The 69,726-nt window shown below is 37.8% G+C and overlaps 6 protein-coding genes across 11 annotated transcripts; 4 read left to right on the top strand and 2 right to left on the bottom strand.

The window, feature by feature from the left end:
- Window positions 1-12,464: 12,464 nt before the first annotated feature.
- LOC135934423 (forkhead box protein F1-like) lies at window positions 12,465-20,667 on the top strand. The gene is made up of 4 exons (XM_065476160.1): window positions 12,465-13,510; window positions 15,332-15,876; window positions 18,326-18,632; window positions 19,906-20,667. Exons 1-4 carry the CDS (start codon window positions 13,261-13,263, stop codon window positions 20,010-20,012), a joined length of 1,209 nt encoding a protein of 402 aa, XP_065332232.1. The 5' UTR covers window positions 12,465-13,260; the 3' UTR covers window positions 20,013-20,667.
- LOC135934431 (uncharacterized) lies at window positions 20,605-22,739 on the bottom strand. 2 transcript variants are annotated; one of them, XM_065476171.1, is made up of 7 exons: window positions 22,591-22,739; window positions 22,332-22,442; window positions 22,085-22,280; window positions 21,854-22,028; window positions 21,686-21,802; window positions 21,237-21,427; window positions 20,605-21,189 (listed from the first exon to the last, which is right to left on the bottom strand). In XM_065476171.1, exons 2-7 carry the CDS (start codon window positions 22,405-22,407, stop codon window positions 20,952-20,954), a joined length of 993 nt encoding a protein of 330 aa, XP_065332243.1. In that variant the 5' UTR covers window positions 22,408-22,442; window positions 22,591-22,739; the 3' UTR covers window positions 20,605-20,951. The 2 variants fall into 2 exon arrangements, with proteins under 2 accessions (XP_065332243.1, XP_065332252.1); XM_065476180.1 differs by having other exon boundaries at window positions 20,605-21,175.
- Window positions 22,740-22,842: 103 nt separating this feature from the next.
- On the top strand, window positions 22,843-24,770 carry Nsun5 (Nop2/Sun-like domain containing protein 5). The gene is made up of 6 exons (XM_065497766.1): window positions 22,843-23,075; window positions 23,138-23,399; window positions 23,455-23,708; window positions 23,766-23,881; window positions 23,934-24,106; window positions 24,421-24,770. Exons 1-6 carry the CDS (start codon window positions 22,938-22,940, stop codon window positions 24,753-24,755), a joined length of 1,278 nt encoding a protein of 425 aa, XP_065353838.1. The 5' UTR covers window positions 22,843-22,937; the 3' UTR covers window positions 24,756-24,770.
- Window positions 24,771-30,841: 6,071 nt separating this feature from the next.
- Window positions 30,842-44,007, top strand: DCX-EMAP (Doublecortin-domain-containing echinoderm-microtubule-associated protein). 3 transcript variants are annotated; one of them, XM_065496984.1, is made up of 19 exons: window positions 30,962-31,035; window positions 31,230-31,768; window positions 33,361-33,564; window positions 34,389-34,505; window positions 35,053-35,302; window positions 35,705-35,846; window positions 35,961-36,110; window positions 36,579-36,750; window positions 36,816-36,911; window positions 37,257-37,394; window positions 37,451-37,582; window positions 37,635-37,763; window positions 38,195-38,323; window positions 38,396-38,524; window positions 38,579-38,741; window positions 40,005-40,187; window positions 40,267-40,362; window positions 41,196-41,310; window positions 42,392-44,007. In XM_065496984.1, the coding sequence occupies exons 2-19, from the start codon at window positions 31,415-31,417 to the stop codon at window positions 42,543-42,545; spliced, it is 2,853 nt and encodes a 950-aa protein (XP_065353056.1). In that variant the 5' UTR covers window positions 30,962-31,035; window positions 31,230-31,414; the 3' UTR covers window positions 42,546-44,007. The 3 variants fall into 3 exon arrangements, with proteins under 3 accessions (XP_065353055.1, XP_065353056.1, XP_065353057.1); XM_065496983.1 differs by having other exon boundaries at window positions 30,842-31,768; XM_065496985.1 differs by lacking the exon at window positions 31,230-31,768 and having other exon boundaries at window positions 30,970-31,035.
- Window positions 44,008-45,254: 1,247 nt separating this feature from the next.
- On the bottom strand, window positions 45,255-56,863 carry LOC135934833 (7SK snRNA methylphosphate capping enzyme-like). 2 transcript variants are annotated; one of them, XM_065476829.1, is made up of 7 exons: window positions 56,704-56,863; window positions 52,216-52,538; window positions 50,300-50,764; window positions 48,997-49,252; window positions 46,558-46,776; window positions 46,060-46,275; window positions 45,255-46,007 (listed from the first exon to the last, which is right to left on the bottom strand). In XM_065476829.1, the coding sequence occupies exons 1-6, from the start codon at window positions 56,704-56,706 to the stop codon at window positions 46,093-46,095; spliced, it is 1,449 nt and encodes a 482-aa protein (XP_065332901.1). In that variant the 5' UTR covers window positions 56,707-56,863; the 3' UTR covers window positions 45,255-46,007; window positions 46,060-46,092. The 2 variants fall into 2 exon arrangements, with proteins under 2 accessions (XP_065332901.1, XP_065332900.1); XM_065476828.1 differs by having other exon boundaries at window positions 45,255-46,275.
- A 346-nt stretch (window positions 56,864-57,209) lies between these two features.
- Window positions 57,210-64,151, top strand: LOC135934834 (probable protein phosphatase 2C T23F11.1). Of its 2 annotated transcripts, none has more exons than XM_065476831.1 (7): window positions 57,210-57,433; window positions 57,885-58,072; window positions 58,131-58,228; window positions 60,001-60,108; window positions 60,158-60,383; window positions 60,462-60,553; window positions 63,189-64,151. In XM_065476831.1, exons 2-7 carry the CDS (start codon window positions 57,886-57,888, stop codon window positions 63,414-63,416), a joined length of 939 nt encoding a protein of 312 aa, XP_065332903.1. In that variant the 5' UTR covers window positions 57,210-57,433; window position 57,885; the 3' UTR covers window positions 63,417-64,151. The 2 variants fall into 2 exon arrangements, with proteins under 2 accessions (XP_065332903.1, XP_065332902.1); XM_065476830.1 differs by having other exon boundaries at window positions 57,210-57,441.
- Window positions 64,152-69,726: the final 5,575 nt, after the last annotated feature.

Genomic DNA, 69,726 nt, shown 5'->3' with positions numbered 1-69,726 from the left:
TCATCGAATATCATCGGGGATGGCAAAGAAGTGGCAGTGTGAACAAGCAAATTCGAGGGGTGGAAATTGAGATTTCGCGGTTTGTTACGCCGTATTAATTACTGTGTCAATCACGCCGCAGGCTTCCCCTTGAGGAACGCGTCAGCCAAGCGGAGCAAAAGCGAACAAATTGGGGCGAAGCGTCTAATGAGTGTGAACGCACACACGCAGGCAAAAAAAGGCCAGCTCTCGGGGAAGATAATTCAAATTGAAAGTGTCAGCTCGGGCAAGCGGGCGAAAAAAGACGTACGGCAGTTTTAATAAAGCGCGGCGCTCGAAAATACATTTATTTGTGCCAAGCGCGAGAGAGAGCAATACACGCATCTATCTTTCCCTTCGTTTCGCCTGCGTGTGTGCGCGCTCGCTCGGCAGCGCGCGTTATGTGGCAACCAAGCAGACTAATTTGTAAAACATGTGTAAAAATAAACACATTATTTAAACTACCATACATCTCTCTCGGTTGCTCGCAGGCGTCGACACCGCTGCCGCATGCACACACGCCATAAATACACACATTTTCATCCCTGCGAGCGAGCCACCTTTTTGTCATCGCACACCACTTCCGGTATCAAAACTCGATTTCGAGCCCTATTGGAAACTGATGCTGGCTGGCAACGGTCGCGTTATTATTTTTATTTTTCTCAAGAAAAATAAGCAGGATCGACAGAGAATGAATGAATGATCTTGACCTTGCACCCTTATATTAACAGTTGATGCTAAAAATTTTGTAAATGATCGCTGCTCGTAAACACAGACTTTCTTAAATTTTTCTATTGTCATGAAATTACTTTAAAATAAATTTATCCTAAAGTTGAAAGTGTTCCATTATATCAACTGATTGTAATGAATTTTTAAAAAACTAGAATCATTAATTCATAAACAAGCCTGTGATATTCAGCCGATGTTGTTCTTGAATACTTTATTCTTCAAAATCCCAAAATCCTTAATTTTAAAATAGAGATCAAAACTCTTTTGCGATTTCTTGGAACCATGTTTTCCGTTCAATCACGTGAAATTAATTCTTTTAACAATTTTCTTTACTATATATGGAGATTAAAGTATAACAACCAAATGCCAGGCGTTTTATCTGTCGTCTAATCGCCCGCCATTGAAGCTTCGCACGTGTCAGGTACACTCGTGCTTCCGGCAGGTGAGTTCGTCTGCACCAAATTCAAAATTATAGCTAACAAAAGGCTTCAATACCTGAGACATTCTATACAAGTCAGGGTGCTATCGCGAGTGCATTCTAATGTATTTTGACACATTTTATTCTTCAATGTGCTTTTGATCTTTTGTAATATTTATATAGGAATTAAGTTCAGACAGTTCATTTATGACCATCTTATTGTATCTATAGAAGCTTCATTATTTTGAAAATATTTTTTTTAATACGTTGCACAAGTTAAGAGATGAATTTCTTCAAGAAAATCGAAGTCCTAAATATCGTCGGGAGAGACATAGAAAAAGGGTTTAAAAATTACGTTGCCAAAAGGGCGAAGATAAAGGAGGAAAAAATAATGAAGCAAATTAATCAATTGTCTAGGGAAATTATTTTACAATATGTTCCGGGTGAAAAAGCATTTTTTTTACCAAACAGAACAACGGTATGCATTAAACAAAGTTTCATATTAGCAATTGCATTGCGATTTTGATGAGAATAAGGAAATGAGCAGTGTGTTTCTCTTTATTTACAGCCTCATTTTGATACAAATAGCTGAAAAAGAAAAGAAACCGCACCCCTTAACACTCGTTTGCATTGCAGCAGCAAACGCATATACTTACATTCCTCCTCTGTCTGCGCGTGGAGCGCAGCCTTTGGTTAAATAAACTTCTCCCGCCGAGAATCAAATGAGGATTAGCCAATTTGAATTGCTAATTGCTTTTTGCGAGTAGAAATAACCCTTTTGCCGGCAAGAACTCGGCGTCAAAAGAAAAGATCAGCTTTAATTCTCATTCAATATCGGAAAATTGCCCAACAGATAAAATGTCTGGCAGTAAATTTTACAGATAAGCGGAAAGCAGGAAAATTCGAGATTAATAGTAAAAATATCATGAAATTGAATAATTAAGGAGCAAACAAATGTATAAAAAATCAGTTGAAATTAAACGCAGCTTCCTCGATGTTTTTTCCTTATATTCGTTCTGATATTTCCTGCTCAACTATGTTTTTCACTTCCTGGATCAGCCCTAATTCACGAGCACCCTTTCCAATCTGATGACTCGGAATAAAAAAAGGTTGACGTAATGTTGATTTGCCTCGATTTGAAAATATTATTAGCTCCTCTAGAAGTTAGGGGGACCATTGTCCTAGGACATCTTATTTGGTGGTACTATGATGGATGATTTTTGTGTTATCCTGCAATCTTTAACATTTCGTCAATTGTTAAAACTTCACGCTGGCTTAGAAATTACTGGGAAAATGTGTGAGGATTTAGGTTTCCCTTTGAAGGGGAAGAGGGATAAAGAATTAAAGAAGTTCACATGTGTGGAAATCGCAGCAGGGAGGAAATGAATGGAACAAAAAGAGACCACCGTCAAACTAAAAAGTGACCGTAGCCCAGTGTGAGCTAAGTTCATCGAACCATGTTAGATCGCATTTTTTCACTGTCAGAGTAGAGGACACAGGCGGCGGATGCTCCTTATTTTTCACCCTGCTCTGCAGCATTTATGTCTTCACCCATCCACCAAGTCACCCATCCACATCGGGGGGTGGCTAACTATTAAGGGTGTTTTTGCTCTGCCATGTTTACGCGTTATTAAAAACAGAAAAACACATGGGCTGTTCTTGGCGTCGATCCACACATTAGGCGCGACGATAATTCACCTCTTAATTGTCCTTTTGCCACTTTCCAACAGGCTGACACGCGGGCTTCTGTTTTCTATTCGAGGGGAACAAGTGCAGAAAGAAAATCCGAGGGTTGGAATAATACTAGGCGCGGAATGACAGGTTGCGTGCGTGACACTTTTCAGAAGAAATTATTTTCGGTGACATTTGCCAGCAGGCTCCGCTTGTTGTCCACTTGAACTGCATGGTGTTCTGTTTTTTAACATGTTCTTAATTGCCGAGCAAATGTTCCCTCTTCTAAAAAAACACACGTTTTGTAATAAGGCGTTGAAGTGCTAGCAAAATATTATATAGTTTTGCTGCTTTTTGTCAGGACTGAAGTGATTCCTCTTTCCCTTCGAAGAAAAGACAACATCGATTTTTTATTCCTCCTTTCAGAGTTTTAATCTGCGGCGTAAGTGAATTTATCGAATTGTGAGGGGTGAGGGGTGCTTTCGTGGTCGGCAGTCCGCGTCCGCAGTACCGGTCGCGTACTCTGACCGCGTTAACGGAAAGCATCAGTTCCGCGCCCGGCAAGCAGCAACCAGAGGCCGCAGTTGTGAAGCGACGCCGGCTGCCATCTCTTTTGCCGTGCCACAACTTGTACTTAAACTAGTGTATTTTATTAGTTATAAAAGCAATAACAGTTTTTAAACATGAAATTTTAAATGCGAATTGAAATATAAAAACAATCCGGCAAATTACGGGACAAGGAAAAAATTAAAATTTCAACCTACTCCAAGTCAATACATTTTTGTTTTGTTTTTAGAGTATTTAATGTACGGAATCGTTCAAAGACCTAAAACTTAACCGACTATGGTTCAGTTTAGTTTAAAAAAAATTCGGCGCTTATATTTTAAGGATATACAAAACGAACAAATATTTCTTTAGATTTAAGATAATCTTGATGAATAACAATTTTTTAAATACGAAAAAATGATTTGCGTTAGTGAAGAAACGAAATACTCCCAATTTAGGAATTATATACTATTCAATATTTTAAAATAATAGTTGTTGTTCTGTTGTTTATGTTTATTTTTTATGTGTTTATTTTTGTATATAAACCATTTTTACCTTTATTTTCCATAAAATATGTTTTTAACAGATAGATCGTATTCTAAAAAAATAAAAAAGCATCCCTATTTGACGAAAAAGGCAACATGTTCAGACTCAGACTAATATTATTTCAGCACTATGTTGCTCCTTTTTATTTTTCTTGACACGTCTTTTGTCAAGTGAAGCAGAGGGAAACATTTGCTCGACAATTAACGGCACGTTAAAAACAGAACGCTTTTTTAAGTGGACAGCAAGCAGAGGGTCTGGCAAATGTCACACAGTTTTTGCATCGTTTTGAAGATGATATATAATATAATATTTGAAAAATGCGACCACTCGAGGTTGTTTTCATGTTCAATAACTCATGATTAGGACGTATGTGATGACGTCGAAACTGGTCGAGGAATAAAAACGACGAATTTCTTTTTTGACAACGAGGAGGAAGCCTGGTTTTAGTTAAATAGAACATATATAATATAATAACCTGAAAATTAAAATGGAAAGATTAAATTTATGCTCGTTCTTCCTTAAATGTTTTTGGAAATATATTTATTAAAATGAAGAAGTGAGGCGTTGCCTGTTCCTGTTATTTAAATTTATTTTAAATATCGCACATTATTTAAACCGATGTTAAAAAGCCCGTTGGCTTGCATTGTTTGTATTTAAACTTGAGTCTAAATAAGGCTCGAGACAGGATTGACGCAGCATATAGACGGGGATCACTCTTTACGCCTTTCTCAGCGAACGAAACTGCGCCGCCAAGCAGTCTGCACGCGCGGGTGGCATAATATTCAGTATTATATGTATATAAGATTGAAGCAAGTTTTACAGAATGACACACTTTGTCGGTATTTTTTGATCAATTTTGAAAATTTTTAAGAGAGTTAAAAATATGCCCTTTCTCACTGTTTTTTGTTCTGACTTGTCGTTATTTTTATTTTTCTTGAAATACTACAAGGATATTAGAGATTGGGATCCGACAATGGGCCAAAAATCCTATAACCCTACTTAAGAATTACGTTGGGGGTAACAGGATTGTTTGATCCTATTATCTCTATTATCCTTAGATGCAACGTAATAAAATCAGATTTCAAGTAATAGGTAGACAGTACTCCCCATTTGAAAAGCATGCTAATTTTGCAGCCACTTTGCCAAAAAATGTATATTGCTACTTAGGTCAATTTTGGCTTGAATTGAATCCTAAGGGATGAGTTCATGAATTGGAAACAAGGATTTTCCAGGCTTTTGCAGCATCAATCATCTCAATTTTATCAAAAATTGATTTTTTTTGCTCTTTTTATCCCTGTCCGAGGACCGGGAAGGGCGCGCACTGCACTAGCACGAATGCTGAAACCCGGGTCCCAATAACACCGCGAACGGATAACATGGGCCGCACAGGGACCCAGCCCACTGAAGGGCCACTTGCCTCCGCACCGAGGACTGCATTGAAACGCTAGACATTCGTCCCGTGATGCCGAATAACGCATGCTGGGAAGGTGCAAACCAGCAAGTAGCGAGTCGGCGCCGGTGCGCCTCCCAGCCCGTTGAGCAATTTGAGCATTTCGAGTCACTAAACAAACCACTTTTTGCCATCTCTGAAATTGGATAGCAAGTTTAGTATTAGATCTCCGATCTGCTCAAATACCCCCCATTGCTTTGACACTCCTGAGAATGCCTTAATAATTGAAATTTATGTCGATATTGAGTGCGCGTTCTTTTTGTTGCAACACATTCATGGTCGTTCCCGCTATGTGTCTCAAAAGCTATTTTCAGTTATGATGGTAGGAAATTTATCTCGTTTGCTGTCAAATGTATGAAATAGGGTGTTTGTTTTGTTCATTCATCTATTTTAAAGAGGAAACCCCAGTTCTGTGTAAGATCCAAAATATTAACAAATTTAAGGAAAATTTATCGATGGTATTATGTTTGTTTATTCCTACTGTCATTAGCTACAAAATTTAAATACATCAAATTGAGACATGGTAAGAACGGGCAAACAAATGCTAAATCTTAAAAAATAAAATAAATATATTTATGAACATCCATCATCGTTGCAACAAACAAAGATGGGAAATTTTTTAATTTACTTTCGGTTGTTAGTGATACTCCACTTGATCAAATGGCAAATTTGTAGTGATCAGTGTTTATAGTTGTCATTGCGGCTCAGTACGGCGAGAGATTACCCTGTAATTAATCGTTTTTGCAATATTTTGCTATAGTATATTGTAGACCTTTATTATTGCTGTATTTGATTTTTAATCATTGAAGTTTTATGTATTGACACGCAAGAATAAACATGTATGCATCGATTTTTTTAGCATAACAATAGGAATTGATGTTTATTAATTTGAGCATAAAGTCTAACCTACCTCGTCTGAAAATTTTTACAGAAATTTTTGAATCAGGGATTGTTGTACTCTGCAGCTAGTAATGTGGTAAAAATTTTATTTTAAAGGTAAAACGTATTGCTGATTAGGCCGGGGGCCGAAACAGCCGTGTTTTATACAGTACAATAGTGTATAATATGTATATTATGTTTATTTCAAAAATTTCAATTAAATAAATTTTTGTTGTACATTCATTTTAAATATGTTAATAATTTTAGGAATCATCATAATATTTATTCTAAACAAGTTAACAAGCAAACCTTTGCAATTAGACGCAATAAAAATTAATCAAAACAATTCATTTTTCCTTATCCGCAGCATAATTAATTTATAACATTTTGTGATTTCGTCTGTCCTCTTCCAATTCTTGAAGAGGAAGCGTGGAAGAACCGAACACCGCTTTTAAATTGTATATAAGCGGTTCTCAGTACAAGAATATATATTTTCGTAAGCTGCTGGCTTGCACTAAAACAATAAACAAAGTGTTGGCGGTGACTGCCACTGCTGCTGGTGGTACATGACGAGACACAGAGTGCATGTGTGTGTGTGGCTTTGAGGTATAAAAATGGGCGGTTGCTTGCTTCGTACGCAGACACCAACCGACCGACGCCACCGCCGACCATTGATAGATTTTGTGCGTCGTTTCGCTTTTGAAGTCGCCACCCGACGTCTTTTCAGCCTTTAAATGAAATTTCATAAACGTGTGGCCTCGCGCGGCACGATTTATTTGGACGTGCGGCTAAATTTAAAAATCGGGAATTTTCTCCGACAAGTTTAGTGCGAGCCGCAAACGTGTTTTGCGTTCAAAACGATTTGTGACTTTCACGTATACAGATTTTTCAAAGGATTTTCCGTGACCAAATTAATGCGTATTACAAAAATGAGAAATTTTATGTGCTGCAAATCGGTTACCTACTATTAAAAGAAGTTTTTAGCGCTTTAGATGTGTAGACAAAATCTAAATAGTATGTTTTTCCAGATTATACGACCGTGGGTTTATAGAATAACTGTTTTAAATGATTTAAAAACTACTGCAAAAATTCAGATTTAGTCGAGGAATTAAAAACAAAACACTGCTGTGTCAATATTCCGCCTGATTTGAACAAATTTGATGGTTTAATTTCCTGAGAAAAGTGCAAAAAACGTAAGAATGTGAGATGCTATTGTCTTTTCGGTAGAACGTGTGGAAAGAAAGCAGCAATATTTTTAGTTACGACACGAATGCATATTTCTGGTGTGATCCTGTAGAAACGGAGCTGTTGGAGTTTGATGTGAGAGCCGACGTTTTACAAGCAGAGCGATCTGTCTAGCGTCGGGCAAAGAGAGGCCATTAATCAGCACCGCGCGCGGCGAGCTTTTTGTCTGGCGCCCTTTCATCGGCCGTGTCATCGGCGGACGAAAGCAAAAAGACGCGCACGGCCGCGCAATTAAGAAGGAAAACATTCGCCAGCGAGACGACGCAGAGCCTGATGCTGGAAATGGTGGGTGGGCCTGCCTGCCTGCCACCGTAAAACAATTTAATATTTTTCAATTTGTTTTTACAGCGCCCGAAACGGTTGGTTTTACGTTACAAAAAATCCTCCTCCACGTCGATGGATCTCTTTGAAACTGCTGCTGCCTGCTCGCCGCGCGCGGCACATGTGCAACATCTTTTGTGCCAGCCAACACTCTGCTTTTGTCTCACACCATTCTTTCCCTGCTCCGCGCGAAAACAGGACTGACTTGTGCGCTTTTTTTTCTCTTGGACAGTTTTTGGCTCTATTGCCAGATTTAAATTTCTTAAGCGAAATTCTCGTCTCACTTTTTCATGTAAGGCTGAAATAATTAATTCTGATTTTAAAACGATGATATTGAGGTAAGCTAAGGATTAATACTGCAAAATCCTGGAAATCCTTTTCGAATACAGAATAAACTACTTATTCTTCTGACAATTATGAAAACCTCGTGAGCTTCTGCCATCATCGCCATCTATCAAAGAGTATACTTTACTTAACCTAATTGATCTATAGGTTGCAATGTAAATTTTCAAAAGAAGATTGCAATACATTTTCTACAAAAAGGAATCTTACTCTGATAAATATAGGGTGACAGTATGAGCATGAGCCGAAACATGTTGAGAAATTCAAAGTCTTAACGAGTAAAAGTCCGATTACTAAATAAATAGAACCATTCAAGACACTTTTGCTTAAAAAAATGAAATAATAAAGGTCTCAGCCAGCCGCGAATTATGGGTCACGTGGGCAGCCGCCGTGAATCTGGTTATGCTGCACCAGCCGCCTGAGAAACGGGTCAAAAATTAAAAAGTGCAGGAGAAAAATGTCTTCCAGCCTTCGAGCCGTTAAGAACTATGAAACTATCATTTATTTTAAAATATTGTCATCTGCCGGGCAAAAAATTCGGCTTAGCCAGTCCCGCTAGCCGCCGCCTTAAATCTCGCGGCTGAGATTTCTACATGAAATAATAATTTCTTGTTTTCAGTCAATTGACTGTTTATGATGGCCTCATTTTCACATTTAAAAAATGGATTAGAAAGCACATCAAAACGAAATAGTTTTCTTTTCGTTTTTACCGTGCAGGGCTAATGTCTTAAAATGGACCAAACTCATTACTTTTTGTCTGCGAGCGTAGAGATATGCACGAAGACATAAAAGCTGCAGGAGGCGGCGGTTTTGATGCGAGCGAGCAGCGCGAGTTGGGAAAGGATGCATGCATCTGTGCTTTCAACAGTTAGCACCATCTTCGCCGCATTTAAAAAGGGTTCCGGGCTTAAAATATGCCTGCGCGCATGATTTAAAATGATCGGCCGGCATCCAGCAGGCGCGTTTTTTTCGGCTTTTCCTGCGTTAAACAGCTCAGCCAACCAGCCAGCCTCGGGGCGCGTATTTCACCGAAACAAGGGGTTAATTGAGCAACAACAGAACGAGAGCAGGAGTCAACTCTTTAATGGCCCATCATGTGAAATGAAGCTCGCAGCAACACGTGTTGTTCTCCGACGCTATATTTTTTCACGGACCTCGCGCATCTGATGCAACAACACACAAATCGGCACAGCCGAGAGAGAGAGAGAGAGAGAGAGAGCTCCAGCCCCCGAAAAATGAGATTTAATCTTCAGCTCTAACTTTAACTGTGCAGTCAATTGTACTTCAAGTTGAGCGGGTGCGCATTCTGGGTTTATTGGTGCCAACAAGTCTGAAAATTTAGCCCCTCAAAACACCGATTTTTTTCATTGCAACCATATAGATCTAATTAAACAATCCAGAAAGCTGTAGTAAGTGACCCTATAATTGTTTATGAAGAATAAAAACCATTTTTCCCCATTTGAATCTGGATTTGAATAAAAGGGCGGACAATTGACAAAAAGAAATCCCGGGATAATTTTATAAATTTCACGAAAAAATTACCTCTTTTCTCATTTTAATTTTTTTAAACTGATTCCTAAAATAGGAACCCCATGCAATTTAAACTTGGTAATAGAAGAAATTTACCCAAGAAATCCAAGTGAAAATCTAGTCTAAATTAATTTTTGCATTTTCTGTGATCTACATGAGAGCCTAAAACTTGACAAATGACTAAATTTAAAAAGATGATAAATGATATTTTAAAATATTGTTTGATTTTAATATAAAGATTTATTATGTGTTCTCTTTTTAATTTAAATATGTTAATTTAAAGTAGAAATCATCATACTCTTACTCAAAGGGTTTATTTTGTTTTAGCTGATCTATATTTATTTACCAATTAGACTTAAGAAAAAAATCTATCAAACTAAGTAACCTTTTATACTCTTGTAAGTCTTTGCATGAAGAATTCATCCAAGTTGTATAGAACTAGCTGCGCTTTATAAAATTCAAGCTTTGTATCTTTTAGATCAGTAGATACAATTACTTAATTGTTATGTCTAGAGATCAGAAGTTTTTTCTCATCACAATAAGAATCCTCATGCATATATTACAGAGCGATGAGAAACGCCTGAAATCCCACCAATAAAATGCTTCAGTGTTTGAACAAATCATGTTTATTACGACTCTTTGGTCCATTCGGCATTGGCGACCTGTTGAATCCGTTCACGGAGCGAACAATGTGTTTCTGTCGCGAGTTACAGTTTATTTTGCTTTTTCTCCAATCTTTATCAAAAGCGGGAATCTCTCGGTTGAGCGTGGCGCGCCGAGTGTTGTGCGTGCGAGCGCGCGAGCGGCTGTGTGTGATAGAGGAAAATATTGTTGAAAGTGTTTAATAAACATGTGGTATAAGTTTATAAACAGCTCCTACCACTAAATGTGTGCAATAATTTACAATGGTTTGCCCTCCACATGCTAAACACTGCTTTTATTGCATTTGCGAAGCATACAGCGAGAAAAAGAAATGAAGCAGGTCAATACCAATTTTTTGTCTTTGTAGATAAAAATTGAATATTGATTGATCACCTTGATCTGAAATAAGTTTAAATTTTTTATTTTTTAAATCAGAAACAACTCCTCGAACGAATAACACGGGTTTCATTGGAGGAAGCCCAGTCCAAAAACGGACGCAAGAAATTCGTCCCGTGAAATTAATTCACGCATGCTGGAAAGGTGCAAACCAGTTTGTAGCTGGTCGGGAAGGTTTCGCAATGCTCCCATGTCCAAATGGACTCGTCATTGCAATGCAAGTGTGCCATACACGTAGGCGCAAATCAGACCGCACTCAACTCCAAAACATAATATCGCTGTAGAATTCTCAATATTGCAACGCGCATGCAAAGCATAACGCTAACGGATTGATTTTATCCAACTTAATTATCATAGTGCCCCTTGATTGTATAGCTTCTACAGGTATAACAATTAACCCTTTCAATGTTCCTGAAAAAATGAAACTATGAAATTAGATCTATTCACAAATACAAATGATACAAGGTATGTCCATTATTAAAATATTTTAAACGTAAATAAGCCAAGCCTTTGTTGGTAATGTGCTCAAACGTTTTCCGTTTTCAAACTCAATTAAGAGAGGTTTGTATTTTTTCCATTTAAAAAAATTGTTCTAAAGCATTGTGAAATCCTAACGTATGTACAATAAGTGTTTCCCCTTTATCTTCTCATTGATAGTTTATAAAGAATATTAAGGTAAGAGCGAAGTTAAAAATGGATTACACTGCCATATTTATACGGCCAATGAGGCAACAACATGTAAGGTTTTTTTTCAGGGAATTTCTTTACAAAATATCCTTTCAATGTTCAAATTTCGACACTCTTGACACCATTTTTATATTTCGAAGAAATTAGTTTCAAAGCAATTTTTATTATGGCTCTGCAGGGCTATTTCACGAATTAAGAAGGTCATGTTCAAACAGATACTTCATATTTCATATTTGGTAATATATAAAAGGTTTCGCTTTGCCTGTTCTTAATCAGACCTTTATACTTACTAAAGTGAAATCATTTATTGTTATATTTTTAGGCAGAAAATAGATAGTTGTTTAATTATAATATTTTAAAATATATTTATTCTACTCTTATTCCTCAGTTTCATGGATATAATTGGAAATTTACGAGGAAAAAACGAATGTTCCTTTTAGACAGTGTTTGCTGTTGTTTCAAGTCAATTTTCTGACAAAAAACTGGTTCTACGCATATAGATTTCATATAATAGAGACTATAAAATGGAATTTTAATTTCAAATTATGATATGGTACAATCCGCTAAAATATTTTGTTTCAACTCAGTAAAACCCTCATACTGACTATGTAACTCAACACTCTACACGATTATTAAAATTGTCTCTAAAAATCAACTAATATGCAATTACAAATATAATAATTTTATTAAAATTTTATTTATTTATTTAAATTATGACTATATCACCCTTTTCCGGTGAAATGGTCAATAAGTTTGCCAAATAATAAATTTGAGGAAGTCACGAATGTGCTTAAAGTCATAGTTGATTATACTGAATTGAAATCTACTATAATAAATAGAATTTTGCTTTGCCGAAGAATTTACAGATGTATAAACTAATAACAGATATAATTATCAAAAATTAAATTTTGGGGTTTAAAAGAAAAAAGTCATATTTGTTTAACAATTCAGTTTTAGGTTTTGACGATGTAAAGTGTGGCTCAATATTGCTGAAATTTCAAAGTGCATTTTCATTTGATGCCAAATCAAGCAAGCAGAGAAAAATGCGATGATCTCGTGTAAAATCACCCAGCCGTGTGTCATGTCTCGCAGCATCGGACGTGGCCCAGATTGCACGCGACAATTTGATCATAAATTACGTGCAATAAAAATGGCTCGGCACGCAGCGCACATGCCGGGGTGCGTTGTGTGTGGCCATCGGGACGGGGCTGAATTACACGCACATAACACTTAAAATAAAATCTCCGGCGCGTTTCAAATTAGCATCTCGCGGTCGTAAAGCAGCAACGCAGCAGCGGTGGCAGAGGAAAGGAGGCGGCGTCTCGGAGCAGGCGGGACCAAAGGGCGCGAGAGGGCGGAGGCCCGGCCCCCGCCCTGCCTAATTAGCCTAATTAGTCGGTCGGGCCGGGGGCCGAAGGGCGGCCCTGGCCGTCGGCCAGGTCGGCCGGTGGCGGCAGGGGCCGTCGGCGGGCGCTGGGGGCGGCAGGACCGGCGCGGGAAGGGCGCTCCCCACTCGGAGGGGGGCGCGAGAGGACGAGACCGCACAGGGAAAATCTGATATTCGGCCGAATTGCGTTCGTGCGGCCGGATTGGACTAAACAAACGGGCCGCTCTTGTAAATAAAAGTGGCGTCTCAGTTAGTTTTAATAACTGACAAAGCGGCCGAGCGGGCGAGCGATCGGCGTGCAATTCGAGGCTGCGGCCGCCGCGAGTGTGTGTGCGTGTGTGAGTTTGTATTAAACGCGGTGCGCGCGTGAAAGGGCGGAGGGGATATTTTACGTAAGCAGCCTTTCGTAAAACATAAATGTTTATGATGATTTTAAATATTTAAATTTTCGAAATGAAGAGTGAACGTGAGTGTGCCACTAGTGCCTCATTGTGCTTCCAACAAGCCAACTCTTTGCATAACCTGCCCCCGCAGCAGCAGCAACAGCAACAGCCGCCTCCGCTGCTGCTGCCGCCTCCGCCGCCACCCCCGACGCATGCACTGCTCCTGCAGCATGCGTCCCAGCAGGGCGCCGCTTCCAATGCCGCCCCCGTGGCCGAGCAGCCCTCGCAGACAGACGCCTCCAAAGGCGACGGATCCAATGGTATGCTATTTTGACTTACGTGAAATTCAATATATGTATTTATATTGATAGCATGAGAAACTGTCCACTTCGTTCAAAGTGATACAAATTATTTGCTTAAGAAATCGCATTTATTGATGAACAGAAAACGATTTTTAAAAATATTTTCATTGCTAAAATATTACGCCTTACTCCACACTCGCAAACTCAAGCTACATTATTTTAAAAAAAATTATAGTTACTAAAGAATCCATAGTGAATCAAAATATTGATTAAAAAACAGTAATTTTATTAAAACTAAAAAATATAGTCTCCAATTTAGGTTTGAATATAAGCTTATGAATGAAAAGTAAAAATTAAAATTAATATTTATTAAATGAATGCAATTTTTTTATTGCAAAATAAAATAACACAAAATATAAAAAAGTTGTTTTACAAAATTATTTAAAAAAACTAGTGTTATTTAATTTAATTTTTATTTGCGTTAAAATTTAGTTTTTTTTTAAATATTTATGTTTCACAATTGTCTTTATTTTGTTAGACGTGTTATTGTTTTATATTTATAGGCTTATTTCCTATGAGATCTTAAATACAGTTTTTGTTACTATAAACCGTTATATACTTAACGAAAGCTTTGCCAAGTAAAACCCTTTACAATTTACCGAAAAAGTGCAGGTCAAAAACTCAAATATTGAACAATAATTTTCTTAATTATTATTGTTCATTTATTTTTTAATCAGTTTACCTCTTTGAACATGAAAATGGATATGTTTAGATTTTTTTATTGCTTGCATATGGTCAGGCACTGAAAATTGTTAGTAAATTGAACAAAGAAATGAATAACAGACCTCCAAATAGGAAATATTTTCTCAATTTTCATTTAACCTCATAGCTTTTGTTTTGTCATAGCTGCAATTAGAAGCTGAGTGAACATTGGCATAAAATTCGAATGAATTGGTTGGTCACAAATGAACGTATAATCGAAATAAAAACTAAATAATATTGGAAGGGAATTTTAAGAGGAAACTTTTTACTGTTACCAATTGTAAGAAAGAGAGTTTCCTATTTTAATACGTCTAAAAACAATTGTGAAAACGCGGAATATTCCATGAAAACGCTGAACAGAGTCGTTTTGTGAATTGTGCTTCCTTTCATAAAATCCTGAAATCATGGCGGAGAAATTGCTCAAACCTCAACAACCAAGCGCGAAAATCCTTGTTGCAAAAAAGGGCAACAATCAATTCGAGAGTGAAAATTTGGTTGTTTGTTGAGCGATGCGCAATTTCACTCATTTTTAAACTTCAACATATAGAGTAAAACTGTTCTTTCAATCACTCTAGTTTTAAAAATAAGCTGTGTCGTCCAAAAATTAGGAACATTGTTTTGCATTTTGCTGGCAACAGCAAGTTGAATTTCTTGTGTGTGGAATTGAGCAACAGTTTAGCTCTACAATATGCGAACATTAAATCAGTAATAAGTAACAGGTTGAATTTAAGATTTGACCAAGTTTCTCAAAAATTTAAATGGCTTGCCAATAATTTTTCACTTGATTGTGATTCGGCGAGATCTATCCAACGGTAAGCGAATTATGAGGCATAAATTTCCCTTCTTGTGATTTTCAATAAGGCTTGCTTGCCGCTTAATTAGCATGCAAACTTTGGAGACATTTAAACAACAACATTTAGAGAGTATTTCAAGTAAAGGCTAAAAGCTTCAAAATTAACAAGCCTAACTTAAAATTTAATACCTAGGAAATCATATTCCAGTTTAAACTATGGTGTCAATTGTGTTAAAAATTATTAAAATACACTGCTAATGAAAGGAAAAATTTCTGCTTCCCAGGCGAAAACAGCGGGCTGATGAGCAAAAAGTCCAACTCGGGCATGCGTCGGCAGGAGAAGCCACCTTACTCATACATCGCGCTGATCGTGATGGCGATCCAAAATTCGCCGTCCAAGCGGATGACCCTGAACGAAATCTACCAGTTCCTTCAGCAGCGCTTCCCGTTCTTCCGGGGCTCATACCAGGGTTGGAAGAACTCGGTGCGGCACAACCTGAGCCTGAACGAGTGCTTCATCAAGCTGCCCAAGGGTCTGGGCCGGCCCGGCAAGGGCCACTACTGGACCATCGACCCCGCCTCTGAGTACATGTTCGAGGAGGGCTCGTTCCGTCGGCGGCCCCGCGGCTTCCGACGCAAGTGCCAAACCCTCAAGCCTCCGTACGCCTACTTCTCGAATGCGGCGCCGAGCACGGCGCCGCCGCCCATCCTCCCGCCCACCAGCACCGGCCATTACGACCTGATGCACCAACAGTCCAACCTGATCATGTCCCAACAGCAGCAGCAACAGCCTCAACAGCAGCAGCAGCCGCAGCCCTCGTTTCTCCAGGTGAGTTTTTTTAATTTGTTGTAATTCTTAAATAATATTTTATTGACAATCTCCAATTAATGGGACCCCGGGTTATTGGGACCCAAGATTTCAGCATCCGTGCTAGCACAGTGCGCCCCCTTCCTGGTCCTCGGAGATGAGAAAAAATATGATAAATTGAAATAAATTTTTCAAATTAAACTTGTTTGCTCTCTAGTTTATGCAATAATACTTAGACCGAAAAGGAAACGCTTAAACGCTATATTATATCAAATTGAGAAAATGCCATAGTTGGAGGTTTATTAGATGTTAAAAGAATTAGTTTTTTAACATTCATATGCCTTCAGTTGTTTCTCGAGATTTCTATTCTAAATTTCCTTCCATTTAAATTTGGCAAAGAGTTGTACAGTTGCAACCTAAAGAGTAAAAAACAACCTCTCCCCAAATTGGCTTTTAATTGGTATATAGAGGAAAAAATCACTGCCTTTTCTATTATTGTCGTAAGGCTATGGTTACAAGTCGCGCTAAACTTCATAATTTATAATTTTTTCAACAATCGAATTCTTTGCTTTCCTTACCTCTGGAATTATTTTATCGTTTTAAAAATTATTTGAGAACGGCTGTTCTATAATTTAAAAAATCTCTGCGCATATTTTGAATCATCCGCTAAAGTTGAGCTTTTAAAATTCGATTTTTTTCGGTTGCTGTTGTGGCATTTAAATTGGGAAACCCGTGTGTTTAAGTTGCAAAGTAAATTCCCTGCCTTCGCTCTTAAGAGTATATGGATGAAATCATTTCTAGCACTTTAAATCAGTTTACAAGATTCAAAATATACAGTTTACATTAAAACCCTCAATCTGAAAACTTTATATATTTAAAATCACATTAGCTGCTGCTAGAATTTTTATAACTCGGAATCACTCCGAAATCTCATTTACGTCATGAATTTTTAATAAATTGGATTTTTTATGATTGAGAGGGTTGAAAAGTAAAGAGGTTTTTTTTTCATAAAATCATGTTCCGCGTGACGAATTAAACACAACAACTGCTTGCGTCTTGAAAATATAAAACCAAAGAAAACAATTTCTTGATAAACACTAATTTTGGCGATTTTTGGGAACTTGATTAATCGCAGTCAACTTTTTTGTGTGTCTGGATATTTGTCGACACTAAAAATATCCAATTTATTAGCTTAACTTTCAAACTCATCATGTCATCTTTAAAGCTTAAAATCTCCTACTAAAACTGCCACACTTCTGTCAAAATCACCTGCGTAGCTTTTAAAACACATTTAAGATAATGTTGAATCAAATTTTCTGATGGTGGCCGCAGATAAATTTAATAGTTGCGTGGCCCTCAAAGCAGGGGACTGATTTTGACTAGAAATTCGGGCAGCTAGAGGCAATCCAAACATCCATCCTTTGCTCCAAGCTGCTGAGTGAAATCTTCCATGAGCCTCTGCTGGCTACAAAATACACTGAAATAGCAGAGACGCGTTGCGTATCACACTGACAACACGTGCTAACGCGTGTTTTTTGTCTCGTTAACGCGCCCCGAGAATAATAGTTCTGGGGTGGATGAAAACTTAAAGAATTTCTTTCTTGAGATACATTTCTTAAGTGTACTTTCAAGTGCAGAAGATTTCCATCAGCGCTCTTGCCTCTTATCTATTTCCTACTATTAGAGTGGTGTTGCACTGACAATGAAATTAAAATGTTTTATTTTATATTGTACCTATATCTCTTGATCAAAAATTATAAATTAGATGTTTTATCCATGGGTCCAGCAATTAAAATGTTACAAAAACGAGTTTTATTATCTATAACACATTAGCTTCATAATAAATTTTCAATTTAAATTTGCTAAATCCTGCCTATTGTACACCTAATTTAACACAAAAAAATTGAAAAAAGTATCTGATATATGACTTGAGAAAATCCATTAATTTTTATTTTGTTAAATTCGTAAATAAGAAAAATGATATACGAAATCACACAAAATATTTTTAAATTAACATATATTTTTTCCTTTGGAAAAATGTGACATTATTTTCATTGCAATTAATTCACTCTGCTGAGCTATATCCATTCCTTATTTGTTTGCCTTTTGGAGAAGCCAGCAATTTTAAATTCTGTAAAACTAATATTCCTTATTATTTAAATGCAATGTGTATAAAAAGACGCTCAAAATATTAATAGATCAAAGCTATCTATAAGAAATAGCATCTTTTTCATATTGGAGCACATTAAAAAATAATGATATCGAAAAATCGGATCTCAGTTGAGACTGAAAATTTTCCTCTCACCTTGAGATTGGTTGTGGTCTATGATCTCATTGCGACTCTTATCTGAGATCCGATTTTTCGATCTCATAGTGACATTTATTCACGAGTGTAAAAAACTGTGCCAAAAAAATCTTTGCAGAATTTTGAATTTATTGTTTTAAATTTTGAATAATTTGTGTTGGACAGGACTACCACTTGGGCAACTCAGGTGGCACGTGTTCGTACTCGAGCGCGCAAGGTTCGATGCTGACGGGCAACTACCAGGGCGGCTCGAGCGACTACCTCGGCGTGGCCGAGCTGCACGCGTCGCACTACGCGCTCGATGCGAAAGACTGGTCCTACGGGGCCCACAGCGCGGGCCCCCTGCCGTCCACCTCGTTCATCAAGCCGTCGCTCACGCCGCCCTGCAACCCCATCGGCTCGCAACTCATGCCCCAGGAATTCAACACCAACTTTGTGCCCTACTCCATGTGCCCGCAGCCCACCGACTCAGGTGAAAACCTTTATCGCCGCTTTTTAAGATTTACTTGAGAGCAAATTATTCATATGCTATAGTTTGGAATTTTCATTAAATGTGGAAAATTCACTTTTATTATTTCGGAGCGTTAAGTGAAGAAACTCAATAAAATTGAGAAAAGTCTTTAATTACACATTAATTAATAGAGGAACAGATGATGTACAATTATTGTGGTCGAAAAGTCTAGCTTAGGTTGTTCTTGAAATTTAATTTTTCTTATAAGGTTAGCACACTTGATACTAATGCGAAATAAATGTTTTTTGGTTACCATCCTAAATTTGAAATTAGATGCAAGTTCGCCAAAGGAAAATATTCCGTAATTCCCGGTCTTCGAGCTATATTAACGTTCGAATCTTGAATTTCTGAGACTTTCTACGGATGTTATAGCTGCTAAGTCAAGTTTAAAAAGAAAATTTTAATCTGAATCGGATAATGTATACACAAAAGTGTGCAAGTTAGGTTTCATAATTCAGTGGCTATGAGAACTGGAGAATAAAACTTTTGCAAATCAAGAAAGCTGATTGATGAAAATTGTATTTTTTGTTTTAAATATTCTTGAAAAAAAGTTTACTTTCCAATTTGTTTTCATTTATGCATAGTTTCAAAAATTGACTCCTATTTTACCTGCAAGCTATATGCAGCCCGCAAAAGTTTTGAAATTAGCCAAAATAAAGCCTGATTTAAACGTAATATTTCTGCTCGCGATTTTTCAAGATGACCTCAAAAAAATCTCATTTGGTCATTTGATTCGTCACACCGAGCAGATTGCAACCATGAAAAGTTTATTAAAATCCGATCAGTTTCTAAGAAATTAAACGGAAGTTACATTTTTATTACGGAGGCGTGTATCCTTTGGAAAATTTTCATCTTGTATCAAACACGCTATCATCTGGTAACGAAATACACCATAATGCTTTAGATAATGTGCGCTCCCCTTGGAAATGAAAATTCAATAGTTTTGAAATTATTGAGAATAAATTTCCACTCTCGAGGTTAGTTCAATTCTTGAGAGGGAAATAAAAAAAACAGGTTTACCCTCGTTGATTTCAGTGCTATTTAATTAAACTTGATCAATTTCGGCGACTACATGAGTATGCTTCACAAGACCAAAATAATGCCTCACTGTAAGAAGGGTTTGAAGATAAAAACATGATTTAAAATTTTTAAAGATATGATAGATGTCATTCACTCTCGCGTAAACCCTTGTTGTTAATTAAGGTTATAGTGAACAACAAAATGTTTTTTTCAGGTTTAGCGAAAAACGGAGCAAAGAGTGACAAGAAACTGCATTATGCGCCAAATTTATCTCCCACGAGTGCTCTCATGCATCAGTCGCCGTACTACGATCCAAAGTGATTAATTTTTTGTATTATTTATGTCTCGAACTATTTGCAATGTTATTTTATAATGAGAACGAAAATGATTTTAATTTAGGCTCTTTTTGTATGAAAATAGATCATTCTTATCGAATACACAATTTTAAAATTATTAATTTACGATTATGATTTTCGTATTTTATTTTTCAAATACAGAGGTCCCCCTGCTTCCATATCTTACCTTCAGGATTCATATTTCTTGTTGTTTCAGCCGAATATTTATAAATATCAATTCCTGATGTTATCAAGCGCGTAACAATGCTTTCTTGCAATTTCCGATTTTTTTCTTTTTAAATTAAACACGGAGAACAAAATATTATTCTGATGTCAAGGACGTCGCTGTGACAAAATATTTTGCTATATACACGCAGTTTCTTATTTCTTACAAAGAAAAAAACCAGAATTTTCAATATTTAACAAAAACATTAACTCAAAGCAATTTCATTTCTCAATATGAATCTGTAATAAAATAATAACTAATAATACTCTAAATTAAGGTTGTAAATTCTTGCTTGTTTCATCATAGAAATAGTGTGTTTATTTTAATAAAAGTCTGAAGCAAAAACTATGGTGCTGATATTTTTGCAAAGCCAACATTTTATTAATGCCAACCTAAATAAAGTTTTTACATCCATCAACTCAGTGGGAATTTTATTTAAATTCAATCACCTCAAGACTCAAGATTCACACGAATAGAAGTTATGTAAGTTAATAAAATTCTCCAATGTCCGAGAGTTCATTTTAAAATGGAAATTAAAACAAAATCGCAATTGACTTCAGCAGTTTTGGCGTGTCCCGCCAATAAAAGCAATTATATTGGTTAATCCTTTAACCGTTCATTTTGTTTCCCACAAGTCGGTCTCTAGTCACACGAGACTTAATGACATTTAAACTAGATTTGTATGCATCACATTGAGTATCACATTTCAAGTTCTGCGAAAGCGTGGAAGAGAACGTACGAAAGGGTTCGCAGCTCTCTCTCCGAGCGAATGTCGCTCAAGTCATCTGCCAATTCGAACAAAATGATCTGGCTCAGCTTTTCGAAGTCGGCCTCCTCGAATTTCTTGTGCCTGGTGAGTCGCGTCGCAGCCACGATTGTCGCCCCGGCGATCCACACTGCGTCGTATTCGGCTTGCTGCAGCTCTTTGTTGAAAACCCTGGAAAATGTGTTTTTTTTTTAAATTTAAAAAAAATAAATTTGTACTTTTCTGATTTTGTGACGTTCAGTCCCATGTGGAGCAAGAAGTCGTCGAAGATTTTGCGGTGGTTGCGGTAGAGCATGTCCAAAACCTCGACCGACTTGGCAAAGATCTCGTCGGAGAGCAGGATAAACTGCTCGTTTTTCCTGGTGGCGATCAGATCCTCCACAGCCTCGTATCTGGTCACGAAATTCAGCTGGAAAAACGAATTTTGTTTTGAAAATAATCGAAAAAATATGTTAAAATTTCCATTTTACCAGATTTGGAATTCAATAAATAAAATCAAGACTGTAGCATGTTTTTTAAGATTTAAAAACTAAAATGGGGCTGATTTTTTTTTAAATTGTGTGGCTGGCCTGTTTTAAAACAATTGAAAAAATTAGGTACCTAAAATCTTTTCATTTTACATGCATTAATTTTTGGAATTATTTTATTGTAGCATTTCAAGAAATACCTCATAGTCCATGCAGGAAATGACCTTCATTTCAGCAGTCATCAGGTCTAGTTCTGTGGTGTTGCAGGAAGTTCTCTTGGACAGGTAAGACACTGTTTCTGTAGGACTGAGAAGCGGCTGCAATGAAATATTTAAATTGCTGCAGAAATACTCAGGAAATTCACGAACCAAATCTCGATTGTCGAATTTTGCCGCAACCTGAATGCAGGCAATAAAGTACAGGGGCATGGTGTTGCACTCATTTTGGAAGATAGTTTTTAATCCACCAATATCCGAAGAACACACGTCGTATTGGCGCGATTTGCGGCTCTCCAAAATTTTGTTGAGCAGGCCAACAATGAATCTAAAATTTGATTCCTTTATTAACCTGGAACAATCGAATTTATACTAAAAAAAAACCTCTCATAAATCTCCAGGGTTAACATTTTCGTCTCCAAAGGCAAACCAATCTTGTTGCAAAAAATGTCAGCAATTTTGGCTGTACCCTTTGATACGCAATGGAAGGGTTGTACGCCGTTACCTCGACTGCCGATTTTTCTCATGCATTCAAGGTTTTTCGCCTTCAGTAGTTCAATCGCTTTGAACCTCTCTCTGTCTAAAAATTAAAAATTTGTATGATTTTTACCGAGCTATTAAATCAACATACCAGTCCTGCAAGTATTCACCCTCTTCCTGAAATTGGGACGCCGAACAGGAATATCAAGAATCGACCCCACGTCCATAATTGAAAATCACCAAATCGGCAATTAATTCCCGCCTATGTAACATAAAAGAATTTGTGCAAAACGCAAAAACTATCATATAAATATTTTTAATTATATCATACTTTATAAACATCCCTATTAAAAATGCGGAGTTCGCAATTGATTAAAAAAATAAACACATTTGACATTTTGTTTACTCACTTAAATGTGGTGGTGGAAAATTCTGCAAAACGGGCCGCAATTTCTGACAATTCTTTGTTTCCAAGTCTTGTTCCCTGTCACACTCAATCTGCAGTCACTGACCTTTCGCATTAGCAAATTGGATTTCCCTTCCCGCGCTATTCTGCATTTAGACCGTCTTTAGCTCACAGCCTGCAGATGTCGCGTTTGATTGGCTGCCGTTGCTGGACTGCCGCTACCCCTCCCCCTTCAAAACATCAACACGACCGAGCCCATGTGGTGGTGTCGAACCTGCGTCGAACCCGTCGAACTACGACGCTGTTTCTGCTTCAAATTTTAATTTAATCCTTATTCTTTTTCGGATCAAAATGAGTGGGGCGAGGCAGTTTTCCAACGCAAACAGGCTGCCGAAAAAATTCGTCAAAGCCGCGAAGATGCTACAGGCTGTCAAGGAGAGGCAAGAGAGTCTGAATAACTTGATTTATTCCGAGTCGAATGCCCACGTCGTGAGTTAGCAATCATATTTATAAAGTTTATAAATTAAAAAATCTGAATTTGAAATCTAAAGGACATCAGGAGTATTTATGGATTGGTGAGCAAGGCCTTGCAACACGCTGAGGAGCTGGAAAAAATGTGCAAAATCCTAAAGGAAAAATCCGAAAGCAACTACATCGAAGAGTACAAATTAAAAATTATCTTGACCGAGCTCTACTGGGGGAAGCAGCACCTGCCTCATGTACCAGAAAACTTCAATGTTCAATTAATCAAGGCTAATCAGGATCTGCTCGATAAAGTTCCTGCCAGCATTGAGGACTTTGTACCAAAAAATTGTAATTATTCGCTTCAGCCTTTGTAAATTGCATTTCTAAAAACTGACGGCTTCAGCATTGCCTCGATATGTTCGGATCAACACTCTAGTGACGTCCAAAGAGTACGTTATGGATCATCTGGCCCAAGACGGCTGGGAGCTGGTGGAAACGCCAATCACATACAATAGATTTCTCAAGCGGAGTGCCAAATTAGCCGAACCGAATTTCATGGAGGACTTCCACTACGACGATTTGTTAGTCTTTCCAAGCAAAACTCCTATTTTCAAGCACTGCCTCTATGAAAGTGGTGCGTTCGTTCTTCAAGCAAAGGTATTATTTTATTTATTCGATTTAAACCTTCAAGCAAAATGCCGTTTTTAATTCCAGTCCAGCTGTATTCCTGTGAAAATTCTCGACCCCAAGCCTGGTGACGTCGTGATGGACCTGTGCGCCGCCCCAGGAATGAAAACTACGCAAATTGCTGCTCATTTGGAAAACAATGGGTAAAATTAGTGAAATATGAGTTTATTGCTGTTTTACAAATTGAATTCTCAGCATTATTCACGCCGTTGAGGTGAATCCGAAGAGGTTTGCGCTCCTGCAGAAAATGCTCGAAGACTACTCAGTCGAGTGTGCGAAAACGCACAATGAGGACGCTCTTGCCCTAAAGCCTGATGACTTTCCTGACGTCACGCACATCCTGCTCGACCCCAGCTGTTCCAACTCTGGTTAGTCAATTGGCTTTATGTACTTCTATTAAATTAATATCATTTTTAAAAAATGACTGAAAGAGAATCTAATAACAATAATCTTGGACTAATAAATTTCAGGGTTTGGCAGAAGGGTGGAGAATTATCAAAAAGAATGTCGATATTATTTTATTTTTAAGAATAACCCGTTCTTTTTTTAGTAGTTTTTGATTTAAAAAAAAAACATAAGAAATCCCACTTTTTATTTTTTTAAATTTAAGACCAATCAACTTGAAATTTGCTTCCTAATCTAAATAATTTAATATTTTAATGTGACATTAATTTTATTCCAGGAATGGGAAGGGCTGATGTTGAAAGCAAATCTGAGGAGCAGCTGAGAAAGCTGTCGGCATTCCAGACGAAAGCGCTGGTGCATGCTCTGAGCTTTCCGAACGTGAAACGCATCGTTTACTCGACCTGCTCTATCAACACAGACGAAAATGAAGCCGTCATTGACAGCGCAATGAGACAGAAAGGTGACCTGTTCCGAGTGGTCGAGGACTTGCCGTTGAGTGAGGATTTCTCCAGAGGATCGCTTGATTTTGAGTTTGGAAAGCATGGTGTTTACTTCCGCAGTGATAAAGACCAAACCACGGGCTTTTTTGTGTGTGTCATCCAGAGAATATAAAGTTTAATATTATTATCTAGGTGTGTTTTGCTTTGTTACTCCATATTTCCTCTGAAATAATCGTCTTATATTTTTTCTGGTAAAGGTGAACAAACGCATATGAAAAATAATTTATAAATAAATGCCATGAAATAAGATGAATATAGAAACAGGTAAATGGGTAAAATTTAATTAAATAATTATATAAATTAATTTTTAATCAGAATCTCAAGGAAACTCAAATGACTGGATGTTTTAGTTTCTGATGAAACCATTGAATTCTTGTAGCCATTCTGGGGTTAGACGGTTTTATTCATTTTTGTATGACTTTGACGGTTTTGGTTTGGAAAGACGGTTTTAAGTGTGGCTCAAAAGTCTTCAAATTTCATGATTTGTGCTCACATTTGATGCCTAAACGTAAAAAAATGTCGATCGTCTTTAAATCCCAACCCTATAATTTATGAGATGTTTCACCTGCACTCAATTATGACCTACGCACTATGGCGGTAAAAATTATTACATGCACAGCTTAAATAAAAAGTCTGGAAAGTTTTTAATAACGTCTACGATCAAATTTATTGAAGTTGTAAATCTTTTGCTCAATGCTATTCCTGGCTGCTTTTTCTTAATAATTTAGGTCACTGCGGCGCTGAACTAGATTTTCCAAATTGATCCCGATACAAGAATGCATATTCAGAAACCAACAGGAAGGTGCAATTTCCTCTGCGTAATTTGGCGTCTCGCGACATCGCCTACTTTGCTAATTGCGAAAAGGGACGACCTGGCAATTTGAGCAAAATATAAGCATGGAGAGTGTGCGTGGCGTGCTGGGGTTATTTTCGACAAAGACCCACACACCGAGGCAGTGGCGGGAACGGCAGTCCTTGCGCGCGGCTTAATCAGCACCTAAGGCCAGAGTGTTCCGTGTGCTCTCTTGCATGTCGAGAATGAGCAACCTACTTTTTTTATCTCGCCCTACATTTTATGCGCGGCGACTTGAAGTGGCTGGCCAGCCGGCCGGCCAACCGCCGGGGGTTGACCACTGAATAATTGTTTTCCTCGGCGTTTAATCGAATGTGTGTCGGCCTGCCGGCCAGCCGCGTGCCGTAAACATCCTGAAACAGTTCCTAACTCCATCGGAACAGCTTGTTTATTGAACATAATATAACACAGATCTCATGTGTGTGAGACATTTCTTTTGGTATACTATCGCAGTTCCTGTTCTTGCTCGCTGACCGCGGCGATAACGCCGTGCGATTTCCATTTACCCAATTTGACGGCCTAGCTCCCAGGGAAAACCTCTACTTGGAATTTCGTGATGTGACCTTGTCGTGGGGGTGGAAATCTCGTCTTTTTACATTTTTATTGAGCTTTGACGTCACAAGAATGTTGGAATGAAGGTCTGCTTTATGATATGCAAAATGCTGCAATCATCTTTAATCACGCTGGCGGACTTTTTTCATTTGGATTTGACGTTAAAGTTTTCCACAGATTTGCTAACCATAATGAAAATAATGGTTAAGGAATTAGGATTAAAAAAGTTGCTTTTGGGGTTTTTGCTGATTTAGAAAAGAAAATAGTATAGACAAAATTTTGCTCCAACTTGCTGTTAAGACCGCTAATTTAATCTATTTATTATTTATCTATTATTTGCTGATCTAGAAGATGCCACGATTTATAGAATTCAATCGTGAAATTTCAACTTGACTTTGTTTTCGAGAAAGTTCACTTGCCAACAAAGGTTTGTGACGAGGTATACTTGTAAAATTTAGATTGGGAAATCTATGAAAAAAAAATATTTGGGAAATTAAACAAGATTTCTTGGAAAGAACATATTTTCAAATTTTCGTTTTACAGACGAGTGGGGACAAATTTTGCATGGTCCAGAGACAGTTTTATTTGTCGTGCTATTAACAGTGGGCAAACTTTAAATTGAATGTAATAGAATATAATGCTTAATTAAATACGCGAGACAGTCGAGTCTCACGTTCCCTTGCCGAATAAATGCAAACTATTATTCTACAAGAAAGAAAAATACGAAAGAAAGGTAAAATAATAAGAGACAATAAATATACCTATCGCGTTTTCTATATCTCGACCTGAATAATAGATTTTACCTTTTAATGCAACGTTTTTACTAATTTTATTTTATTATACAAATAATGCCGCCGGGGGAAAGTTTTCATTTAGGGTTTCGCAAGTTAAAAAGGGTTAAAAATATTTTCTACTAAAACTAATACGCGATGTAAATGGATCTTCGCATAAGAAACCTTTGGTAACATCTGCTGTTACTCTTTCCACCTTCAGTTTTCATATTAATTTTGCTTCATTTCATACAGGAAATGGTCCGAATAAATGGTTGCAACAAAAATTGAGGACAAAAGCTGAAAATATGAACTTTCCGTGGCCAAAGAGTTTACTCTATACTTTTGTTTTGTTTTCCATGAAAAGTCTCCCATGCAAAAAATATATTTTCCTGGTTTGAGAAGGTTAAGATTAATAATGAGTGAATTTTAGACGGGGGTTTTCCGGAAAATAGTTGACTATTTTTCCGTGTAAATTAAACGGTTTTTTGAGACCTTTTACTGTTCTAATTTTTTTCCTTTTTCTGTCTAAATTCTTATGGAAAAGTTTAAAAAAATACATTTTTAGTGTCAACCTTAAAGTGCTAAATTGTAACAGTAATAAACGCAGTGAAACATTCTTCAGGGTTTGATTTGAAAGCTGTTTTATTATTAGACTGATAAAAATTATACCTAAAACATTAATTGTGCTCTTGAATCAACAGAATATCAGAAAATCAGAAAAATATTAAGACGTTAAATTATTCCAGGTTGTGAATTATTTGAAAATGCATGGAAGTTTGGGGGATTGAAGAGGGGGTTGAAATGATGAAGACCGATGAATTCAGATGACGAATTTTGTTCTTGGATTGGGTTACAGTTGGAAATCCGATCGGACACTTAATCAAGTACAAAAACTGAAATGGTTTGCAATAATGAGTTACAAATTCGTTTTGCTAACTGACTGTTGGACTCACCCCTTTGAATCGGGTTCTGCACAATTAAACGATTCACGTCAGCACCGTGTGGCTGAAGGACGAAAACTGAATTCTTATTTTAAAATCATCTTTCTGCTGTTAAACAATAATTCAAAATTACAATAATTCAAACCGCCGACAATTGTTGGCTTCGAACAAAAAACAGGACCGCGTTGTTGTACCGCTACAGAAGTAATATAACTTTTATTGCTAAAATTTTACACAAAAAATGGAAATTAAATCTTCTAACTAGGTCTGAATATTTTTTAACCAAAACGAAGTCCTGTCTGTTTTTTAGAAAAAGCCTAAAAGTAGCAAAAATCTATACTTTACTGATAAAGAAATCGGACTGCAATTTTCAACTGGAAGTAAAGATATTTAATTAAACCCTTAAAAATTACTATTGTGACGCAAAAAATACAAAATTTTCTGATGATTTTAGCCTATTTATTACGGACGGATTTAGACTTCTAAGATGGCTTTGGAAATCTTAGATGGATAAAGAAAATTGCAAGCAAGGTAAAAATAACCTAAACTTGCATGATTCGTACTCAAATGAACAATTAGAATTAAATGTGGAGCTCAGGAACAATAGTTGATCTTAAATATTTCCGAGCCCTATTTAAGATTAATTAAAATCAATGCAGAATTATCATTGTCCGCACCGACCAGCAGTCTAGCCTTTCCCTCTCGATTCGCCAACCTCATTTTCGTAGAAAGCGCGATCACTCACAATAATAATAATTTTGCCTTCCACGTCAAAACCACTATCGGACCGTTAACCTCAAAAGAGCCGAAATCATTTTCTATAGCCGCGCGCGCCATAAATTAGCATGTGTGTGCGGCAATCGCCCCGCGAAAATGCCACCAAAAGCGACCGGCCTTTTGTTTTTGTGACACGGCCGCGTGTGTACATATTAACGACGAAAATAACCTACTTTCCCAAAAGCGGGAGCCGAGCTCATTTGCATAGTTTCCACGGCAAGGTCTCCTTAACTTAGCTCCTGCCACAATCTGGATTTCTGAGAAGGCAGACTCGCGGCCGGCCGCAGCCACTTTGGTTTTCGTTAATGACTGGGTCAATTAGTCATTCGCGCGCGATAAGACAAAACACGATCAAAAGCGCACGGAATTGCACACCTTGATGGACGTAAATTGGCCAAGGAAATTAATCTTTTTGCTGCAGTTTTTCTCGTGATTTATCGCTTGTGTCACATGGAATAAGTTAAGGATAAGTGTGTGCAATTGGCTCTGATTTTTATTTAATTTACCAGTGCTCCTTTACACTTTGATTGGCGTGCTCTGATAACGAATCACGGAACAATTCAATTTTTCTCGGAATACATAAAATGTGCGAGATTGGGTGAAAATCTAGCAGCTGCTATACAAAAATCTGCCCCAGAAAAACGCACAAAAAGCTCACCAAAGCGCGGTGAATGTTTTTAAGAGGAATATTTTTCTAAGCTCTAAAGACAACACCCATAACAGATCGTTACAACTCATGAAAATTCAGATTTGAAAAATAATTTTTGTCTAAAACTTTTCTGGCCAAAACTTATCATTTTGGAATAAATTACTAAGATATACGGACTAAAAAAACGATAAAAATATTCAAAATAAATTTTTATTGTTCTCTCCAAAATAACTACTAATCCTAGTAGACGTTAAAAATTAAAAATTTCAATTGAGATTATTAGCAAATAAAATCAATCAATTTTTTAAATAGTATGCCCCAATTTTTAGATTAATTAGTGTTTGGCGAAACCATTGAATCCATGTAGCCTTTCCTTATGTTAACCAAGTATATTGTTGGAAACTTTCCGTTTCGACCATTAAACCGATTTTTGGGGATTTAAAAAAATTCGGTTAAAATTTATAAAATGATTAAAATACGCAATATTTGCTCAATTCAGCTCGAACTGGTTCGTAGACAATGTTAAATGAGACAAATCGATTGGTGGGTCAAATTCGACAGTCCAGCAAAAACGTTAAAACCTCTCACAAGGGTATTAGTTCGGGGTTTTGTAAGTTTTTAATGATTAGAGAAAAAACTAAACATACTTTGAAAGCTTATACAAAAAATTTTCTGACGTGCCAACAAAAACAAAGATATTTGAAAATCTAAAAATCAAGCAAACGTTTTTATGATTTTTTCATAGCAACAAAAATGGATTCACATGACTTGGTATAGTCAGCTCAGAAATTGGTAATTCATTAACTTGAACCATTTATGAGCCATTAGCCAATTTCCACATAGCGAGATCAGCGACTGGTTTGGCATTAAAACTGAATAATATAGTTCAAAAATTCGGTAAAAAGATCAAACATTTCCGAAAATAAAACTTTGTATTTCGTTCGATGGCTTCAGACGAAAAATTTTTGAATTTGTAGACATCATCACTGATTTCTATACCAAGTTCAACGGTGCATTAAATTCAGTGATTTAAATTTTATTACTCCAGGCTTCCACAGTAATACAAAATCACCGCTAATGTATTTCCTACCTACAAATAGCAGGAATATCAAACAATATTTCATTTTGAGGCTTGCAAGGTCTTAATTAAGATAACGATCTTGGGGAAATTAGCCTTACATTTCATTTTTTCCATTACCGTTGTAAAAATGGAACAAATATCTTCAGCATAGGTTATTTTGCATTTTACCAGAGCACTGCTTTACAAACACACGACCGACGCAATAGTGTCACACAGCAAATTGCAAATGACGCGGAAGTGGATTTTCCGCTCTCCTTGCCGCAAGAGAGGGAGAAAGCGCCGCACGCGAAATTCACTTTAAAATAATGAAGCATCAGAAAAGCGTCACTTTTGCTCGATTGAAACGCCAATCTAAGTGGGCCAGCAACATTAAATCACGGCGTAAACAAAGAAAAACACCGTGGTTTGAATTTGTGTGTGGAAAGCGAAAAAGAAATTTCCCGATCGAGAATAGAGTAATTTATACCGAGCCGTGTTTCTTGTTTCTGGTGCTGCTTGGGGTGCCACGGGTAGGGGGCTAATTTATATTCCGTCGTCTTACTTTTCGCTCGGCGGCGCTAACTAGGTTGGAGCTGCGCACAACAGTGGTCAGCCAACACGAATCTCGCGTGACCCCCGCAAGAAGGGGGTTAATAACGGAGGCTTTTGTCGCTCGGGCCGAGGGTTGGGGGCTCAGTTCCTCGCCACGACTGGACGCCGCCGCACGCACGCACTCGTCCGAATAGAAGAGTCAGCGGAGGCAGCCGCCGCGCCGAATTGCACCAGAGTAGGCAACAAACAAACACACACACGCATTTTAACCCCACTAGATCTCAGTAGTGCGTTCTCTGCTTTTGTCGGTCGGTGTCTGTCTCTTGCCGAAAAAGATCCGTAGTCTGTCTTGAGTGTCCGTCCGTCCGTAGCAAAAGCGCAACACACATATCTAATCTTTGCAAATCATGTCGGACGCGTCTCCGCAAGAGCCGGGCGCCGACGAGGCCGAACCAACGGCCAGCAGCTCGCCGCGCAAGGCGGCCGTGGCGCGCGCCAAGTCGGCCGTCGACCTCGCGGCCTCGGCCGCAGCCAACTCGGACTCGGAGCCGGAGGCGGGCGACGCCGGCCCCGACGAGTCAAGGACCACCTACTGGGGCTACACCAAGTCGAGGATGGACGACGACCCACCCGTGCAGTTCCCCGGCAAGGCGGCCGGCAAGGAGGCCCCCGAGGCACCGCCGCCGGCCGCCTCCGCCAAGCGGCCGGTCAACAACCTCTCCTACTGGCGCGCCCGCAAAGTCATCTTCTACAAGAATGGCGACCCCTACTTCCCAGGGGTTGAGTTTCGCTTCAAGCCCACCAGGGACATCTTGTCCATGGAGTCGCTCCTGGACAAGGTGTCCCTGCGCATCGACCTGCCCTCCGGTGCCAGGTACATCTTCTCCACCGCCGGAGACCGCCTCACCTCGCTCGAGCAGCTCGAGGACGGCGGCAGCTACGTCGTCTCCTCCTACAAGATATTTAAGGTATTTCCTCAGGGGTTTCCCACTAATGGTTTTCGAAAGCAGGATTGTCGAGTCCTTTAAAGTAGAAAACAAAGCTCCAAGGCTTTGACGAGTTTGAATATTTCCTTCAGAGTGCCAAATCCTTCAGTCCGTTTAATATAGAGAATCATTTTGACATATTCTATAGCCACCATTTCCGGGCTCTTTGACTGCAATTTCAGATTCAATCCTTCTGATGTGCATACTAGACACAGAGATGTACTAAAACCAAAATTAGATCAGAAAATTGCAGTAGAAATGTATTCAATTCCTACTGAAATTTTCTCACATTAAAAAAATTATTTCTGCGTCTAGCATTCCCTGCAGCAGGATTGAATCTACGATCAGAGTTCTAAAAATTTGTAAATAGACTGTGGTGCCATTCGCTGGCAGCTTTGAACACTAAAAGAACTTTCCCAAATATTCTATTTCATTGATGAAAGAACAAAAATCCAACGTTAAGTCAATTTCACAATAGAGATTTCCTATTGGCTCCATCCCCCCTCTCCTTGCAGCAAGAAGGGAGGGGAACCAATATAAAAACCGCAGAGCCATTGAATGCTAATAGTTTGGAGTTGAAAGTGTTTAAAATCATAATAGGACATTCTGGTGGGACAAGTGTTGCTTTTTTGCACTGCAAAATCTACATTTTTCCTTGATTAACTCGATTCATAATCACAGCATCTTTTGAGATGCTCACTTCTATGAATTCTCTGATCTTGCAAACCTTCAACTTCGCACACTTAAATTCTCTCACAAGGCATGGCTTTTAAAACGCGAGAATTTTATGTTAAAAACGCCTCAATCCTGCATTTTCGTAAACTCATGAAACCCCACCTATTTTCAGGTTGAAAGGAGAAATTGCTTCAGTAGTTCGTCAGTTGGCTTTTCACTTATTACACTTCTGTCGCATCTCTCTGTGAACAATGCTCCCTCTTTATTTGTGATTAATGCTCACCGCTTTAACTGTGTCACAGACGTATACGAATTGACGGAATCGTACATTCAAACCCGGAAGCGATATAACGAAAAACGCTCTCGAAAGTGTAACATTCGATTCTGTCTTGCTGTTTGAGCGCAATTCAGTTCGGTCAAGTCGAGCAGCGATAACAATTTTCCACGACGTTATGATTTATAAATTCGAGAGCACGCTTTCGTGGAGCGATCGAAGCGCAGACAAACATCTCTTTCTATCTGCGGGCACGCGAGCGGTCGCGGGAAAGAAAAGCGCCTGCCGCTTCTCGAGTAGGCAACACGCTGGACACATGTGACCGACAAAAAGCCTGACTTCTTTCTTTTAATTTACAGAAAACAAAACCACTCGTGCGCGTTGGTGTTACTAGAACAAATCAAATTAAATAACGAGAAATAAATCTGATTAAATCATTCTCCTAACACGAAACCTAAAACAAACAACGATAATGAAATATTAAATAATAAAATCCTGCAACTAACTAGAGCAGTAGATCCTCTGTACCTGACTAAATTCTTTCTGCTTGCTAAACTCTCCAACTTAAAACATGATTCCGAGTAAAATGGATACGCCAGAGCGCCCTTTTCGTGTGCAATTGCAGGCGGCACCGTACGGCAAGAAGAAAGCTGGCAATTTCTACAGCACGCCCAACTCGCCTGAGATGGCAAAGCCGATGATCGCAGTTGGCCACGGAAACTGGAGATCGAACAAGAAGAGCATGAACTCGTCGGTGCCCAACGCCGGCGCCAAGGGCAGCTCGGGCCGCATTATTCGCATCGTCAACGGACACGACCACAGTGTGCAGGTAGGTGCCGAGTGTGCTGACCCTATCTACACAAAATATATATTATGAAGCAAGGAAATTGCGAGATAAATTAAAATGGACTTGTCCACGGGGGAAAGGTCGAGTTCATTTCTATCGATTTGATTTCGGCTATACTCTCTTAGTTACAAAAATTTATTTTAGTCAACAAATTGGCACTAGCATTAATTTTAATTAACATATGTTTAAAATTAAACGTGTAAAATCTTGACCACGACTGAAATTTTAAAATCTATAAACTAAAATTACTCAAAATGTCTCATTTTAATCGTAAAATGCAAATTAAATGGGATTCATGCCTTGGGAATTTAATAAAATATTAAAGAATTTATCCAATGGTCTAATTTCTTAAAAAATATCAAAGGTAAATCTTTGGAAATGGGGGAGGAAAGAGGAAAAAGAAATTATAAAGGCAATGAGCTACATGCATGAAACAACAGGATGCATATATGAACAAATTTGACGGCTACACATATGGAAAAATCGTGAAATTCCTCCCAAAATTTAAAATGTGTAGCAGAGTCACTGTATCATTCCTTCTTTCCTTGCTCCTCCTTTCCTTCAATTTATTTACCTTTGAAAATTCCAAAAATTCAAAAATCTCTTTTAGATCATCTTTTTAAATTAATTCAAAATATTTTAACTAAATCAACATGAGGCTTATTTTAACAAATTAAACAAACATCTATCGGGAAAAACTCAAACACAGCTTGAAATAAAAATGGAACGCAATTAAATTTTTGCCTTGAAACTGAACTGTAAAAAAATGTTAAAAATTATTTTAAAATTGTAAATTTTGCGGTTAGTGTCGAGTTTTGTTGAATCTGCGCACGACGCAGCCATTTGAAGAGGTGCTGGATGACCTGGGACAGGTGCTCAAGATGGGCGGCGCTAAGAGGATGTTCACCCTGGGCGGACAGGAAGTAAGTATACTCACTCAAAGAAGGGGGTGCATGCAGATTGTGGGCGATCGGCCCAAGGACGACGCACCTCGATTATATCTGATCGTTGTGTCGGGCTAATTTGCACGCGCGGCAGTCGCGAGAGAGGAATTCTGCCCGAGACGGCAATTAGCTATCCGCCGAGCAAATCTCCATGCACGAATCTTGCGTTCACGAGTGAAATTTATAAATTACGCTTTCTTATTGTTAGGTGATCAATGAAACTCCGTTAAAAGGTTTCGGACAAGGACGTGCAGTGAAAATATTTGTTTAATTAAAGAAAAATCCTAAAATATTTTAATTTTCACTTCAATAATCTTGCAACTGTCGGAAAAATTTGAAAACTATTTTGCTCTTATCCCTAACATAAAAATCCAAATTAATCTTACTTAAAATTAGGATACAAAACTATTTATTTAACTTCATTTTAGTAATTAAAAATCAAATCAATTCATATTGAAAACAAAAACTTCAAAAAATTTTATTTGTCGGTTTTACAATATTTCACTTCGCGACTTGGGTGTTGTAGGTGCGAAGTTTTTCCCAGTTGCGAAACGAATATGCCGAGGTGGACACTTTCTATCTGAACAATTCCTCCCGACGCTCGCGAACGCCGAGCGGCGGACCGACCATGACCGGCAGCAACATGTACCTTTACGACGAGTACGACCCTCCACCGCGCAAACCAGCCCTGTCGGCTCGCAACCCCACCAGGCAAAGGGTGCTCAGCGAGCCAGACCTTCGACACTCATCCATGGGAAACCACGATTCCTCAATCGGTAATTCAATGAAAATATTTTCATAAGATTGGTTTTGGGGTTTGCAGTTTAGTCCGTCGGATTTCTCCAAGGGATGATTTTTCGTTAAAAAAAACATACTGTAAGCCAAACCAACTGAAATTTACCTAAATTTGATTTTAAAACCCACGAAAACATGCCAATGAAAAGACCTGATTGTGAGATCAAAAGTTATTTTTATTTAAGTTTGATAGCATTTAAAATTTTTCAGCCTGTAAAATTACTGTAGTGGGATTTTAGTGTTTAATCGTTTGTTTAAAAATACCAGGTACATTTGGAAACACTGGGCAGTTTTTCAATTGTCCACTCTTTAGCCAAACCCTGAGTTTTTTTAACATTAATTGTACAAGACATTTTTTTTAAAACAAAAATTGATCATCATAGATTACGACGTGACTGAGGTGGGTTCGGGGAAGGAGCCGGCCAGGGTGGTGATCAAAGGCAACAAAAAGGTATTCTTCCCACCAATGCACCAGAAAATATTCGACCCGACTCCACCGGACAAGCGAATGCAGCTCAGTTGGGTGTATCCTTTTCACGCGTCCGTCGATTTACATATTTATGAGATGTTAATCACGCGCCCGGTCGCGCCTTTCCAATGCAAACTCGGAGGTAATTTTCCTTAGCATGCGATTCGCAGTTACGGATACCGCGGCTTCGACTCCAAGAAAAATTTGTGGGTCCTTCCGAGTGGCGAAATCATGTACTACGTGGCGGCCGTCGCCGTCCTCTACGACAAGGACGAGGAGTCGCAGCGCCACTACACCGGACACACTGAGGACATTGTCTGGTACGCATCAAATAAATATTTACCTCTTCACAATTTCCGGAAAAGCCATTTTGAAAATTCACTCGGAGCTATGTTTGGGGGTCAAGTGTGGGCTGATTTGCGCCTACGTTCGACTCTCTTTGCATTGCAATGGCGAGTCCATTAGGATTGGGGAGGGTTGCGAAAGCTTTCCGACTCGCTACTTGCTGCTTTGCACCATTCCAGTACGCGTAAATGAATTTCATCTTGAGATTTCATAAAAAGTTCCCGGTGCAGGGGCAGAAACACGAGCTGGTTCTTTTCTGGACTGGCTTCCTCCAATGAGGCTCATATGGTATACGTTCACGACGCGGAAAATTCGCGAGTTTTAAAAGTTTTTTGAAATCCAACCCAACCGATTTTCAAGAAATTATGACAGCTTGAAATTTATTTTCTTTTTTCGTTGAAAAAAGCGAGTGCGCAATTCAATAATTTAAATATGTATTTCAGCATGGACCTGCACCCTTCGCGGGAAATGGTGGCGTCGGGACAAAAAGCGGGACGCAACCGGAAGACGCAGGCGCACGTTCGCATTTGGAGCCCAGAGACGCTGCTCACCCTGTACGTCTTCGGCATGGGCGAGTTCTCCGTCGAGGTGTCCGCGGTCGCTTTCTCGCAACTGGCAAGTCTAGCGAACGTGACACGCGCGGCTCTCTGAGGTTGAGCGTGATTTTTCTGTGATTTTAGAACGGCGGAAGCTACGCTTTGGCGGTCGACGGCGGCAGGGAGCGCATACTTTCCGTCTGGCAGTGGCAGTGGGGTCACTTACTCGGAAAAGTCGCGGTGAGTAACATTATTTTGCTAATTTAAATATCAACTGATGACGGTTGGGATTATCCAAAAAGCGTTTATGCTAAACAAAGTGCTCTTAATTGATTTTATAGTTGATGTCCTTGCACAATTTTTATATAATATATCGTCTTGACTGTACAAGAAAATGGGACATTTTCCATTTAAATCTAGGGAATGTTTCTAAAAAGGCTAAAAAAGTTGTTTTTAATAAGTAATTAATTTAATTGTTATCATTTAAATTCCATTTCTTAAAAAAATTAACGCTTATAGTCACAACAATTTTAATTAAAAATGAAATAATCTACTAGTGAATTTTCGCAATTTTTGAACTCATAGACTTTGCAAGACGAGCTGTCCGGGGCGCAATTCCACCCGCTGGATGACAATCTGGTGATCACCTACGGCAAGAGCCACTTGGCCTTTTGGACGAGACGCAAGGACGGATTCTTCGAGCGAACAGACCTCATAAAACCAGTAAATCGACAGTGAAAATACTCCTATCGGTGCTAAGTTCATTCATTCACTTGCAGCCATCGCCAACCAACATCGTTTGCCTCCAATTCGAGCCGGACGGTGACGTCGTCACGGCCGACAGCGACGGATTTATCACAATTTATTCCATCGACAGCGAAGGGTCCTACTTTGTGCGCCTTGAGTTCGAGGTGAAGAGTTTCCGATACGTTACCATAAAACGAAAACTAATTCTATTTCCAGGCCCACGCGAGGGGGATCGGCTCGCTGGTCATGCTGTCCGAAGGCACTCTGCTGTCCGGAGGGGAGAAGGACAGGAGGCTGGTTGCCTGGGACAGCATGCAGAATTACAAGAAAATTGCCGAGACCAAGGTTGGTTATATATTTTCCAAGTTAATAAATTCAAAATTTATTGGATGGTAGATATCTCGAAAAGGGAGCTCAATAACTATAATAATTACTTTTAAGGAGAAGAAAGGTCACTTTAGTCTTGCAGGGGAATTAATTTTTAATTTGGTTCGAGTTCATAATGAAAAAATTTTGTTGGGAAAAATTCAAAGGCCCCTGAATGCGAAAATTATCGCCATTTTTAATAAATGAAATAATTGTTTGACCCAGTCGTTAAAAAACCAATAAGTTTGTTTGAAAAAAATCGCCACAGAACAATTTAATCCATTTGCTTCCAAAATATTGATTAATCCCAAGGTCTTTAAATAAATGCATTGATAAAAACTTATTTTCTTAAATGTATCTAAAAACAATTTTCCCTTTTTATTAATTTAAAATTCAATTAAACGTTGCAGCTGCTCGAGAGTGCAGGTGGAATCCGGACGATCTACCCGCAGCGGCCGGGCAGGAACGACGGGAACGTGTACATCGGTACGATCAAGAACAATATTCTCGAGGGCTCGCTGCAAAGGCGGTTCAATCAGGTCAGAATTTGCATGGCATTTACCAAGGACGCGATTAGCATTACATTACACGACTCTGGATTGATTTTGTAGTTGGTATTCGGGCACCACAAATTGCTGGTGGGCCTGGCCACGCACCCCGACGAGGAAATGTTCGCCACGGCCGGCCAGGACAAGTGCATCGCCCTCTGGCGTAGAAATGGCCTCATCTGGAGCACGCAGGTACCATTTTTTCTAAGATTTTTAGTGGAAAAAGGTAAAATAATTTTCTTGAAGACGCAAATGGAGTGCGTGTCTATTTGCTTCCACCCTGATGGAGGCGTGTTGGCGGCCGGCACGGGCGACGGACACCTATTGGTCATCAACTCTGAGAATGGCAACCCCATCTCGCGATTCAGAGTCTGCGGATCGTCGCTAAACTGCGTCGCTTTCAGTCCAAGTGAGTGAAACACATTTTAAATTAATTTTAAGGAATTTTGTTGAGCCTGTTAGGTGATTATGATTATTACTAGGATATTTTTAAAGTGCATTTGCTAACTATATGCGATTAGGAAATTTTATAATTTTATTTGGGGAACTAAAGGAAAGATATTTTTAAATGCTTTATACATCCCTGGGGCTGCGTTTTATAATTGTATTTCTAGTACGAGCTACGAAGTTCAAATTAACGCGAGGTATTAAATTTCAAGCAAATTTAAATCCAGGTGAATTCAGACAATTTACCGAAAAACAAATTTCTTTCCTAGAAAACAAACATTTTTGGCCTTTTCATCGAAAAATGCTGATATTTTGCATAAAGCTACGAATTTTTTTAATATTTATTTTAATACTCATTACGAATTAAGCATAAAATTGATTTTGAGATGGATAAAACTTTGACTGCAATAATTTTTATTTCATCAACGAGTTCACCTTTTTTAAAATTAAGTTATATTGCCAAATCACTTCTCTCCCATTTAAAACAGAAGTATTTATTTAAACTAAAAATTTGGAGTCATTGTTTTTCCCTCTTTCAAAATTGTTGGAAAATTTGTTTAAAGTCAACAAATTTTGCTCAAGTTTCTCACAACCATATTACTTTTGTTTTAAATTTTCGACTGACAGCCATATTTTTTTTTTATTTCTTAAGAGCTAATAGTTGTATCAATTTAACTAATGATGATGACAATATTTTTTATCAGAACCAGAGTGTACATACAGATCAAAGATAAAATCAGTTCACTTTGTACTTCCTAAATATCTTCGCTGCTTGAGACAATTTAAATATTTTTAAAACAAAAATTTGAGAGCAAACTAAAAACGATTTGAACGAAAAAAAGACATTTAAAGTGAGCAATAAATATAAAATAAATATTGTAAGTAGGTCAAATTCAATATTTTTTTATTCTTGCACAAAAATCAAACCTCAATTCTAAAAATAAATCAAATTCAAAGGGCAGAATATCGCATTATACATTTTTCATTAATTTAAATATTTTAAAATTATCACAAATGTCTCTATGAAATACACAAAATATGTCCAAATGAATTTTGCAGCCAGGAATAAGGTGTTCCTTGACCGCCTAATAACCTGCGTCCTTTTCAATTTCCATCAATCACAGTCGATCCATTATTCCGCAATCGGAGCACATTTGCATGGAAAAATTGCGTTGTTAATTCAGTCGTGGTGAGTGTCGCGTGTGCCTTTTCTTTCACGTTGCAGTCGGGGACATAATCGCGATCGGCAGCCAGAACGGCAGCGTGTACCTGTTTCGGGTGAGCAGGGACGGCTTCTCGTACAAAAAGTACAACAAAATCAAGGGCAACTACCCGCTGGCGTGCATGGACTGGAGCGTGGACAGCAACTACCTGCAGACCGTGACCACCGAGTTTGACCTCATTTACTGTGAGATTACTTGCCGAAATGGGTCGAGATTTGCATTTATCGATCTGCGTGCGTGCGTGCGCGCGTGTGTGTGTTGCAGGGGACGTGAAGACGATGACGTGCGGAAAAAGTCCCACGGCCATGAAGGACGTCAAGTGGTTCACGCAGACCTGCACCCTCGGATACAGCATGGCCGGTGAGTAAATATTTATTTTGTTATTGCAATTCAACGCTTTGAATCGAAATCAGGCTATTAATTAAAATTCTGCCTTCTTCTGTTGATTAATGTATTTCTTCAACGGAATGATGCTTGCAAATTACAGAATTCATTAGAAATAAATCGTTTTATTGCATGATGAAAAACATTTGTTATTCAGCACGGTAAAAATGTCCGATTCATTGGCAGCTGCTCATCCATAGAAAAATTGATAAACTTCGTAAAGCTGGAATTACGATATTCAAAAATTCAATATTTAAAATTTATTAAATAAATTTATCATATCAGCAGTTTAAAGGGTTTTCACAGGAAACTTTAGTTAAAAACTCATCTGAATTTTCAGATTTACAGAATTCAATTATTAGATTGAGTATGGGGTTGCGATTTTGAGACGATCGACCATTTGTACTGTGTCTTTGATTTTTATTCAGGTATTAAATGAGCAATTTTAAGACTTGAGCCACATTACCATTTGAAACGTCTAAATTGCTTGCATCGAAACATAAAATTTGCTAATCAGGTGCGATATTTTTTTTCTACCAAAATTCCAAATTTTCTTACGTTATATGAAAAACTGACTACAAGTCTGACATAAACCGTATAAATGGAGCAAAAATTCGTTTAAAATTAATCTTTTTCACCAGAGCAAATAGTCTGTAATTCACATTTTGATCAGTAACCCTCTTATGTGAGCCATAAATTTGTAATTCGAGGCAGAGCAAAATTTCCGATCGTAAAAAGCGTTCTTAACGAAAGGAGCTTAACCTGCAATAAAACGTCGATGGGTGACTGCTGATTAATGCGTTTTACAGGAATTTGGAACAACCGGTTCTACCCGATGCGGAACACGATTTCGACTAGCCACCGTTCAAGCAACCACGACATGCTAATCGTCGGCGACACCGACGGCCATCTCCGATTATTCAGGTCAGTTTTAACATAAATATTTTACACTTTCGTCGATTCGCTCATTTTTTTGGAGAGGTCAGGGACTGATTAATTTCTCCACCACATTTTCATTTGCATTTTCCGCTCACACCACATGAGATTTATAATATTCATACTCGGTGGTTCTGATAATTCGAAGGCTGCGGCTGGATTTATGAGACGTTTTTCATTAACGCGGGAATATGAGACGCACGCGTGACTTGATAATGGCACGATTTTATGTTTTATGCCCGCACGCCAGGGTAAAGGTCCTTCGAGGATAATGTACACGTAACTTAATTTGATTGTAAAGTTTTTTCAACTCTTTTGATACATGATACTTTTAAAGTATAGAACGCTGCAAGAGCAAGTTTGCAAGTGAACAAAAAATTATAATAATTTTTGTTTAAGAAATTTTAGAATTGAGGAGATGGGGTTGGCTGTCTAACTTTTAAACTGAAAAGAGCTTTCGGCAAATTTAATTTGTCAAATAATTAAATAGATAACAAAAGGTCAATTTTTCTGTTGCATTTTTCTTTTATAAAATTTCCAATAAGTGTATTTGCAAATAAATTTTACAATTGCTTTCATGGTGGGCAAACATTACAAAAGATATAGTGAATGATATTTTAGTTTTTTTTTTAAATTAATTCAAAACAGTTGGTCTATATTGTCTATCATTTGAATTTCTCAAATACTTTTTCCGGTGTTGAATTTAAATGAGATAGTCGATGACCAAGTATTTTTAAGTACTTAACAAGAATGTGTATATTGCATGGATTGCACGATAGATTTTTTAACAGCGATTTTGCACCTATTATTTTAGTTACAAAATTTTACGTGTTTTAATTAGTCATCCCCTGAAAAAAAAAAGATTTTGATGTACCACTCCTGGCCGTCAAATCTTGAAAAAAAGAAGTTTCTTTTCATAACATATTTGAAATTGCGCTATATAGGTCTAGTTGCGGGTGAATTTTATCCTTTATTTTAACAGATAGTAATGTTATAAAATAAAATCCATTCGTATAACGTTTGTTGCTTTTTTTATTAAAAATATACATTTTCTCTTTGTATTTTGCAGGTACCCGTGCATTTCGCCGCGAGCAGAGTACAATGAGGTGAAGGGCCAGAGCAACACCCTGACGACGGCCCGCTTCTTCTCGCTGGACCAGAGCGTGGTGACCGTGGGCGGCAGTGACGCGTCCCTCATGCTGTGGGACTTGGTGGAAGAGTGACGGGACGCGTCTTCCATTCGGAAGAAGTCGCGAATTCCGCGTGCAAACGCAAAAACTCAATCAACGAACGAGTCAGATGACTAGCTGACTCGCTGTTTAGTTCGGTTTAAATATTAAGAAAAACGAAAAAAAATATCGTACTTCATTAAGCATTAAGTCATACGTTATACGTCACACGCGCATTATAAAGATAATTAAGGAACACTGTCTGGTTCTAGGCTCATATTTTGCATTGGGCAATCGAACGACAGAAAAAATGGCCGGTTAAGGGGTTTCTCGATTGAAAAAATTTTTTTTGATTAGTTCAAAACATTTATAATATTTTGTGAATTCCAGCTTGTAGTTTAATTCAAGTAAATATCTGCAAATATCGTCTTTAGCTTTGAAATATTCTCTACAAATTAGGAATGAGTTAAACTTGACAAGGTTGCCGTATAAATTCCTGAGAAAATTGGCTGCAAAGTTTGCAATCGGTGAACACTGTCTCTAATTAATAATCATGGTTTATTCAATCAGGAGGGAAATTTATCTCAAAATTCGCACACCCTTGGATAGAGAGGAATCGCAATACAATTTTTAACTATTTGTCATTGCTCACGGGGAACCCTTTGAACCGCCTTTTAAAGTTACATAACGCAGGATGAAGACCACACTGACTGCCCATTGATATTTTAGATACGGAGTGGAGAAGCACCGTTTTTGTACCCTGTAATTACAGACATTCCCGCGACGCAATCCGTGATTAATGATAATTAACGAGACGAACCTTTTTCTGGAAAATGGCATTTTGCAACCCGTCCGACGAATATATTAGCAAAACTGTCAATTGCTCAAGGAAAACGAGTTTGATTCGCATTAATTTAGCAACTTCTGGTGCACACATTTCATTCTCGGCCTTGAAAACGGGGCGCACGCCAGCAGGAAAACACTTATAATGGCCCAAGGCCTTTCGCCCCCTGCCTTTATTAGATTTTCGGATAGCACACGTTCGCCTCTCACTCACGCCTCCTCCAGCACTCGGCCGATTGAGTCCGGACCCCGCCGTCGATCGTGCATTTTGATGTTTCGCTCCTTTGAACCGAGGCCGGCGGCATACTTCCGCAAGCTGTACGTTACAAGTGTCGTAGCCAGACTAGTAATTATACCACCGCACTTTTCAATGGGTCGAAAAGCGTACTACATGTACATGGCCCTTTTGTTGTAGACTCGAATCAACACACCGTTTGTAAAGTTAAAATTAATTATGTAGTTGCGAGCTTGAGCGCCTAATGTCTGGTGAAATATTATAGATGGTAAGCCGCGCTGCTCTTGGAATTAAGCCGCCGTGCGCAAACAATGTAATCTCGTAAGTGCACAACTTATAACAGCTATCCGATACGAATGGTCGAAAATTCTGCTTGTTATTTTCTTAAAATGTCGCAATTGGAAAAATAAAATTGAATATATCACTATACAAAATCAAGAGAGGATTTTTATTACGAGTTGATTACCCCTTTCTATAATTACAGTTGATTTTTTTTAACACGGCACCTATTAATATATCAGATCCGATGATTTAGTTTTTGGCGAAATTATTCAAATCGTGTAGTTTTTAACGAGCTAAGAAATATCACTATACACTTTCTTAATTGACGGAGTTTGCGATTTGTGGGACTTAAAAAGGTTATTTTTTCATTTTATCCCTGTCCGAGGACCGGAGGACCGGGAAGGGCGCGCACTGCACTAGCACGAATGCTGAAACCCGGATGTCAATAACACCTCGAACGGACAATATGGGCGCACCAGGCCGCACAGGGACCCAGCCCACTGAAGGGCCACTTGCCTACGCACGGAGGACTGCATTGAAACGCTAGAAATTTGTCCCGTGAAGCCAAATCACGCATGCTGGAAAGGTGCAAACCAGCAAGTAGCGACTTAGCGAGTCGGCCTAGAGCTATGCAGCCGGTAGGGAGGCTTTCCAGGCGGTCTCCCATACATTTATATATACCGACTGCACATGCTGATTAACTTCGGTAATCTAACGAGAACTTGTGTGCCCAGCATGCTACACACCCTAGACAGGGAATGGAACATAGCAAATGTTTTGAAACTGGATTGTGAAGTCAATTTATATTCAATCGTGGTGATAGTTTAAAGGTAAACTCTGCTTCATAAAACGAATCGATTGGTGGTTTCATTATCACTTTCCTAAAGTCCTTGCCGGTAAATTGGTTAATGGCTCATTTAAAGAAAATATATCTTTAAAAACGTTACGGCTGACTGCCAAGTCATATTTAGCTCCATTTTTGTCAGGGAGAAAAATATTCTGAAAACTGTCCTCAAATCGAATTTCAGCTAAATTGCGCAAAATTTTAAAAATTTTGGGCTATCAGATCCGAAAAATATCCCCCGTTTGTGGTTTACATAAGGAATAATTTGGCTGAATAGGTCTCTTAAAAGAAAATACTTTTTAAATTAAAATATACTTAAGTTTGTGCCGCTCAATGAGGCGGCAAGTAGTTTTTACAATTGGATTGAAGCCATTATTAGGCATTGAAGCTATGTAAAACACCTACAATTTGGCTAACCTATCCCCATTCCACAACAGATAATTTAAAATCATTGTTTGTCTTTACTCATAAAATTCAAAGTATTCGAAAAAGGCAGATTTTTTCTTTTGCAGCAGTCTAGTAGATTATTTATCATATTTTTGGAAAAGCAAACACAGTATTTTAATTCTTTATAACTTAACTTTATTTTGTTTACCGAAGCAACGCAGCCTTCAGAGCGGAATGCGGTGCCTTCTTACATAACGAATTTTAAGGCTAGAGATCTATAGAGCCTAAGCAGTGGTACAATTGGATTGGTGGATTTGGTAAATGCAAAGGTGACTAAGTTTAAACAATCTCTCCTAATCATCCTTCATCAGGTTGTTATTTTTGTTGGAGCATTGAAAACATCAACGTCATCCTTCGCGGCCACCAGGCTCATGAGCAACGAAAATCATTAAATTTTACATCAGCGGAGAAAGAGCGCTTGGTGAAATTGTTCAGAAATCATCCATTTGTGGGCTCTTTTGACTGACGCATAATGTTCTTCCAGCTTTGAGATTTAATGTTTTGTGCTTTTCGCGTCAAGAACCTGGAGAGCCGATATTTGCCGTTTTACCTGGTGGAACGAATCGGGATCAGGTGTATATATTGCAAATAAATCACATGAATTAAAAAATAGTTTGGTTACATGTTCTGTAGAAGTTTTGATTAAAAATGAAAACCGGCATGAACAAAAATTTGAGCAGAGCCAATGTTGGTTGTTTGTTGTGGTGACAGAAGCGGATTCACGCTAAAATTGCAGCGCGGACTGAGTTCAAAACTCTGCACTTATTTTGTAGCGGCTGACAGCCCATCTCTGCAATCCCGAGTGAACCTCCTCCTCAGCATTTCTGGCGCTCCAACCGTTGGGAAGTGAGTGCCATTTCAGGTTCTGCTCAGTTAGCGATTATTAATGCGATTAATCGCAAAGTTTCCAATTATACCGAGTCAGGCTACGAGAGCTCTAGCCACCCAATTCACCCTTTTTTCTTTGCGTCTGGGGGTTTCGTGAACTTGAAGATCTGCCTCTGGAAGCCATTAGACATGTGTGACGGCGTCCCGATCACCTCCAGCGCCGAAAATCCCACCGTCTGCAGCAGGAACTCGGGGAACGATTCTGGGTAGAACTTCATCTTCTTGTAGTTCTCCAACGTTTGGCTCTGGAAATTATTAAAAAATTGCACTGTAGATAAAATTCAAACATATTTTTATATTCCAAGAAATACAATAGTTTAAACAAAAAGGCACTATTAAAAATAATGCTAATGAAATCAAGTCAGGTTAAATCTCTGTCATGATTTAAGAATTTTTACGCCAGTAATAAAGTATTAAAAATCATTACTGATTACTGACCCAGAAAAAAACTGTCGGCCATATTAAATTGCCAAGCCTTCTTTTTCATTTCATCTTTCTCATAATTTAAGTCAAATTCTGACACTTACGGTGACATTTTTCTTGAGGGTGTAGCTGCTGTAAGGCTGTGGCTCAAGGTAGAGCACGCCGCCTGGCCGCAGCTGCGCAAACATGCGCCTGAATGCGCGTTTCAGTCCGGCATCTCCGTGGTTCAGCTGGATCCACTTGGTCACGCTCAGACAGGTGATGACATCAAAGTGTTGCTTTTGCTCATCCACCATGCAGTCTTCTTTCAAAACATAGTCCCCCTGAAACAGCAGAAAGCAAAATCTGCTTTATTTTTGTTTAAGAAACATCATCCATGAACAGCAATCAGCAAAATCTACGAGACGATTTCACAGGGTCAGAGGGTAAAATTACCGAAGTTGATGAAATTTACACTAGAAATGAGTCTCTACTAGTTCAATTTTTTTTTTTTTGATAAAAATATTAATTTTTACATGTTTACGGGACAATTTTGGAAAACTTTGAGACCTCCATGTCTTTTCTCCCCGTGGTGTAATTTCAAAAATTAAGTATGTTTGGTTTCTATTTTTTATTTTGGAAGTGAAAAGGATTTTGGAATTTTAAAAATGAGTTCAAAGGTTGTCCCATAAATTTGTAATTTTCAGTGTTTCCAAGATACAGGAATATTCAATTTTGAATATTTGTTAACTCCAATTCTCCAGTTATAACCATCACGATTGCAAAAAAAAACTGCACAATTTTAGACTTGCCTTGACCCCCCTTGACCAGCTGAAGGGTTTAGGGGTACTTAACCACACTCCTTTCGACCCCTTGTAAAAATTTAACTGGCAAAAATCCAATTTTATCCTCCGACCTGTGAAATTTCGTCACAATAGATAAAAGATTCATGCTCAGGCCTAAAGCTCGAAAAATTGTCTGAAATTTTTTGGGCAAGGAAGACGGCATAATTTGAATAGACAGCAAGTAACGATCAAAGTTTATGGGTACATGCTAAATTTAGTTTATGGGGGGTGTTTGAAAATTTCATCAAGAAAAAGATCAAGGCCGCCACCAGATGTAACTACCTTAAGTCAGTCACAATGGTCTCATTTAATAATCAATTCTCGCAATTTTTGTTAGTCACAGAAGTAAGAATCAAGAACAATAAAAACCAATATTAATCTTCCAATTTGATAAAGATGAAGATGAGATGTCCTTCGTGTTATTCTAACAGAGTTTTATTCTCTTGTTTAACAGAAGTGTCGCCTATTCTCACATGCTTCCTTTCTTTGTAATGACCTGTGATAATAAAATGTATTCTATTATGACTAAATGTGAGAATAAACAAACATATAATGATGAACAGTTTACACAAGCAATTTCTGGAAATGGAAAAAATAATGTGGTTTGTTACAAATTTTTAGTTTGTGCAGCGACAAATTGTCCTTTAACTTTAAAATCTTTCCACATCTGCACGAGATGACGAGAGCCTCCTTCACTGTGATCAGATTACATGTATTAATAAAAGGGGTGGGACAATTTTCCTCATACGAATTGGGTTTGTAATCCGAGTTTTCTCGGTCATTTGTAATGGAGTTCAGAAATTTAGGAAAAAATTCTAGAAAAAGCTGGAGAATACCAGACAGGCAATTAAGCAAAGTCTGGTACTAGAGACAGTTTTATACTTGGCGCTGTCACTGTGATTTGGTACAAGTTCAGCTGTCATATGATATTCCTAGCAGAGATTCTTTTTGTTGATGCAGGTAATCACTGAAGAGCGATCTAAGATGGTCTAGGATTCGAGCGTCGTCACTCTCAGCTCAGCCATGAGGAAAACGAGGTGGAAAACAGGCGAGCTGCAGGAAGGGTTGAAATTATTTTCACGTCAAATCCAAGGCCTATAGAACGTCAGATGGAAGCTTTTCAGTCTTGAATGCATGGCGAAAATTTAACAATAACATTTGCTGTAATGGAGCTCAGCAAATAAATAATGTAAGTGATCCCAAAGGAAATGACGCAGAGGTTATGAATTATTTCAATTTTGCCTGGAATGTCTCGTCAATATTTGTCTGGATTTAAACAGAAGACAGTGTTTATCTTTGTCTAAGTGAAGAATTCTGCGTTTGTTTTGTTGATTCATCGTAAGGATAAGTGAGGAAAACCTTAACTCATGAATTAGTCAATAAAGGAAAATGGTGTCAAGTTGAATCCGCTCAACTAGACCTATTAAACATGTGGTAGAACTTAAAAACACACCGCTAGTTCAGCTCCTCCAAACTTTATGCATCTGAAAATTCCATGGATCACAATATATTCATATGAAAACTGTAAATTTTAATATCTCTGCAAGTGGTACACGTCAGGTCATTTGTACTTTCTATCATAGCTTTAAAGCTTAACTTACCGATGTCTACCATTTTTTTAATTATTTAAAGAGGCAAGAAAAATTGAATAGAAACCAAAAGAGCACACTGAAAACATAAAGCGGGTGACAACAAGATTCTATAAACATCAATACTCACGGAAACAAAGATCAGGTTTTTGAGAGTGGGTTTACTCGCCCGTAAATCCAATTCTTTCTTCTCATCCAACACAATTGACCTCTCTCCTGCCAAGAAGAGCCTTTGATTCTTAATGGCCTGTTTGATCAAGTCAGCGTCGATGTCAACGCCGACGACTGATTTGGCACCAAACAAGGCCATGGCGATCGTCAGCTCTCCGGAGTTGCATCCGATGTCAAGCACATCCTTGCCTTCAAACCGTTCTGGCCCTAGTAAGCTGTAAAATAATGATATCTCCAGTCATTTATTGATCAAACTTTATAGAGGTTTATAAAATATAGTTTCATTTTTGAAAATTTTGTATGAAATGACAAAAATTGTTTTTATTGGTTTGGAAATTGAAAGTAATTATTATCAAGCTTATAGAAATTTTTCCGGCCAAATAGGTCATGAAAATAAGGGATATTACATAACGTTTAAGTGACCCATATAATTCTAGTGTGTCTACCTTAAAAAACCGAAATAAACAAATGAAAACCTGGCTGCAAATTTGAGGTTTTTCCTAAAATAATTGACTACTGAAGATGTTTCTTATCAGTCTTACAAGTCATTTTTGTTATTTGCTAGTTTCACAAGTACTTTGCCATATGTATTTTTAAAGTGTTTTAATTTTTCAAGTTGAAGTTGATCAGACAATTATTATTCTTTAGAAATTTAGGTTCTTAAACTTCTGATATCAAAATGTCCAATTACTTAAAAATGAATAATTTGTTTTCTTTCCTTCAAAGCAGAAAAGATGAAAAATATTTCCAAATAAGAAAGTCTTTAATTTTTTTAAAAATTATCTTCTATTTAGAAAAATTTCAATTAAATTGATTGGCTTTTTCCATTTCTAGGTGAAAATAAGTGGGAAAGAGGGCCAATTGATTTGAATGAAACTTTGGTATGTTGATTGCCACTAGGAAGGTGATCAACTGAGAGTATTTCCTTTTTCTGAAATCCAAAATTTGGCTTAAAGGGGCACAAAATTGCCGGTTTTCAAAAAACACCAGTTAAGTTGCTTATTAGATTATATCAGCTTTTAAAAGAGAGCAATCGGGGGAAAAAACTCACCTTAGTGTCCCTGCTAGTTTGCATTTTTTTTATGAAATACTTTCAGTTTATACTCTATTTAGAGGAAATCAACATATCAAGTTTAATTAAACCACTTGACCTTCTCCAACTTATAGTCACCTGAAATAATAAAAAAGCACATCATCTGTGCGTGCTGGAAAATTTTTAACATCATTTTAATTTAAACAAAAAAATCTAATAAGTAACGCACTTGAGTCTGGGATCTCCAGGGCCATACTTCTTGACGCGGTAGCCATAGTACCGGTCGTAGTTGCCATAGCAGTAGGAGGAATGCTTTTTATCATTGGCAGCAGCGATGATGGAGGCAGTAACTATTTTCTTGTGCACTTTGCGCCGCCATTCTCCGGGCTGCGGCACGACAGGGCTTACGATTTCGGATATTGTGCGATTTGTCAGCGACTTGCGCATCAGGCTGAGTTTCATCGGGCGGCCGTTGCTGTCTGTCGGCGGCATTTCGCTCAGCTTGGCTTCCTTGGCGTTGGGCCCGGCCAGCGACGAGGCCTTACGCTTGCGCTTCCGCTTCTTGGTACTGCTCATTGGCGGAGCTAGCAGCTTCAGAGGGTCGGTAGGATCCAGTTCAGGCACCTCAATCTTCTCCTTTCGGTGTTTTGGTGTCGGCAGTGGAGACGATTTTGGCGTCACTGCGTTCATCAACCTAAAATGAATGAATTTTGATTTAGGACCATTCAATTAGAAATGAAAAACTTTGCTAATGTCAGCAGACTTCTAAGAGCAGGGCTTGCCGATTTTTCCCTATCTGTTTTTTCCACAGGTGGATTTTTCTAAGTAAAAAATAACATAAGAAATATAAATAACAAATGGCTCTTCTCTGCGCGGAAATAAATAAAGTACAATTTTTTAAATATAAGTAACGCTAAGTAAAATATTTTATAGATCGGCTGATTAGAGCAAAATGCTTGAATAGTGTCAATGACAAAATACCTTCCAAAGTGCACTACAATTTCCTCCATGATAAAGTCAACCTATAGATAGATTTTTTTCAAGAGGAACAATACTGTTTAGAAGAAACCCGCAATTAAAAATCGCTCAGCTCTACAGAGCAACATCACATTGCAAGGTTCTCCACAGAAAAACTGAGCATTGGAAACACGCTTTGTCTGGATAGTGCAGTGTTGAGATCATTCGAATTGCTCACTTCACATTCATAACATACAGAATTTTTGGAATTTTTCCTCAAATAATACTTACGTATATCTTATTACACGTCAAAAAATGACAAAAAGAAACGATTCTATCGTCCTCTGACATTTCATACGACGCCCCAGGCATTTATAAAAACGTTGTTGCATATTTTAAATTTTTCCTGATCACTCCAATCCATAAATAGCTTATTTTCTTAAAACCAGGGTTTTCCCTTATATTATCTTTCGCACAAGGTTTGCATTAGTGAAAAGTTTAAAATTTGCGATTTCATGTGAAAACAATCTAATGATTTATTGCTCCTATTTTTAAAAATTGGTTTCTCGCCTCATTATCTGTCTAGCCTTAATTTAAGACAAATCACACAGGGTTGCATTTTCTAACCACCCGATTTTCCACCATTGGTTTTAAACAGTTAATTTTTACAGTGCTTGCTTGGTTCATATTATGGAAGAAACTTCGGACATTCTTATTTAGCAAGTCGTTGTTTTATTAATGCCTACTAGTTTCAGCTGTCAACTGCAACACAATTTCAGGAAAAAAAATAAAATATATTCATTTTTTAACGAAAATAATTTCTTTAATAATTTTTCTTGCTGATATAATCCAGAATATAATAATTAGTATTCTGTGTATTTTTGCAATGGTTTAATATAAATTTTAATTTTTCTGTGAAATGAGGAGGAATTTCCGAATTTTTCTTCCTTGAATAAATTCTTAAGTGCGCGCGACCTTCAATAAATTCGGATTTCCAGTGACTGTGTCCTTAAGGAATTTTTGAATAAAAAACTTTTTAACGAAGGTTTTGGCAAACTGGAATTATACGCAAAAACCCACACATTAATTTGTCTGCCAGAAACTCGTTAAAAAATACTGGAAGTCCCTGATTTTTTGGTCTGTTTTGTGTTTCATTTTTGTTAAAATTTAAAATAAATTAAAGCGAACCTATTGGTTTCATCATCTTGCAGGCTCGCCAGATTGAGCGGATCATTGATGTTCCCTCCGAGTAGGAAAATTGTAGGCAATATATTGGACCCGCGTCTCATCCTCTTTGAAAGCCAATTTTTCTTGTTTCCCGAGTAAGTCCTCTTCTTACTTCGGAGTTCTCTGCTGCTATTGCTCGCATTGTTGGTTGCTGGACGTCCTGCTCCTCCCTCTTCCATGATACTTACGGGGGTTTCATGCTTTTTTCTCGGAAAAAAGCGTTTCCGTGGGCCTCGCTGCTCTGGCATAACACTTCTCTGGAGATCGGCGGTGGCCATTATGATCTGCAACATCAAATATTTACATTTAGTGGCGAGGCTAGAATAACAAGAGTCAAGTCACATGTGGCCAGGAGGTAGTGGAAGTTACAAAAAAGTAAAGAATACTAGCAAACTTTTATCTTTGGAACATAGAAATCACAATTTTTAATTCATATTATACAGGAATTTTAGAATTTGAATTTTTGACTTCCGCTGGCACTTCTTGATCAAATTGTTTACAAATTAGTTGAGTTTTACTAAGCTTTACCGGCCAACAATTTAGAACAGTTTGCATTGATGTCCTTGGCAAGTGGTTCATTTAGTCTATCTTTTGTTGAGTTTAGCAACAGCTTATCTCTACAATGAGCAATAATGAAATAAGGACCAAGTAAAAGTACACGTACTTCAGGTTTAGCTCAATTTCTTGAAATATGAAACTATTTTAGTCAATGGTTTATCGTTTGATTCCTCTCGTCGCGATCTATCCAAACGGAAACGGTGTGCGAATTTGTATGCAAGTTCCTCCCAAATTGTGAATTAGATCGTGATTTTACAATAGGGAGACAGTTTTCGTCGCTTGAAAATTCGTAGCGTAAAAATGTTGAAGCCGAAGTTCTTGAAAATTTAAACAACGAACTTGGAACATAGATCATTTTTCCATTTTCAGTGCATATTCAAGGTAAAAACTTGATTCTTGGATTTTAGCAGCATATACATACTGCTTTAATAGAAAAAAAAAACATCTGCAAGATGGGATTATTTTTTGCGAGTTTGACAAAGTGGTCGCATCTCGTTTCCAACTGGTTTTATTACGAGCATTGCATAACGTTGCACCAAGCCCCTGTGTCACCAGCTGTAAAATCATGTTTTATTCCTCTCTCTATACGCACGATGCTATCTTTCAAATATGGTTAATTCCACTCTGATAGTGTTATGCTAACAGTTTTGCAGTCCATTCACACGAATCTTTAGCAACCGTTTCAACGCAAATAAGAAGTTTTAACAAAAATAAAAAAATTGCTGAAACCTAAACTTCAACCAGGTGCATGGCAACTGTTTTGCAATATTTGATACTTGACAATGAAAAAAATCGAATGCCCGATTTTATGAACTTAAATTGATACCATTCAATTTTCTTGGAAATGCATTTAAATTTGGAACTCTGCCCACTTCCCGAATTATTTCTCGGAGCCAATTCAACAATTTCACGTCCTTGAATGACCTTGAGATGGTTGGTATGGAGAATATCAGAGAAGATTGATATATTTACCAGCAAATAGCATCCCCTTTTGTGATAGCCAAGCGATGAAAAATTGTGGCTCATTGTCTGTGCAACAAAACATGCTTATCGTGGCCGATGATAATGGCTTTCATTCACTCGGATCATCACGAGGCAAAATTAATCTTCTGGTTAAAGTAGATGTGCACAGAAAAATTATGCAAATCTATTCCTCTTTGCTTAAAAAATCCCTAAAAATTTGGAACAAGATGAAATTTTTACAGTTTGCCGTTTAAATTTCTGAGAAAACCGGATAAAAGGTTTGCAAGCTGATCAAGTTAAAAATCATGATTTATTTCACCGGAAGGTAAAATTTTCCTCATAATTCGCATATCATCAAATATCAACGAGGGGAATAGAAATCAAACGAAAAATAATAAGTAACCGTTGAATTTTTAGAGATAATCTGAAATTTAATTGGTTATCGGTTCTGATTTCATCAAATGATACTAAAAGGTTGAACAAATTTCAGTAAAAATTTCAGACTAATTTCAAATTGCTATCCTGATAAATCAATTTTTAAATTTAAAAAATATATATTGACTGGCACGATAATCTTATTGCCAGTGCCAGACAGCATTTAAAAGTTCAGTTTATGAATAAATTAAAAGAAGTGACGCTCAAGCCAAGCCTGAGCAACTCCACTTGAATAATGAATTGAAACAGGTATAGCATATTTATCTTGAACGGAAATTGCGTTGTTTCAGTGCGATTCAAGCGCGCTGGGAAGTAAAAATACTGTCGGCGACAGACGGAAAATGTTTTGTGTTTCATTCCACTTTTCCGCTTCCATGCCCGCCTATCGATCACGCACAGTGAAATAGAAAGGCGCTCCCAGCCCAGGAAGGTTCAATAATTTGTTTCAATATCTGCCAAACTCCGATATTGTTTCCATTCGCAATCATGCTAGTTTGCTCTATTCGGCGGTCAACGTCTTCTTTGTTGCGTGTGCAAACGCAATTTTTTTTATCTAAACGTTGCGGCTAGATTTGCATTATGTTGTGACCGGTCGCGCAATGTTCCTCCATTACCCCCATGATTTTTTTTCTTAAATTGCAAGCGTATATTTACCAAATATTTAAATTTTATGCATAAATAAATGCGAGTTATGTTACGATGCAGCACCCTGATAAATGATAATGACGAGAAATGAAGCTGAAATTATTACAAGTGTCGCTCACCTGGAAAATAAGCTAAATGAAAATGGGGGTTCCCATCCAGGGTAGCATTAATTTGCTTATCATTCGTTTTTTCACCTCTGGTTTTACTACTCAATTTTTCCTGTTTTCCCTTGTGGAAGTCTAAAATTTGCGGTTGTGGTAGTGGTCAAAATATCCTCTACTGTGCAGATTTTTTCTTTTAAATTGCCTCATTCTTCAAAAATTTATCTCCAAAAATTTTCAAGTCGAAGTCATAAGCTTATAATTAGAATATTTATTATTTAAAACTGGGATACAAACATTGCCTGCAAGAAATAGGTATAAATGGAAAAAATGGTTTTTAACACTTCACTGCATTTAAAAATGCGTTTTTTGCAACCCTGTTACCATCGTCAAAAATTTACTTAAGAAAAAATCAACGCCAATTTCACTCTGGAGAAATTTGATTATGTTTCGCGATTCCATTCCGACCCTATTTAACTTACTATTTTCAATAAAAAAAATTATGCATGAATTGAAGGAAAATGGAAAATTTGTAATTTATTTTTTTCATTAGTAGAATGTAATACTAGCTTCAGTGTTTGATACTCCTGTAGGAGGTATTGCAGCCCCTGTGGTAAGTCTCCTATCTTCTTCCCCCTCTCCTTGCATGCTCATAGGCAATCTACAAGGCATCAAGCAAGCACCCAAAAAAAGGCGCCAAAGCCACCGTGCAGGGTGTGGGGGCGCGAGCGCGAGGCAAAAACATAATAATGGAACAATCGACTGTTGCACTTTAAGTAGAATTCGTTTTTCAAATTAATAAAAGAAGAAACAATAGTTTTAACCACTTTTACTATATGCGCGTCAGTGTTAGTACGTATAAATAAATAAATAAATAATGATTTTATGATTAAGAGGGAACAATATTGTTCAATCAGAAGACGTGGCGGTCGAGAACAACCCGGCAATCAATTAAAATAAGACACGGAATTAATTTTAGCTTTGTAATATCTTATTGCGCCAATGATGCAGCAGAAGTAAAAGTGTGAAGATGAAGTCAGGAATACCCTTGCCGTGAGCAGGTGCACTTTGCGAAATTTCGCAATAATTCGCATCGCTCGTGAAGAGCTATTATTCAATGCTCAGTTCCCCCACCAATGCCATCAGGCAAAAAATAATGAGACAATATAATTATGAGCACGTGTGCTAAAACTTTAAGTGGATATATGATTAATACAAACCCTAAAAATTAAACAATGCCATGTTTTGATGTGAAAGTTACAATACATATGATTCAATTTATAATAGTGTCAATGATTCAGAACGAGGCAATAATTCAAGCTTGCATAAATTTTAATTTTTTTAATAATCAACTCTCCAAGGCACGGTATAAAATAATTCGTTTTATACTATAAAAAATCGACTGTCGCTTATTAAAAAGGAATGAGGCGCACCATAAGCTTGTCAGCTACCGATTTAGTGTTTAAACAACGAGTGTCATTACAAAATTGAGTGCGAAAACGAGTCATACGTGCACACTGACACGATATAAATTGCAGTCCGAATGCCAGGAGCTCTACATGCACCACAGTGTAAGCGCATAACGCCCCATGTTAATCCCGGGAACCCACAACTCAGAATGGAGAAATTCAATATGGACGACTACGTCGGACCAACTCAAATATGGGGCTGTAAATTCCTGATATTTCGGTTCAAGTTAATGTTATCGAGTTTGGACCGACGTAAAATCATTGAGGGAGTTTCTTACCATATAACAGTCCACTCTTCCGCCTTCCGGGAAGCTTTCTTGAGCTGAAATTACCTAAAAAGTAGTGATCTCGTTGACACGATGCAGCCGAGAGTAGCTAGAGATTCCTTATTCACCAGAGTGAGTGAGTTCGGTCGCACGATCCCTTAAGTAGGGAGCGGAGCGTTTTTCCTGTTCTCCGCTGTCGCTGCAGTGCGTGAGTGGAGTGCGCTGTGGTCGTGGTTCGTTTTGCTGTCTGATGTTGTTTCTGTTTTATGTCGCTAGGTGGGGTAACAACTGGGCATATGAAGAACGCTGGTTACTTTTATATATGATTTTGTGAGAGTAAAGCAGCGCCTCTTGCGGTATGGTTGCACAACTTATTTCACCAACAACGTGCCGTGTAGAACAAGAAGTGTTGACACTTCAGCCTCTCACCGCTAACAGGGATGTGGCGTTAAAATAGAAGTCGCTGCTACTGCTGCTTTTAGCCCAAAATCGCAATGCGCATGCTTCAACTCCACCCACCACAGGCACCACACAAGGAGGTCTTCCAACTCTGCACTGCATTCGCACAGCCCGAATGTTTTGCTTTACTACGCCTCTTTATTCAGCTGTGAGCGCGACCCGCGGATTGATTAATTAATCAATGTTAATGCGGCGCTAATTGACTTTCGGCCGCGTTCCGGTGTGGCAGCTCGAATGACGAACGAGTGACTTCTTCGGTGTTGATTTTTCTCGCGGGATCCAGGTAAAAATGTACGTCCAAACGGTTATTGATTCGGAGCCGCATTGATCTCGCCGTTTTTGCATGCGAGCCGTTCGGGTTCGATTTTTGTGTTTTTCGTGCATTCCGCGGCCGTGACAAGCAATTTCGCCACCACCCGCAACGAACCCCGCTGCCCACTTGCATCGTCATTCTCTTACTTCTTAATTGTCAAGCAGACGTGGCGAAGACGCCGCTGCTTTTTATCTCGATCATGCGACAGTCCAACCTGTTAGGCTGATGCATTATTTATTTATGCTAATCCACCTGGAACGTCCAGGACGTGTATTTATAACCTCTTCTCTATTTCCACGTTCCACGCCAGCACGCTCGTCGTGTGTGCATTATTTCCAGACACGTAATAATTTACCTCCCGCGCCCCACGCACGGCTTTCGCCAGTTAATTAACATCAGTCTTGCTTGTTGTTGCTCGCAGAATGGGTCAGACGTTATCGGAACCTGTGACCGATAAAGAGTCGGCGTGCTGCCAAAATGAGCACCTTAAGGTCGGTTCCAGCAGCATGCAGGGGTGGAGGATTAACATGGAAGACTCGCATTGCCACATTCTCTCGCTCCCTGACGACCCTGGCACCGCCTTCCTCGCGGTCTACGATGGACACGGAGGTGAAGTGGCCTCCTGAATTTTCTACTTCAAGTCCTAATTTTACGTTTGACTGACCAGGTGCTAAAGTTGCTCAGTATGCCGGCGCAAATCTTCACAAGTTCATCATTAAACAGCCGGAATATGAAACGGGAAACATCGAAGAGGCTTTGAGAAAGGTTTGCTAATCGACTCATTTATTAAATCATTTTGAACGTTTTTTACTATCTATGTTTTGAAACCAAAATAATAAATGTCATTTTTACTGTACAGCCAGATGTTTTGGCCCCACAGGCCTCATCAGCTGCACTTAACCAGTTTAAAATACAACACACAAAACAGAAATTTTGGTCCAAGGGGAAAAACTCGTTCTCCCTTTTCTCCATCTTTTCTTTTAGCTCTTCAGCTTAGAGAAAATCCTGGAAGTAAATTTATTTTTGTAAAGGCTATAAAACAAAGGGCTTTTTTTTTAAATCAAATGATTTTATATTTACAAAATCTACCACTTTTTCAAGCTCACTTTTGTGAGTGCGATAGCGGTTTTTTGTTTGCCATACTTTTACGGTTCAAGATAATGAGTTTTATGTAAAGAGTGGAGCTTTGCATTGATGATTTAAACCCTTCCTGCTAATGGGGAGTTTTTTTTATCTAAAAAATACGAATCGCTTTTTGTCAAACTTGATAAAATGTACCAGAGAGTTCCTGAAGGGTCCTGACAGCGTGAATGTGTATCTTATTTTTTTAATTCATTTTATTTCGTGCACTTTCAATAAATTCGAAAAATAAAAAATAAATCATTTCATGTCTAATTTTTTAAGGTGGATAATTTTTCATTATATTATAATAAAATAGATATTGGCGCAGAAAAACTTATCAGACTGACCACAATTTGCATTAGTCTGACCCAAAAATAAAAGGTTTCAGTCTCGCATTTTATGCCTATAGTACGAAACAAAAACTTAATTAGAAAAGCAGGGTGAAATCTGGAATAACGGGCACGCTGGAGTGAAAAAAATCATGAATATCTCACAAACTTGGCACCAAATAATGCTTAATTGGATGGCCCTACCAATTTTATAAAAAAGCTACTTGATGAATTTTTTTGATATTTTTTATTTTTAAAATTTGATTTTCTACAGAAAGACCTTTTGGGTTTTTTTAAATATGGTACACAATGTATGAAGTTTGTATAGCATTCCTAGAAATATTGTGGGCTGGAGAAATCTGTATTTTCGAGATGCGGAAGGTCATAGGTTGAATCAGGGTATTTTAAGATCAGGTGAACAGCATCATAATTGCACAATCGGTTGGATTTTACCCTTGGAACATGCCTTGGGTCACTCCTGAGGTCAGAAAATACCATCAGAGCAGGCAAGAAATTGAACCCTAGCGTCAGGGTAGTCCTCGAAATATCGATATAGTAGCGACTTTAATGACGCCGTACGGAATTAGTTTGATCTGCAAAATTTGAGCACCAAGTCATGCGCTTTTAGAATAATATGTGCAATTTGGCTCACAATCAGAGTACCTTTCGGGTTCACAGGGACAAGATTATGGATACATCAGGGTTGTTCCTGAGCACCCTGGTACTTCCCCAATATTAATATTAAGCTTTACCTCAAACCCTAAGATTGTTTTTAATTTAAATTTTTAGTCAGCGGTTATTTTTTAACAAGGAAGCCCCCCTGGTTTAATCTAATCCATAAAAGCAATCATTAGTCTGTACAGGGTTTTAGAAATTACTCCCAAATAAATTATTTACCTCCCCAAATGAAACAATACATACCAGAAAATGCCGTGATGCCATGTTGATTTTCCTAATTAAATTAAGTTAATTATCCCCCTAAAATTAAGAAAATAAATTTTCGGTTAGTCATTGTCATATAAAGCAATTACCGTAATTAGTCTGCGGTTTGTCATCGCAATTTAAATTAAATCATTTCGCCATCAGGGCTTTCTGGCGTTGGACCAAGCAATGTTGGCAGAAGAGAGTCTGCGAGATGAGATGGCCGGCTCGACAGCGATCGTGGTTCTCATAAAAAACGACACACTGTATTGTGTAAGACTCTATTCTCAGTCGGTCGGGCATGAAATAATGTTTGCGGTAGGCCAACGTCGGCGACTCGAGGGCGATCGCGTGCGTGGCGGGCAGGGAGGAGAGCCTGTCCAACGACCACAAGCCCAGCTACCCATCAGAGAAACGGAGGATACGCGCCGCCGGCGGCTGGGTTGAGTCCAACAGGGTCAATGGCAACCTGGCCCTCTCCAGGGCGCTTGGCGATTTTGTCTTCAAGCGCAACGAGTCTAAATCGGCCGAGGAGCAGGTCGTTACAGGTGTGGTTCGATATTTTCTTATTTGCTTGGAAGGGAAAGTGGGAATTTTCAATTCTGATCGATTTTTTTTTATTGCAGCTCTGCCGGATGTGGAGGTGAGAACAGTTACTCCGGAATGGGAGTTTGTACTGCTTGCCTGTGATGGAATTTGGGACGTCATGGGTCGATCTGTAAGTATTGCTTTACAAGAATGGTGATATCAATAGCCGATAGTGCTAACAAGAAAACCCTGGGTTTGTTCCGCTCCAACATGCAAATTTTTTCCTCAAACGTGAAGACTAACCTGAAATTAGAAGAAAATGACCAATAAAATTTTTAGCTCTAGCATCATTTCAGAGTTGCAAAGCCAAACATTAGTATGGCGTCTTGTGGGGGTTCCAGCGTTACATTTTTAAAAAGGTGCAATGTGCTCCTATCATGATATAATTTGGTATGCATTATCTCTAACGAGACGAATTGACTGATTTTAAACTTTGAATTTCTAATCAAATCCTATATTTCTGTGATACTTAACGCAAGGGATACTTTTCGATTTGAATGATACCCTCAAAGAAATTAAAGGATTAAATACTTAACTGAAAATATATTTTTCAAAAAAAGGGAAATAAAACTAGTTGGAATGAAATTATTTTTAACATTTGTAATAATTAGAAGAATTTTGAAAATAATTATTACGAAACTCATTTAAAATGGAAGGGATAATTTGATTTCCACATATTCAATTCTTGAATTGGTTGCACTCACATTGTGAGTGGTTTTATTTTTACGCAGCTAGGAGCTAGAATAAAGACTTAAGCGTAAGCTGATACTTTATTACGTTGTTGTTAATCACGCAACGTCAATTCTTCTGGCGACAAACTTTTATCAAGGTTGCACGAGAAATACGCAAGCAAGACAGTCGTAAACAACTGCTCGCAGTTTGAAATTTGTGCTTTTACAAATTACTTTTGCACTTACGTTACAAGTTACTTACTAGTCTTGGTTTAAGGTCTGAATTAAAACCGAAGTCTTTATGGGTGTTACATATTTATGTTTCCAAAAAGCTAATTCATTTTTACTTATGAAGAAATTTTTAAATGTAATATACAAGTCGTTCACCAGTAAACAATAAGTGAGGCAACAATCCAAATAGTTTGAATTTTAAAGAATTTTTAAGTAAGATAATGATCAATATCGTAAAATTTCAAACAAAATCGATTCCACACACTTCATCTAGAAGCTATTAAAAAACTCATGCATCTCCCAAATTTTTGCTTAATTGATTTCCAATTCTCTAATTCAAACTTTAAACATATTAAAAGATTCAACGGAACTCTGAAGAGCTTCAAAATTTGTCTGTTGAAATTATTACAAATTTGAGTGCCATGAATTAATAATGAGTATTTTATTTCTGGGCGTTAAAAAAATCCAGAAACGTGAAGAGGCAGAAATAAAACAGAAAAGGATAAAGGTCTTTGTTCTGCTGCACTTAACAAAGCAGCTGATATCCGCGTGACTCGAAAAGAGAAAACATTGTTCAATAGTGACCTAAATTCCATGTCACTCACCTATGCTTAGTCACTGGTTTTTACAGGCAAATTTCTGCCACAAAATGCAAGAAATTGATTATATGAATTTATCTAACTTCAAATTAATATGTGGACGATAATTACGAAAATCACTTGTCGATCATGTTGAAAATAAAAATATAATCGATTTTTTCGTTCTTAAAAATGAAAGGAATTGACCAAAAACATATAGAAGTATGAGAAATTATAGTTAAATTATGTTTTTCAAAATTCATTCACGGGTTGAATGTAAAATTGCATCTTATGTGAAATTTAAAAAAGTGTTTGTCAAGGTGTTAAGAAATATTGATAACGTTAAGTAAAATCCCTGATATGTTGCTCTATTATTCAATTTTGATGTTATTTATTGTTGTGTTCAATTATTCTGATTAGTATTGCATCAGCCAAGGTGTTAAATTAGTAGATAAAATTAAACACAATACGGCTCTAATCTGTGGATTTACATGCAGAATGGGTGACCGGCATATGTAGTATTTTTGCTCTGCACTTTCCGTGGGCTATGAGCTCACCAGGTCCCAAGTCCCAATAACACCGCCGAGCGGATAACATGGGGCCCAATGTGGCCATCTTTTCGCCTCCCCGCACCGAGGTCTTTGATTGAAACGCCAGACATTTGTCCCTAAAGCCGCTGGAAAGGTGCCGAAACCAGCAAGTGGCGAGTCGGCACAAGTGCGCCTCCCAGCAGTCCCAGCCCATTGAGCTATTTGAGCATTTTGAGTCATTTAGCTAACCACCTTTTGCCATCTCTGACATTGGGCAGCCAGTGTTAGATCCCTGAACTTCTCAAATAACTCCCATTGCTTTGACACTCCTGAGAATGCTTTTTACTGATTTAAAAGAAATCGACTACTAAACTGGGTTCTCATCAGGTTAAATAACCCCCTCTAACTAAAATTTAAAATCCCAAGAGTTTCTTTTTAAATATACGTATATTGTCTACACATATTAAGTGTACATTTTGCTTTTTTTAAAAGGATTCGACGTTTTCCATAAACACACCTGTAAATATTTTGTATTAATGCAATTAACAATATTTTTTTTCAATATTGACTGATTAAAATTATCCAGTTGAGAACAAATAAATCTGAGTCTCGAAATCATGTGAAACTCAGTCACTCGCCTTTAAAGCAACAAAATTTTCCCTAATAAATGCACAACCCCAAAATTTCATTAATGTTATGCAACGCAGAATTTCTGATTTCCGAGCTTGTTCTAATCCTGTTTAATCATTTCGCAGGAGGTTTGCGACTTTGTGCGGCTGCGCCTCTCGACCGGGATGGAGCCGGAAGTGATCTGCGAAGAGCTGATGACCCGTTGTCTGGCGCCGGACTGCCACATGGGCGGCCTCGGCTGCGACAACATGACTGTGGTGCTCGCCTGCTTCCTGCACGGCGAGTCCTTCTCGCACCTGGTGGCCAAGTGCGCGAGGCCGGCGGTCAGACCGGTCGACGAGCTCGCCTGGTAAATTTGTCCCTCAGCATTGTGTTTGGATTGCAGCACAATAATCAATCAATCTCACTGTCAGTACACTAATAATAATATTTTAATATGTGATAGTCACGTGTCATAAGAAGGAAAATGAAAGAGAGAGAAAGAGAGCCAACTATTGAAAAATTAAATTCTAAGGAACTGTTTTCCCACATGTTCAAATCTCGAAAATCAAACACTGTTACGTTTACCTTTTAATCTGTAGTTGGAGATTTTATTTTTTAAAATTGGTCGGTTATATTGTTGCACACTTTTTAATCTTTTTTAAAGTTGATTTTTACGTTATTTTGAATGATTCCAAAACTGCCACTAAACTCTTAACCTCACGAACACACATCCTATACCTGCTCACTCGCAACTTTTGTGTAGCAATTTCAATTCTTTCCTCGCGCCACAAATTTCGTCTCACTGGATTTGTTAAAGTCAACGAACTCATGCCCAACTTCCGAAATTCTTCCTGTAAACTGTAATTATTTTAGCTAGTCAACGCGAATGCCCCACGATGATGTGTCAGAGGGAGCCTCAATTCGATTTTAGTTAATAGTGCAATTTTTTCTCTAGACACCGTTTACATTACAACATTTTAGTGTATGCTTATGTGTTCTCTATTTTACATCACTTGCTTAGTGCGTACTTAAAGTGACTTGTAAGAGAAGATAAATATGTATTGAGCAGAAGATAAAATATATATTAATTCAGGTTATATTGTTAACTGCCACGTGTTTCATTTGTTTGCTACCATTCCTTTTCGAAATCAATTATTGGATGTTATAGAGAACATTTTGAAATTTAGAAATATTTCATGTGATCAAAATTTATTCTTACACAGTAAACATTTGACCGTTCCTGAGTATCTAATATAAATGGAGCAGATCCGAAATTGACATATAAGGCAAAATGAGAAATAAACTTTTAATGTACACCTTTCTTGACAAGTTTAAAAACTTAAAAGTAGTTTTGGATTATGTAAAGATGTTTGGGAATTTAAGATGACGAGCAGCTTCTATGTGTCTGATTAACGTTTGAATGCCAAATGAGCATGAATCCCGCCATTTTAAGACTTTAAAAAGTTTGAAACCACCCTTAAATTGCTAAGAACCGTATAAATTAGATTTTGAAGCCCGCAAAAAATTACTTTTTAAAATCAGAAAATTTTCTAGTTTTATTTAAATTTTTACTTTTTATTCAAACAAAATATTTTTCTAGTGGCTTTTCTATATTTCAATTTCTTAGAAACTCAAATGTTCTAGAAAAGTCAAGAATTATTTAAGATTTTAAATTTTTTAGCCATTTAATTGCTTATTTACCAAGTGGAATATCTCGATATTAAAAAGTTCGTATTTAAATCGATATTTTCTTTTTGTGTGGTAAATCGTGTTTTTAAAATTTGTCGATTCAATATTGTAACTAGAAAGAAGAGAGTAAAGTTAAGAAACGAATTTTACAAGTAATTTTTCCTAAATTATGCATGTTTGTTGGTAGACTCGGTAGTAATCGGAATTTGCCAGTGAAAAACCAGCTGAAATTCACCTTTTTATAAGCTTGATAAAAAATATCTTGATTGGGCGGAGGCTAGCAGCCTTCAAGAAAGTATACAAAATTTATATTTTCTCTTATGGATTTTCGTATTGTTATACAGTAGCACAAAGCTGAAATAAAAGAGAGGAAGGAATTTTTAGGCTAGTTGAATTGTAAGAGGGAGATTTTATCACAAAGGAGATGTGAGTCGCGGGGTTGTCGAGATTTTGTAGATTTTCGTTTGTATACAATCACAAAAAGGTGAGTGTTTATCCACTATCTCTGATTCAAAATTCTCTGCAGCTAATACATACTGTGGCATGAATGTTGTTTGGAGGTATAAAGATCTACTGATCCGAGGCCTGCGGGGCGAAACGCGAAACAGCTGCTGAACAATATGAGAGCGTGTGACATTATTCTTTTCCAATTTTAGCCTTCAATTTCATGTTGTTCACCATGGAAGAAGCCATTGTAAAATCAATTTGAAATTTATTTTTTAATAAACTGTTTACTTCTAAGCGAACGTCAAAATGAAACAAAACGTGAAAATCATAAAATTCAATTTTTTTACCTTGCAACATGAAGAAATAAAAATGATGCCCGTATAGAAATATCAAGTGGTTCAATTTTTACTTGAAATAATCTAAAGAAAACACGAATGAATTAATCATATAAAATGTATGTATTTGTATGGTTTGTTAGTGTTAGTTCCCGGCTTTGAACCAATATGAATCAATCAAGACTTATTAGGCAGAAAGCCACAATTTAACTTACGACATTTATAATTTTATAAATCTGATTTATCGAGGCATGAATTTCAAATTAACTGCACTCCGTCAAATGAAGCAGAAAAATTGCAAAAGTTTCAAATATAAAAACTTTTCTGCAAGAAGTAGTGGAATTTTCAATACACGTCTGACACGTTTCCATCTCATTCGCTAAAAATAACGCAGCACTAGCAGCGTTTCACATTTTTTCTCTATTCACCGGCATTCAAGCTTTTGATAAAAAAGTGGGTTTCGCAAGTGCAGGGAACAATTTGTGAACGCTCATTAAATCTGTGAAATGCAACTCACTTAGCAAAAAAGCGGCAGAGCACGTCAAGCAATGCAAAATTGCGCGCTGTGCTTTTTATTTACCGCCGCCCTCTCGCAAAACACATTCAAGCTGAAAAACGCGCGCTCGCGCTTATTTGCATGCGCCGCTCCAGGCAGCAATTCCAATTTGCGTTAATAAATACCGGCGCGGGGTCGTGCACGAGTTTTTTTCCCTCGCTCCTTGCATAATTATTATATAAGCATACCAGAGCGTAAATTAAAAAGCACTTGTGTCTTTTAGCACGCATGAACGCGCTCGAAACCGCGTGCGCACACATTAAAATATTAAAAGGCAAATGCGCCGAAACCACCGCAAATTGAGAATGAAAAAATCGCATATATGCAGCGGCGAAAAGTTGCGGTGGTAAGGTGTGCTCGGGTGGCCATCAATGCTCCAAAAAATTGGGAAACTTACAAGGAAACTGGCTTATTAGGATTCCAAGTTTTCGTTTTTGAGTTCCATCCAACGTGTTAAGAAATATTTTCGACTCAAATGAGTTTTTGACTTATGGATCTCCGGAGGGTAAAATAATTAAAGGAAAATGATTCAATATCGAATTATGTAGCAAGATTTTGTTCTTGAAAATATTTACGGTATAGATTATAATTAAAAATATGGCCATTTTTTTCGAAAGAGTCACTATATAATCACTCAATTATCGACATGGGCTGTGATAGTTAAAATTAGTTCATAAAGGATGTGAGAAAATATTTTCAAACTTTCTTAACTAGCTACCAATTCCATTACAGGGAAAATTTTAAAAAAATTCAATTCACATAAAATTCAGATTTTTGCTGAACTTTTTGTGGGTAACAGAACAGCCAATCCTTTGCACTAATGTTTCAGGCTGAATATCCCTAAAATTTGGCTTTAGCGAAAGTTTCCTGATTGTGAGTGTTTGGAGCTGCCGGCAGATGGCAACAACGTGTGATTTTACTTTTCAGAGACTGATCTCGACCCTGATTGCCAATTCAATCAATAAATTATTCATACAGAGAGCAAAACATTCCTTTTCATAACGATTTCGTATGGCCTGCGCACCATTACAAATTGAGACGCAGGCTATGCGAAATTTCGAGATGGAGATTTCGTTATGAAAAGGAATTTTGTGCTCTCTGTTCTAAGGAGAGTCAAGCTTTACTCTCGCTTACTCTGTTCGTGACGTAAGGCTTTGCTGTCCAACAGTTCAGAATAGTTTGCATTGTTGTTATTAGCAAGTTTAGTACATATACATATTCATTGAGTTTATTATTTTTGAACTTTAGCAACAGTAGTCAATCTCTATACAATGTGCACTAATAATATCAGGACAGACAAGGAACTGCTAAATTTCCAAATTTGCTAATTTTTAAAAAGTTAAATGGTTTTGCCATTTTTTCGCTTGATTCCGATTGCTCTCAACGCGATCTATCAAATAGTGCGCGAATTGTGAGCTAAATTTCCCTTAATTTGTGATTTTAGAATAAATAGGCGATTGATTGTCGCTGCGTAATTAGCGTGCAAACGTTGGAGCCGTTTTTTTTTTTCAAAAATTTAGATATAGCAACCTGGAAAATATTTAGCTTTACCTCATTTTTAAGGTAAAGGTAAAAATCATTTTTCTCAAATTTTCTGTAAAGCTTTGCTTCAGATGTAGCAAGGTCCTCTTCTCTTTTGATTGCAGAGAAAATTACTGGAACTAAAATATTTGATCTCATTGTAATTCACTGTCATTCTAATAATTTCCAATTGTGTTCCAGTATTAATCTATACTTAAAGGTTTAAAAACAAAGCAAAGGTTAGAAATGATGATTAAATGATTTATTAATAAATAAATAAATAAATGCTATAAACTTTTAAAAGGCGAACAAGTTGAGTTTTCGGACCAATAGCGGCGGCTGCCAGTTTTAATGGTGCGCCTTGTGCTTATTATGAAATCGCGGTAACCCTTTTTCCGAGTCGAATAACTCAGCTGAAGCGAGAATATTTAATTTAGCAAGGGCGCCGGTTGGGCCTTTTGTTTCTGCCTTTGGCGCGTGTGCCGAGCAAATGGCTGAGTGAGTGAGTTGGCTTGTGCGAGAATTCGCTGCCTCCGCGCAGCAACTCGCTCGAGCCTCGAGTGCGTTTTATTTATTCGCTCATTTATTTCGGTGGAGCAAACAACAATGGCGTGTTCGCACTCACTGCTTCAATTCTCTCAGCACTGCAGATTTTTTTCATCAACACACAAGAAGCAGAAAATCGCGCTCCGCATTTTATGCGTGCGGTGCATTTCTAACAGAGCGTGAAAATTAATAATGGAAAAAGTTGGCACTTGGCTGCACTGAATTTTTGTTTTGACTGAACTCATTTTCTCCGATTTGTAGTGTGCTTGCATGAACTTTGGGTCAGTTTTAACTGCTACAAAATGCATGCAAGTTGAAATATTTAAGGAGTCACTATGTCAAGATACCAAATTCAAGAATTGGAAAACTGACAAAATAGGAGAGCGAAATAAGAGCTGAATTATTTAAAATCATACAGTTTGAGAGTAATTATATTTTCACTAGCCCAATTTATATTTAAAATATAAATTTAAACTATATATACGTCATCACTGTTTGAAAAATAGCTAAGAATCTTTCCTAGTTTAAAGTTTAAACGTTTACTGGGAAAAGTTTCCGTTCGTTTTGATATGTTTATCCAAGAGTAAAATTTAAATATCAATTATGTTGAGTGATAATAATTTTGGCACCAAAAATTGTTCGAAAATAAACATTTCATTTCTCCTTAAAAATGATTCATCTTCTTGCCTCGGAAACAATGACGTTATTATTATTTCAAATAAACGCTCATGGTGATTTGGCACGGCGTGTTTTCGAGTGTGAAGGGGAACTCACAATCAGGGGCGTCGGAGGGCAATTGCCCCTGTTTGCACCGCGAGAATGCGACTAGTCTGCAGCAGGCGACGAGCGGGCTGCATACTCCCCCCGGGGCTTCACTGGTGAATGAGAGCGAGCAAACAGCTCATCAGCTTAAATACCACATACGCGAGATGATACGGCGCACAAAGCACTCCCAACGAATCACATTGGAAGTGTTGTCAGCAAAGTCAAACAGCTTTTACATCGCGTCGTTAATGAGTTTCGTTTAATGTGTTTTGAAATTGATTTAGCCGAGACGTATAATGAAAGAATATTTTCGGCATTTTCAGATTCATTACTGCATCAAATTTGGGAAAATTTGGCTCAAGGTAAAATTTATCGAGGTTTTAACAAGAAAGTTGTGATTTTTTCTATTTTAATAATAATTAACTTTACAAATTCACACACAATTAGGCTAGAATAATTTTAAGTGGCTTAAAACTTCTAAAATTTAAAAATATTTTAATTTATGCTTCAGTTTTAGATTAGTATTGGCTTGTTTGTTTTAAAATTCAACACTATTAGAGGGGAAATAATAAAAACTGGGTTCATTTAATGCAACGAAAAATCAGATTTTTCTAATTTTGCTGTCAATTTACCGATCTTTGAAGGAAGATTTTAAAACCTATTACCCAGATCTATCTCCAACGGTGGATTACTTATGATGGGAAACTTCTCGCTTTGATAAAAGTTCTTATTTTCAGTAGGATTACAGTAATACCATTTGAAAAGCTTATGGGGACTGCCTGTCGGCGTATGCAACCTGCACATCAGGTCACTTTTGCTCCC

Source organism: Cloeon dipterum, chromosome 1 (assembly GCF_949628265.1).
Source record: "Cloeon dipterum chromosome 1, ieCloDipt1.1, whole genome shotgun sequence".
In the NCBI taxonomy this organism is placed as follows: Eukaryota; Metazoa; Arthropoda; class Insecta; order Ephemeroptera; family Baetidae; genus Cloeon; species Cloeon dipterum.
Note: the sequence above shows the minus strand (reverse complement) of the source record. Positions and strands in the feature narration are given on the sequence as shown.

Bases quoted from the DNA above. Each gene is read 5' to 3' on its own strand.
- DCX-EMAP (XM_065496983.1), top strand. From the start codon at position 31,208: ATGTCGGACGCGTCTCCGCAAGAGCCGGGCGCCGACGAGGCCGAACCA. The intron at 35,847-35,960 runs GTATCCTTTTCA...TGCGATTCGCAG, and splicing joins CGAATGCAGCTCAGTTGGGT to TTACGGATACCGCGGCTTCG. The intron at 40,363-41,195 runs GTGAGTAAATAT...TGCGTTTTACAG, and splicing joins CCTCGGATACAGCATGGCCG to GAATTTGGAACAACCGGTTC.
- LOC135934423 (XM_065476160.1), top strand. From the start codon at position 13,261: ATGAAGAGTGAACGTGAGTGTGCCACTAGTGCCTCATTGTGCTTCCAA. The intron at 13,511-15,331 runs GTATGCTATTTT...TCTGCTTCCCAG, and splicing joins CAAAGGCGACGGATCCAATG to GCGAAAACAGCGGGCTGATG. The intron at 15,877-18,325 runs GTGAGTTTTTTT...TGTGTTGGACAG, and splicing joins CGCAGCCCTCGTTTCTCCAG to GACTACCACTTGGGCAACTC.
- LOC135934431 (XM_065476171.1), bottom strand. From the start codon at position 22,407: ATGGACGTGGGGTCGATTCTTGATATTCCTGTTCGGCGTCCCAATTTC. The intron at 22,029-22,084 runs GTTTTTTTTTAG...ATCAAATTTTAG, and splicing joins ACCCTGGAGATTTATGAGAG to ATTCATTGTTGGCCTGCTCA. The intron at 21,803-21,853 runs GTTCGTGAATTT...ATTTCATTGCAG, and splicing joins AATTCGACAATCGAGATTTG to CCGCTTCTCAGTCCTACAGA.
- LOC135934833 (XM_065476828.1), bottom strand. The intron at 50,765-52,215 runs GTTCGCTTTAAT...CATTCATTTTAG, and splicing joins CAAGATGATGAAACCAATAG to GTTGATGAACGCAGTGACGC. The intron at 46,777-48,996 runs GTGAGTATTGAT...CTGCTGTTTCAG, and splicing joins AAAACCTGATCTTTGTTTCC to GGGGACTATGTTTTGAAAGA.
- LOC135934834 (XM_065476831.1), top strand. From the start codon at position 57,886: ATGGGTCAGACGTTATCGGAACCTGTGACCGATAAAGAGTCGGCGTGC. The intron at 58,073-58,130 runs GTGAAGTGGCCT...TTGACTGACCAG, and splicing joins GGTCTACGATGGACACGGAG to GTGCTAAAGTTGCTCAGTAT. The intron at 60,109-60,157 runs GTAAGACTCTAT...TGTTTGCGGTAG, and splicing joins AAAACGACACACTGTATTGT to GCCAACGTCGGCGACTCGAG.
- Nsun5 (XM_065497766.1), top strand. From the start codon at position 22,938: ATGAGTGGGGCGAGGCAGTTTTCCAACGCAAACAGGCTGCCGAAAAAA. The intron at 23,076-23,137 runs GTGAGTTAGCAA...TGAAATCTAAAG, and splicing joins CCGAGTCGAATGCCCACGTC to GACATCAGGAGTATTTATGG. The intron at 23,882-23,933 runs GTAAAATTAGTG...TTGAATTCTCAG, and splicing joins GCTCATTTGGAAAACAATGG to CATTATTCACGCCGTTGAGG.